Source organism: Erigeron canadensis, chromosome 5 (assembly GCF_010389155.1).
Source record: "Erigeron canadensis isolate Cc75 chromosome 5, C_canadensis_v1, whole genome shotgun sequence".
NCBI classification, from domain to species: Eukaryota; Viridiplantae; Streptophyta; class Magnoliopsida; order Asterales; family Asteraceae; genus Erigeron; species Erigeron canadensis.
In genome coordinates this window covers 43314162-43385691 of record NC_057765.1, presented here as the reverse complement: position 1 = coordinate 43385691, position 71530 = coordinate 43314162, and the positions used below count along the sequence as shown (strand labels likewise).

Here is a 71530-nt window from a genome sequence, read left to right as displayed (position 1 = left end):
GCTTCAGCCAAGCATCCTAAAAAAGATTATTCGATTGTTGCTTCTAGATCTTTCAAGCTTATTCCTAGTGAAGAGGCTCCGTATGCTGGATCTGGCAGTGGGTTTCAAACCGGTAATCATTATACACCATCAAACCCTAATTTTCCTTGGACTTTGGCCGCCTCACAATTCAATAGCCGACCCCTACATAATAAGGAGAGTTTGATTCATGTGAACTTGAATCTTGGTATCGGGACTTCTGATATAGAAAATGGCGGTACTATAGGTAGCAGCACAAATGTTGGGCGAGATTGGTTTGAAAACGACCTTGATTTGGAGCTACGTCTCGGACAATATATCCCTAGCTAGTTGAATCTTATGAACTGCACTACAACTTGAGAAGCATATTTGGGCGTTATATATTTTGGGTGAAGTACTTCTTAATTTCCTTCTATATATATATATATAGATACATTTTTACTTGAAGCATTTATATATAATTGTTTGGTATATAGTACAATCCTTATTATTTGTATGGCGGATTTTATGTACTCTATACAACTAATTAATTATAGTATACTAATTTGAATTCAGAAAACATCGAGCAAAATAAACTTCTATATATTCCTTGTGCCACCAAGAATCATATGATCAACTTTATAAGAACTGTAAGATCTTAGTATATGAATGTGTTCTTACGCCACTTAGTCCGGCCATTTTTCCTGGAGAAAAAAAACTTATATATAGTGAAATATATCATCTTAATAATTAAAACCCTAGCAAGCTAGATTTGAAGGAAATTTTCTCAATTATATTGCATATATATATGCTCCTGAAATGAAACCTTAGTAGAACTGATTGATCAGTTCTACTTAATATATATATCCGCACCTTGATGTACTATATATAATTTTCGCACATGTGGTCTCGATCCCTCTCTTAGATATATGCGGCAACAATATATGCTAGCTTTCTGTTTAACATGGACTATAATTTGTCAGTCAAAATAATATGCTAGCTGTTTCCTTGGAAGGTTTAAGTAGTTACAGTCCCTAACTATTGTTTGGTATTTTGGCTACTGAGCTGGTTTTTGACAATGCTAATTTTATTGTACTAGTTTATTTATAACTATGGAATGTATCAGTCTTAGCTTATGTTTACCAAACAATAATATAATTGGTACTAATTATAAGGTGTACGTAGATTGATAGGTACACATAGTGTTTTCCACCCAATTTTGATTGTCAATTGTCATCTTCATAGAATCATAGTTCACGTTATTTACGTACATACGAATCTTTAATCTGCTAATAACTATACCATCTTAATCCATTACCAAACTTTTACAAGAAATATCAGTTTGGCAAACTTGTACATGAATAATTATGAGTCTGAAATGGTTCATATTGGATAATAATATTCCTATCGACGAAGTAACTTAATTAATTAAGGAAATGAAGAACGTATATATATATATATATATATATAGTTACCTGCTTGCGATGATCACTAGCTAGGTTGTTCTAGATCTGCTTGCTTATCCAATATTTATATATACATGAAATTAAGTAATTAATTCCTTTTCATCAGCGAGCTATTCAGAGGAGATATGATTAATATATAAGACCTGAAAGAGTACTTCCACGCACCAAAAGTTAAACATCATGACTCAAGTACTTCTGTATATACATATGTCAGATATTGTGATATTGATCTTAATTTGTGTAATCATATATGGTATAATTTGCATAAATTATGATTCTTGGTTTTGTAATGTACGTTATTCTTGCTTATCTGACTAAGTAAATCGAGCAGACGTACGTATGTATATTGTATGAACTAACCCTAGCTAGCTAGCTAATCGAGTACCTAGGAATTAATAGTTGGAAGTGAACATTTATATATAGTATGAGTTTTACAAGCTACTAGTATGATCAGTTTAAGATCGATCGTCATATTGTTCACAAGAACATACCAATATTATAAACTTAATTAATTACTGTGTTATGTATATTGTGATCAAACCTGAAATTATACTATTCAAGAAGCACATCGATCTATATCTAAATATATATACCAAGTCCAAAGATATAATAAAGCACATCGATCTAAATATTTTATTAAGGACATAATGGTCTAGGGTCTGCCACAGCACATGCCTTGTTACGAGTACTTTGTTAGTGTGGCAACTAATTCGTTGTTACAAAATAGGCGCACTGCACACCAAAGCGTATGTTTATGAAATTCGATCCATATGTGAAATTAAGCTTCATATCAAAAGAAGAATTACTTACATGTGGTGAAGAATTTTATGTATTCAATTCTATTTAATAGTAGAACTGTAAAAGATTTTTATATATAAAAAAAAAGAGTAGAAATTAATGTTTTTGATCGATTTCATTAAACGATTGACCGATGTGTGTTATACGGAAAAGTAAAACAAGACTGGGTTTTGTTTTTGGGCTGAGTCTTGGCATTGATGGCCCATGTACTTACTATGTATATGGGCTTAGTCACAGATCCATTCAATCAGATTACATAAAGTTTCTAAAAAAGAAATGCATTCATACAATGAAACTAGATTTTAAAATATTCAATTAATTTTTTGCATTATATGATTACATTTGTTTGTATAACAAAGTATCTCACAATGTAGACAAAGGTAAAAGAGAAGACGTTACGATGAAGAAAATACGTATGCGAGACCATTTGCGTAAATCAAGTTCTATATACAGTACCTCAACTAGATCTTTAATTAACAAAGTAACCAAAGGTTGATCAGCTCAAACAGAAGACTATATATTGTTACAATTATAATGCACCATATATTAAAAAAGAAAGCATTATCGCTCTTATGTAAATAAAACAAGATTGTTTCTAGAAACTTTTTACTTATATAGCATATCATCATTTTTTCCTAAACTATTTTTAAAAAAATATGATGTCATATTAGATTTTTTTTTTCTTTCAAAAACTATTTTTTATATTAGGCAAAATGTTTTTTTTACAAGTGAATTTTACCTCAGACGCGTATGATTTGTGTTAATCGTTCAACGAAAGGATCTCGCACTAAGCGAATCTTAAATAGCCTTTCACACCATACCACATCCTTTATTGGAAAATACCATCGATGAGAACTTACCAAGGCGCGCTCGAACTTGAGACCTTGGAGTAAACTCCCCCGATGCCCCGCATAGCAGGTTTAATGAAACACCCCTAGCCACTGGGGTTTAACCCAGTGGTTATATTAGGCAATATGTCATTTCTTTTTTTTTCATATTATTTTTTTAACCTTAATTTTTTTTAATTAATATGTAAAATAATCAAATGTTTCCTAACTCTTTAAATTTAGTTTCATATCTACCATTTATTTAGAATGGTTACTTTTTAATTTTTATCAATCTAATCGATTTTATACATTAATGTTCATCTTTACAAGTATGTTGTTATCTCCGTATCAAATTATAATATATTAACAACAAATTACATACATATTTCTATATATTTTTTGATTTTAAATTTTTAATTAAGTTTCCTGGGTTAAACCAGGGTGATTAGCTAGTATTATTGTAAAACACAATTGACTATAGCTAACTTTATATTTTGTCATCAAGAATCTAATACTTACCCCAGATATCTTGACTTTTTCAAGTATGCATAGTACATATAAACGGTTGGTCTTTATTCATTGGCCTAAAGTAAAACGCATCATTACTAGCTAATTGATGCCTAATTTGGACAACGTGTAATTGAGAAGACAATGAGTCAAATAAACCTTGACTTTATTAGCAATATATGTGATCATAAGTCACAAATGGAAACCTCTTCTTCTTTTCCGCCTAAACTAGCGTATACATAAACCAAACATTGGTATAAATGAACAATTATACGTACCGTACTACTACATATTTATAATTTGTTTAACTATAAGACACCTTGGAATATCATGCTTCTAAAGGTTGTCATACCATCTTCAAGTAATAATTGGAAGGTATGTGATTCGTTTACTACAACAACCTAAAAATACATAGTGGTACAAAAAAAAATGGTTTATGATTGTGCATCGATATCAAACCGCGCCTAGTACTTTATCGAACGCGGGAGACTTCTTTGAAGACAATGGGAAAAGGGGTTAGGGTTTATTGGCAATTCCCCAAAGGTAGGGCAATGCCTCTTTACACTAAGAATATGTGTGTTAAGGTTTCGGCCGATTGAGATCGTGCCTAATGTGGAGACATCCTTCTCCTTTTATAGGAGAAGGTTTCTTGGCGGAAAAGGTTAAAGTTTTTCCTATCCTTCTTAGATTTAGTTGTCATAGTTATTCGATTTCTTTCTTAAGATAATTATCCTAATTAGAGTCGGATATACTTAACTTTAATAAAGATCTTTTTATCTTTGAAAAGGATTTATATTGATCCTTGACCATTTAATTAAATTAAGCACCTCCCGGGATTGATTTAAGCCTCGAATTAGAGCCTCAAAAACGTTACCATGCGAGATACTATTTGCGAGTAGACAATATATACATCATCGGCTACGCAACATGGGAAGATGGTCTGGAATTCGGGAAGGTCAGAGAAATGGCTAATATTAAAGATAAGAATCTGGTAATTGAGGGTGCAGTACCCCTTGCCCCTTGAATTGGTTATTCATATGGTACTGGGAAAGGCGATTGGAAGCACATGTGTAATTTTAATTATAATAAGGTTGTCTCTGCATTCAAAACACCGATCAAACTTGATACGGACAACCTTTTACTAATTGAAAAAAAGACCTTGAAAGAGGCATTGGAAGTCTTTTTTGTAGTCATTATGGAAGCTGCCAGAAATTTATGGTTTGGCGAGCGTTTAACAAAGGTTATGAAAAAAAAGGGAAGCATATGATCGAAGATATGTGGGCGGAGTATGTGGAATACCACTTTCACAAGTGGGAAACCTTCTCTAAGACAAGTAGGGACTTCGATGGTGAAGATAGATTTGACACGTACAAATCAAAAACTCAATGGCAGAACCGGGAGTATGCACTATTAAGGTGTTAGCTTAGTGGTAAGGAAAACACTTGTTTACCTTAAGGTCTCGGGTTCGATCCCCGCTTGGCACAAAAAATAATTTCGTTAAGGTACACGTTACCAATGAAGCCTAGACCCACATGTGAAGTTTAAATACGCGGGTTCGATCCTTCGGGGTACCCACATCATGTGGAGATTAGGATGGAGGTACTGTATCGACATCATATGGCTCATACGGGGTGAGCCAATGGGTATCCAATTGTGGTATCGGGGCTACGGTCCCATCCATTACCCTTTACTGTTAGCCAAACTTACTACCTGATGAGCGTCCATTTTTGTGATAAAAACCTCTAATAAAAGGATTCATTTCTATGCTTAAATGAGTTATTATTCCGGAACTATTGGTACTTAATGAATGATGTGTTTATGCAGGTTCACGAAAGATGCGAGAGAGGGTAAATGACATCAAGTGACTCAAGAAGGAAGCCTATGAAGTTACAAGACACAAGGAAGTGATTCGAGAGCCAAACAAAGACGCAAGAAGAAGAACAGCAGCCACCAGCGCCGCTGGTCCAACCACCAGCGCCGCTGGTCAAGCCACCATTGTTGGAGATGGATTTTTGTATGTTCTTTAGAATTCGATTCTTATGGTGCTTTTGAGCTACTTTTTAATTCTTGGGCTTGGATTGCTTGTCTACCATTGTTGAGGCTGGATCATACTTTTATGAGATGGTGGTTTTGGGTGTTAATTTGTAGGAATTTTATAAGGTTGTTTAGGATGATGAATCTGTTTATAGTTGATTTGTAGTTTTTTTTTTGTTGGAATTTGTTGGTGTTTTTGTTTTCAAGTTGGCAGGTGGTTTGGTTTTGGTATGCAAAGTTCATGGTTAAGAGTTTTTATGATGTTTTAGTTTAGTGTGGCTTGATTTGTTGGGAATTACAGTCTTGGGTAGATGGGTGGCTTTATATTTTGAACTGTAATAAGGTGTATGATGGAGTCTTAGTGTTCTGCTTCTTGTTTTTGACCACGAGGAATTTTATTTTGATTTTAGGAACAATGGATTTGGTATTGTTGAGGTGGAAATGGATTTGTTTGAGTTATTATGATAGTGTTAATTTGGTTGCAGTTTTACTTGAATGCAAAATGGATTGGTGTTGGATTTTATTTTGTTATGAGCTGCTACTCTCAATAGTTATCTTGTTAAAGTATGTCAAATATGTGGTAACTAATGAAAACCTTCTTTTCTATATTATATGTTTACTTATTAAAAGTTATAAAGAGAAAAAATAAGCCATTTCGTTAAACAGAAACTTTTAAGTAGTTTGCTTCTAATATTTAAAAAATATATAAAAATAAAACATTATTCTTGCCTTCACCTCCAAAACCTTATAAATTTCTAAGTTATTTTTGAAAAAGTCTTCCAATTATATTATATTATATTATATATGCTATTAACTTGAATGGAATGATGAATAGTGCCCTTGCCACAAACTTTGTGCCAAGTGGCACTATTAGAAACAGACACGTAACATTTCACTTGCATGGCGTTTGGATATTGTTATGTTGTGTTTTGTGTGGCTTTTATTTCTAATTTTGGTTTGTTGCACACTTTTTTTCTTCTTTTGGGATTTTGGAATTCTGGCATGTTGCAATCTGTTTTGCGTTTCATCTTTTTTTCCAATGTAGTTTGTAATTAAATAATACTTATATATATTTAAAACATGCTTATCTATGCTAGAATATTTTTAGTTCGAATATCAGTGCTCCCTTTTGTTCTTTTTTTTTATCCCTTTTATATTTATGGTTATTTACATTTCACTTCTTCCTTTTTGTTTCTTTTGAATTTTAAAACTTTTATAAGTTATAGAATTGATATATATATATATATATATATATATATACGAGCCTTAAAACTCATACGCATGGTATCAATTTTAGTGGACCCTATATATATATTATAATAGGATTTTTTTACCCGCACGATGTGCGGCTGCTTTAAAAAGGTGCTCAATAAAGTGAGATTTTGAGTTAAACTTGCTTAAAAAAACATTTAATGAAACGCTTAATAATATGTGAACAAATGAGTTAATGAAATGTATCAATAATGATTGTAAAGAAAAACATATGTATGAACAATGTATTTAGTTTCACTTAATTAAATTAGCAATAACGTATTCATTATCCAATCATTAAACTAATTGTTATATACACTTGTTTTGAACTAACTCTTCGTCTACCATCATAATATGTTTCTCATCATCACAATGAAAAATTGTATTGTTAAAAAACAAAAGAAAAAAGAGATTATATTAACCATTATCATAAATTTCAAAAAAAAGAAAAAAGAATTAAACCAAAAATTGTACATAATTTTCATAATGATATGAACGAAAATTATGATATTATACAAAGCTCATAACTCATATAAGATGAATATAATTTAGTGGTGATAAAAAAGCTTATAAGCTTTAAATATTGCCACTAATAATTAATGCGATAAGAGTTCCAACTAACCAACGGCCTGAACAAACTTTCATATAATCATCATAAAAAAAACGAAAGGAACCTCATATAAATGTTGAATAAAAAAGATTAATGAAATATCATTAGGTATAGACGTGATTTTTTAAACTAAAGGGAAGATATCATTTTATCTAATGAGAAGATCTTAGATTCTTACAATATATATATATATATATATATATATATATATATATATTTATTTATTTTAACATATATACGTTCATTTGTTTTCTAAATATATAGTTTATTTAAAGTAAAATATGGAGTTGACACATAGGATAAAATCTTATGTGGCAATTTTTCAAATTAATTTTAGATTGCAAGAAGGCTTTAAAATGCTTGGTTAACTATTGTTTTATAAGAGCTATATATATATATATATATATTTTATAAGAGTTATAGATATATATATATACTCTAGATTATTAACATCTAACATTTTAAATCAATCATGTTTTTGTATATATTTATTTTATTTAACATGTTTTTTTTAATTGTTCATTTAAAATATTTTTATGTATAAATAACTGATTGGATTTTGATTATTGTAATTATTTAAGTCTATTATTGATTATATAAATAAATAGCAAATAAATACATTTTTTTTTCAAATTTGTTTCACATTATAATAGTTTTAAAAATATTATTTTTAAATACATATAAATTTCATATGACAAACTTTTTATTAGACATATCTATAATTAAGTAATTTCGATATTTGTTTACTTTTTGTTTCTTTTTAAAATTGTTATTTTGGGTGAATTTTTTCTAAATTATGAAACTGTATTAATAACAAGAAATCATGGTAGTTAACTTTAACTATTAACTATTGTTCCCAGTGGTAATAAAATAAACTATGTATAACTTATTTGAGAATAAAAGCTTTTCATTTACACGTTGGGATGCTCTAAACTATTAAAAAAATGAAAAGTGATCGATCGACATACCGATCGAGGATGGATGAATGAGACGTTGTGATCAAATGTCCAAATTGTGTTCATGCAGACGCAAGTGGATCCCACCCCACTACCAACAAAACTGATTTTCTTTCCCCTTTGAAAGAAGAACATTGATTTTATTCTTTATTGTTATTTTTATTAATCTTATCCGGAGTAGGAAATTACAGAGTATTTCGTAGTTTAGTACTCCGTTCATTTAACGCAATCCAAGTCTTTAGAATTCGTGTGTACATGTCTTGTTACTCTTCATTACTTACAAACTTACAATATTATAGACGAAACCACACCATTGTAATTAATTAATCATATCTAGATGTAAATTACCTTTTCGTACTCTATATTAATTTGAAAAATCTCATATTACGACGATGTTTCTAACTTCTTATAGGTATAGTACCTTTATGGCCGGTAACATATTCAGCAAGCTCAAATAATAGTGTCGAATGTTTCATCACATGTGTCCCCTTAATTTAACATTGTGACATAAGTTGTGTATTTTACAGGTTGGCGTCTCTTTAACGTAAACGTATAACAAACATAAAGTGTCGCCAACAGGCCGTTGCAACCCAAGTCGCACAAAAATGCATGTTTCTGTTTTTGGCTGATTATCTATTTATCCATGTCCGCTAACACCTATTTAATACTGATCAATTATTAAAAGCTACAAATTAGTATCCATTAAGAAAACTATACAAAAAATAAGAGACATGACACATATTACTAATTAAATTGCAAAGCAACATACCACCTTGGGAATTCGCTTTCAGAGGTTTTGTTCAATGAACATAATTTATGCTGTCACATTATTTTAATTGGTTCATTGAACAATTGATATGATTATCAAAAAAGAAGAAGAAAAAAAAAACAACCCATATATACCAGTAGCAACCATAGCAGAAAACCTACACAAAAGTCACAAACTAAAGGAGAATAGTCGAATACTAATTAAATGATGAAAAAATAAATAAATTATATTGTTGGCCGGTTGGAAAGAAGATTTGGGGACTTACGGGTGAGTTTTTTTTTAAAGAGATGGTAAGTTAGAAGACATAAAATGGATATGAAACTACAATCAAGAAAAAAAAGTTGTTAACAATAATTACCATATAATGAAAATTTTATAACACATAAATATTTTATTTTATCTAAGAATGTATATGATTATATATGCTAAAAGTAGAAATTTTGTCTATCGAGTTGTATAGTTACTCTGTTGAGTCTTTTTTTTTTTTTTTACATAATAAATCTCATAAAAACAATGTATTTCTAAGCTAATGTTTCATACAGATCGATGTGAGTTTCTACAATAAGAAATTACATTTGCGAAAAGCAAATCTGGTAAAGTTATAAAATTAGTGAATTAGAGATATACAAAATGATGACTACGAAAGGAGGGTAAAATCACCCGAAAACATATATTTTTTTAAGAATCACGTTCGGGTCTATTTATGGAAAATCCACCAAACTAATTCGGTTTAACACGTCACCTAATATTTAATACCAAAAATACATTTTAGGCGCCCCAACTTTTATGTTAAGAAATTTTTCTATGCTTGTGGTTATGCCCCAACTTTTATGTTAAGAAATTTTTCTATGATTGTGGTTATTAACTTTGTTTTTGAAATATGGAATGATTGGAATCAATCTCATACTTTTTGTCATATCTATTTAGGCGTATGTTCAAAATCCATCGTGATGGATGGGGTTAACAATCCTATAATCCTATTCTCTTTTTCGTAATTTTCCAATTTTTTTTAAAATAAGTAATACTAATTTTATTCACATATTTTTTTACCATTAAATTTACATGTTAATTTAGGACTATAGTTAACATTTTTTTTTAAGAGTAAATTACACTTTTCGTCTCTAAAGTTGGCAGCTTTTACACTTTTCATTCCTAACATTTAAAAATTACAATTTTAACCTTAAAGTTGACAACATTTTGCAATCAAAGTCCTTCCCCTAGACGGCGTTCCTTTTTTGCCGTTAACGTACGCACGTGCGAAACACATGAGAGTATTAATATAATTCCTTGTTACACCTTAGAGACTAAAAAGTAAAAAATGTGACATGTTTAGAGACGAAAATTGCAAAAACTCTTATCTTTTTCTTCTTTTTCTCCTCTTGTGATACATGTCTTGATTGATCTCAAAAAAGATCTTTTATGTTGCTGCTGGTGCCAAACACCACCCACTCTTTCTTATTAATTTGATCGGAGATATATTGATTTCAAAAAACAGGATCGAGGTTGATTTCAAAAAACTCTTATTTATAATATATATATATATATATATATATATATATATATATATATATATATATATATAAGCATCCTTTCTTCCCTTTCAAACATCCGGCCACCACCATCGTGATCAACCATCGCAACGCCACCATCCATTCAGGTCCGACCATCACTAATTTTCACAAACCATATAAACAATATTATTGTATTTGGAAACGATGATACATACCAAACATTTCATAATCTTCCTTTCTAAATGATCACAGGGCAGACGTATTTAAGAACACGACGGAAGTTCGTCTCTCCTTTCTCCCACCTCAGCCGCGTTATTTTAGGGTTAATGGTGTTGCAATTCAATATACACGTACGATCGAAGCATAGCGTAAAAAAATTATAGGGTTTGTATATATATATATATATATGTATAGTTATTTCGTTAATTCATTCATTTAAAAGATTACAGTTCTTACAGCAGCAAAAGAAGAAAAAGAAGAAGAAAATAAGAGTTATATATATATGTGTGTGTGTGTGTGTGTGTGTGTGTAGTTATTTCATCTCTAAACATGTCACGTTTTTCACTTTTAGTCCATCAGGTGTAATAAGAAAATGACATTAATACTCTCACGTGTTTCGCACGTGCGTATGTTAACCGCAAAAAATGAACGTCGTCTAGGGGAAGGACCTTGATTGAAATGTTGTCAACTTTAAAGTTAAAATTGTAATTTTTAAACGTTAGTAACGACAAGTGCAAAAGCTGTCAACTTTAGGAACGAAAAGTGTAATTTACCCTTTTTTTTAATTTAAAGATATAGGTTTTTCTATGTTCTACTCAATACTCACACAGAAGCGTACTTTTTATTTTTAGAAATATAATTCCAAATTTTTATATAAATTTATTAATCTATATAAATTATAAATTATTATTATATAAATTTTTATACAAATTTTTATATAAACTATATTTATACAATTTTTTATTTTCTTTTTTCAATTGAATCGATTTGTGTCTTGTACTTGTTAGATTTTTAAAACAAAAAATGTTAAGAATTGAAAGTTAGACTTAACTAATGCAATATGCATAGTATGAGGTGAGATGTTCGATCGCTATTTTTGTGTTGTTATTCAGTCAACTTGATTTTAATATAGGACGGTTACGCTCAAAGTATATTGAAAATAAACCTTGGTCGTAAAAATATAGTTTTCAATTTTATCTTTTTTTTCATATAAAACAAAACAAAGGAGCTACAAATCCAACTAATTAAAACTCTCTTTCTCTTATCTGATTTTGCAAGTGTGCTACTAGAGTACTACTAATAGGGGGTAACAAATATAGATATATAAATATTATTAAATAAAAATAAAGACTTTTGGTGGGTGCATGCATCTGTACATACATATATATTTATTTTCTTCCTAGAGTGTTTCCCCACACTTTAAGAAAACTGATTTTCATTCTCTTTATTTCCCCATCACTAAACAAGATTGTACTAATTCTGGGTTTTCAATTTTGTGGGAATTCTGAAATTGAAAAAAAAAAAAAAAAAGTTTCTTGGAGTAATTTGGGTAGCAATCATGGCTGCTTTTGAAGATTTGTTCTTATTCTTCTTGCAAGGTACAAATTTATATACTTTTTTGCTTACTGTTTGCCTACATTATTGTTTTTTTTGTGGGCGCTTTTTTTCTTCCAGAATTTAAGCTATTTCTTGTTTCTTGTGTTTAATTTGCTTGGAATTTGGAATTTCTTGGTTTTGTTAAATTTCTTGTCATAAGTTTTTGTGTAAAATTATGGATGATACTTTAGCAAATTCTTCAAGTTTAATAACTTCAAGCTTAGAAGATGAAATAAAATGGGTGTTTAATTTTGCCAAAACTCTGTTTTCTCATAATCATTTCTCTGCCAAACATTATTTTCTTTTTACAAACAACTCCTTAAAAAACACCCTTTGGTACATGCAGTGTTAGATTTAGTTTCTGAAAAGGTTTTTGGTTTTTAGATGATATTTTGAAGAATTACTTTTTTGATTATAACTAAGTTGTGTATGTTTTGTTTAATTTTCTGTTTTTCTTGAAGTTATTGGATGAACATGATGGAAATGTTGAGAGAATTTGAGGGTTGTGTATAATATGATCAGAAGTTATGGAACAATAGAAAGATTGAGAAACTTGTACATATGTGTTTTTGGTAAACAGTTTGATGAATCCGATGTCGAAAACATTAGGTTATTTCGCGATTATTTTCGTTGTCTTGATCTGTGTTTCGGCTACTGATAATGGGTTCTCGGGTTGTAATTGTGAAGTTGAAGGTTTCTTTGGGTATGGAAACATAATGGAAACACAAAAAGTTAGTGATTTCTTGATAGCCATTGCTTATTTTTCGATCCCCATTGAGCTTCTTTATTTTGTTAGCTGTTCAAATGTGCCTTTTAAATGGGTACTAGTTCAATTCATTCTCTTCATTGTGTTATGTGGGATGACACATTTGCTCAACGGTTGGACTTACGATGCTCACCCCTTTCAGTTAATGCTTGCACTCACCGTTTTCAAGTTCCTTACCGCATTAGTTTCTTTTGCAACTGCTATCACTTTATTCTCTCTAATTCCGTTACTATTGAAAGTTAAAGTGAGAGAATTTATGTTAAGAAAGAAGTTTTGGGATCTAGGTAGAGAAATGGGTATGATCAAGAAACAAAAGGAAGCGGGTTGGCATGTTCGCATGCTCACACAAGAGATAAGAAAGTCCCTTGATCGCCACACGATACTTTACACAACTCTTGATAAGTTATCTGAGACTTTAGATTTACTAAATTGTGCAATTTGGATGCCGGACGAAGCTAAAACAGTAATGAATCTCACCCATCAGTTAAAAGGGAATGCATCTTCTAGTTCTGATCAATTTTCCATCCCGATAAACGACTCTGATGTTCAAGAAACTAAAAGAAGTGAAGTAGTGAGACTGTTGGAAGCTGAATCAAGATTATCCGTGTTTAGTAGTGGAGGGTCTAGTCAACCTGGAGCCGTGGCTGCAATCCGTATGCCAATGCTTCGAGTTGCTGACTTTAAGGGTGGGACACCTGAGATGATTCAAGCTTGTTATGCAATATTAGTTCTGGTTCTTCCCGGTGGAAATTTTCGATCTTGGACTAATTCTGAGCTCGAAATAGTGAAAGTCGTTGCTGACCAAGTAGCCGTTGCTCTCTCCCATGCTGCAGTTTTGGAAGAATCTAGACTTATGAGAGACAAGTTAGTTGCTCAAAATCAAGCTTTGCAGCAAGCTAAACAGGATGCAATGAGGGCCAGCCAAGCTAGGAACTCATTTCAAACGGTTATGAGCAAGGGTTTAAGAAAACCTATGCATTCCATCATGGGTTTGCTTTCAATCTTACAAGATGAGAATTCAAATGGTCAACAACGTCTTCTTGTTGACACAATGGTCAAGACAAGCAATGTTCTTTCGATGCTAATCAATGATGTAATGGATGATTCTTCAAAAGATAATGGGAAGTTCCCATTGGAAATGAGATCTTTCAAGCTTCATGGTATGATTAAAGAAGCAGCTTGTCTTGCAAAGTGTTTGTGTGCTTATAAAGGTTATGACTTTGACATAAATGTCGATAAATATCTACCAGATAATGTAATTGGAGATGAAAGAAGGGTTTTACAGGTGATCTTACATATGGTTGGAAATCTGTTGAGTTGGGGCAATGGAGGTGGTTGTTTGACTTTAAAGATCTTAAGAGAGAGTGGTAGCTATGGAAGGAATGATCAACAATGGCGTTCTTGGAGGTCCAATGATCAACAATGGCGTTTTAATGAAGGATATATAGTAGTGAAGTTTGAAATCGGGATTAATGATGCTTTTTCTATGCTGGGACGGTCTTCCAGTGATCAGAGAAGCCGTAGAGTTGTAGCAGAGGAAAGTTTGAGTTTTGGTATGTGCAGAAAGTTGGTTCAGGTTAGTATTCTCTGTTTAAATTGATTTATTTAAAACTTTATCAAGAAAGTTATGTCATGATATTTAAAGTTCGTTATGTTTATGTGTTCACAGAATCACAGTTATCGTATGGTTTTTCAGTCCATTTACCTATGAATTGTTCGGACAGGCTGTTTTATATTTCTAACGGTTTGCAACCCACGTTTTCAGACCCATCACCCATTCCGATCCGCCCTTTTTTTGGTCAAAGTTCTTGGCATATGTGATTTGAAATTGTGTCTGTTTTTTCGCAGATGATGCAGGGGAACATCTGGGTAGTACCAAATCCAGTAGAGTTTGACCAAAGCATGTCCCTTGTTCTTCAGTTTCAGCATAGGTCTTCAATCATGATAGGGGTATCCGAAGCCAGTGAGTCTTCAAATCATCAACCACAATCAAACTCGATGTTTAAAGGCCTTCAAATTCTTTTAGCTGATGAAGATGATGTAAACCGGGCTGTAACCCGTAAGCTACTTGAGAAACTGGGCTGTGTGGTCACGACTGTGAGCTCTGGTTTTGACTGTCTCACTGCTCTCACCGTACCTGTAGCTGCTTACCAAGTCTTGATTTTGGATCAACATATGCCCGATTTAGATGGGTTTGAAGTTGCTTCAAGGATCAGAAAGTTCAGGAGCCGCAATTGGCCGTTAATTATTGCTACAACTGCTAGCACGGATGAAGAGTTGTGGGAAAGATGCATACAAAGTGGAATGAACGGAATCATTCAGAAACCAGTTCTTTTGCAGGGTATTGCTGATGAACTAAGGCGAGTTCTAATCCAAGCCAACAAGGTCTGATGAAGGTCAAACTCAAAGTCAAAACCGCTTATCTAAGTTGGTATAAGGTGGATGATTAGTTAACTAACATATCTAACTGAGGATAGGGGGATATCTTCGATATTGATTAGAGTTATATTAATATGTATAGTGTTAAGATGGGTTAAATGCAGGTTTAGTCTTCTGTATGAAAATCCCATTGAGGAAATCATTGAAAGGTGAATAAGTTCGAGGGTATTACATGTGTTCATCGATTTTTAAGAACATGAAACCCGAGTCTATTTTGGCACAACTATTCTACCCAGAGTCCATAGAAAACATTGTTTAGCTGTATAACCCGAGTATATTAGAGACTTTTCGGCCAATGAACGCTAGCACAGTTAAATCCTATATCCTTTACAACGAGTTATACAACAATTTAAAAACGTCTACTAGTATATAAATAGCTAAACAGGGCAATAGAGCATGTATGGAAGTTCCATTAAATAAAGTTCTTTCTGTTAAATAACACATGGCAATAGAGCATGTATGGAAGTTCCATTAAATAAAGTTCTTTCTGTTAAATAACACATGGTAGATAGAATGGATACAATGATATAACTACATGCACTATTAAAAGAAAAGATGACATGTTATGAATGAAAATGACATGTGACATGCACATGGTGTCATATTGTGTATGTACGCAAAGGAACCTAATATCAATGGGAGATAACATGTTGTGTTTGACAATATTCAAGTGAAAGGAATGACAAGGGAAGCATGCATGAATTTGGTCAGGTATAGACACTTTCCATATGTTTCATTATCACATGACATTTGGGACCCGAATTTCTCACGGGTGTATTTCTTGATTTAAGGTTTACCTTAATATCGCTATCACTATTTTATGTATATATACATTCATGTATCTCTGGTCGTTTTCAGTGGATGTTGATTGTACAAATGGCTTCACATCAATGCTTTTATTGTTGGGGGAGTTTTAGGTATATATATAACACATGTATTTGATGAACATGTAAAAGAATATTCCTTTCTCTACTTGAAGATTTTGTGTCATGCTTGAAGTATGTTCTATATTATGAAGTTGAATAGAAGTTGTAAGATATAAATGATGATTTGTTAAACTTCGACTTCTTTAATAAGCCACTGCACATACAAAGGACTAATGAAGTTTATAGTCTATCAAAAGGTAATTTAGAAACGGTTAATGATCAATCCTCTTATTAGCCTAAAAATCCTCCTAATTAGTAGGATTGTGACATATGGAAAATCAGGATGTGAGATTGGGAAAAAGAATTAATGGTATCCACATGTCATCAGCTAAAATTATTAGGAGGATAAATCATTTTCCTTTATAAGCATATTTTATTTTTCGGAAACGCAAATACAATCCATATGAAATGATTGTGAAAATTAAAATAAGAAAGAAAATTGTGTCATGTCAATTAAGTTGTCACGATAGGTGACTAAATAGATGAAGTATGGACCGTCAATCATTCACAAGTGGATTATGAACAATCAATCATTTACATTTTGATTTTTTCATTAGATGTAATGTTTGTAACCCAATAATATAATTTAAATGGAATTGAAGGAACATGTGAATCGTTAGGGGCGATAGACATCACAAGACTAAATATAAGTATCTAAATAGTAAATCAAATTACTAAATTAGGATCATGAAAATCTAACCAAGTAGCTCATGAACTAACCCTTTCTTATAGTGGATTAGTATTTGGTTTTCTGTTGTCGTCTAAACAATAAGTGAAACACAAGTTTGACGAACGTGGTGTCATAATTAAGTAACTAACTTATCTGATCATTGTATTTTATTTTCTGTTAAAAGCTATAATCTTGTTGTGGGAATGTCACATAGACACATACTCACATGCAAGAAAAGAGGCATTTGTAGAATTTTGTACATATATGTTAGCGAATATAGCCATTTCAAAAATGTATATATTATTTCCAATATGCCTAGTCTAGCTAGTATTACGAGTAATATTTTTATTTCTATAACTATTAATATCGTTGCTTCACAAAATCAAAAACTATTGCATTAGCTTTGTGTATAAGTGTATATATACATATATGAAATTAATTTAATGATAAATGAGTGATTATCCATACATCATAATTTTTCACCTTCACGAACCAAATATATTTTAAAGTATTGTACAATATAATATTTTAAAACATGTTTGATAATGTACACCAAAATTTCTTAATGTATTGATCGACTAGTCGTTCCCAAAATTCGGTTTGGAACCAAAATCAGTTTGAGTCAACGCGATAAAAACCAGTTTTGACCAAAAACCGGCTTTGCTTAAAGGTTGACATTTTCTAGGTTTTTTCAGGTTTTTTTTCCTCAAAAACCGAAATCAAACCGGTCTCAAACCGGTAAAAAACCGATTCTGGGAACCAAAACCCTAACCTGTTTCAAACCGATGGGTTTCCCAAAAACCAAACCGGATTGGTTAAAACTAATTTGACCGGGTTTGGTTTTCATTTTTCCAGAACCGGTTTGAAAAAACTAACTTTGGGGACATGTCTATAATTGACTACTAAAAGTCAGTTGTGCCCATACTGAGTCCACAATCAGCTTTAAGAACTGTGGTCATATTCGTATCGCTCTTAATTTAAATGCTCAAGTCCAAACACCAATGGACTAGGTTCAGCCTTCAGGTGCCTATAATAATGTCCAGTACCTTAATGTTCATGAAATACAAATTATTGACGAATATGCATGCATACGGGCTAGCTTTAGAAAACATTGGTGAGCTACCAATTAACATTTTGAAAAAACAATCATATATTTATCCTTGTTAGATTTCATACAATTGAGTCAAAAAGGCTAGTTATCGTGAGCTAATCCAAACACCTTGATTAGATTTCATACATTTAAGTCAAAAAGACTCGTAATGTGAGCTAATCTGAACAGGCAATACCTCCTTCTATTTAACCAGTTTGCAAGGAAAATGGTCTATGTAGCATATAAAATTGGTTGTTTTGGTTCAAATGGGGTCACAATGTCCTTTTCTATGGATTTTGGGTCTAATACCGCAACAAAGTATGAAAAGGTTGAGATATAAGGTTGAGATATAAACAGTTTATCCGTAACCTAAAGTAGATAGATTATTTTTAAATCTTATATAAGATTAAAGACGACATCCTCACAAGACATGAGAATAAAATTTTGACATCTGTATGTAAAGAGAAAAGGTGTTAACCATTTCAACCAAATTATGTTAAGATATACTAAAATAGCTTTATCAATCTTAGCATGTTTAAAGCATCTTGTCTTATAGTGTGTTTGTGTTACTCTTAGAACCTTGTCGGAATATATATACATGGAAATAAAGGTGAGCTTGAAGATTCTAAAGCTAATGGGCCAGATTGTACAAGTTTGCTGGACTACTATGTCTCATGGGCTTTACAAACTGATGGCCTAAAATGATTTGACTACTATGGACTATGGATCAAAGCAGTTTGTTTACAAGAATCCCACTCTGACAAAAGATACACCTTTTATTTTTTCAAGTATTCCTTTCTAGCTGTTGTGACTTTTTTTTTCTAGCTTTTTGTATTGCTTTGTTGATAAGACAGATCCGTGATATGGTAACAAAACCACAAATTCGACAAGTTGTTTTCCAGTCTTAAACATGTGCCTATGAGAGTTGAAGACGATCATTTACTACAGGGATCAAAGACAAGACGCGTTGGCAAGGCAAGGTCGAAAGTACGATAAAAGTTATTCAGTATATAAGAATATTAATCGACAAAAAAAAATATAGTCCGTAAATATATGCGGAATTTTCATGTGAAAAATAGTTGTCTAAAAAAAAATGTGTTGTACCTAAATATCATAGTAGTGGAAGTAGTCAACATGAATCAAGTAAAGACCCCTTCGTTAATCGTTAGTTTATTACTCGTAGTATCTAATTCTTTCATACTATATTTTATTCTAGGATTTTGGTAAACTATATTCTATACAAAAGATATCAAGATTAACAAATAAATAAATGAAATGATTGACCGTTAGATCTAAAAACACGTACCGTCACTATCTACCAAATCAAGTACAAGTTACTACAAATTATGAATGAGGATTGGTTGATTGATTGATGAAATGATGAATCAACCTTGTAACAAAAAAAAAAAAAGGTGTAACAATCAATCAATAAATTAATCAATACTAGTAGTAGTAGTACAAATGAAGGAGTGTAATAAAAAGTTAGAATTATTAAAATTATGGGGAGCAGCAGCAGCAGGTGGGTGATAATAAAAAGGAGCAGCTGGATGTTGCCATTTCTTATAATACACTTCTTGTTTTATTGTTGTTGTTTTCTCCGTCGTCTCTGAATCTGATGATGTCACATTTGTATCATTATTATTATTTACATCCAGATCCAGTGGTGGTGGTGAACTAGCTAATGGCGATAAAAGCGGAATCGCAACGTTCCATTGACTCGCCGGAGTTATTTGTATTGACGCCGGGGCTCGCCGTTGTAATCTACTAGGTTTCTGCTTCCTCATCGATTTCTCCGCCATTATCATAGTAATAATAAATCAGATTAAAATAATTCTGTAAGGTATTCGCTTTGTTTGAGATTTGAGGGATTTGGTTTTATAATTTGGATGGATAGATGGATTGAGAATTAATGGTTAGAGAGAAAAATTGGGTCCATATATATATATATATATATATATAGAGAGAGAGAGAGAGAGAGAGGGGTGTGTGAGAGGCGTGTGGTGAGCACGCTGAGCTGGATTTTCTTATGTGGTCGGCTTGGCTTTCGGAAATGACGGTTATTTTAGTCTTTATTTAATAGAGAGTAAAATATTTGGTTGTGGTACACGGAAAGGAAAGAGAGTCGTGGTTTGACTAAATGCCAGCTGGTTTTCTTTAAACAGTTTCTGGTTGTTTGGCTGTAAACAGCTTTACTAATTACTTTCATTCTGATTTCTGAATGCCTCTTTTTGGATTTACCATTTTATTTTAATCTGATTTAATAAAATCATGTAAAATGTAAATGATACTCACCCAATCTTTCCAAAATATATCACTCGCAAGTAAGCCTATTTTCTTGATATTTATAATAATAATAACTTTATAAAAAAAAAAGTGACTAAGGTCAAACGTTTATAATCGATTAAGTCTAGCGGTACGTAAAATGTTTTAAGGAAATGAGAATTACTTGACTTGTAATATTATGAAGCCAAGCCAAGCCGAGCCGAGAAGGTTAAATAATAAATACATCAAAGTTATGTGACATTATTCGAAGATTAAGATAAGACCTGTATGTGCATTTATTTAGTAAAAAAAATATATATTCCTAGACTAGATGGATCTTTGACTCATATAAAAAATCCAAGGAAAACGTAGCTTATATTTCATATACACCACCCACGTCGCGTCGACCGTGCTTCTCATGTTACCGTTTATCTCATAAAAGTAATAAGTATGTCAATATGTCATCGATGAGCAACGTGGCCCTCTCCCAATCCTTACGTTAGTAAAACACTAAACCACAATTTGTGGCCATGTTTTGCTTTCATCTTTCCATTAATATTCACTTTTAATATTTATTTATAGTTTTAAAGCAAAAACTATATAAATTGTAACAAAACTTTAACTGATAGGGTATGCATTTGAAATAAATTTTGCCAAGCTCTGATAAATAAATAAAGTTAGTAAATTTTTAATATAAAAGGTATATCAAAACATAGATAAAAACAAACAAAATATGTTTAAAATCTATAAATTATCATGGTGAATATATAAAAATTAAAATCTATGATTTTAAAGTTAGAATTTAGAATTTTATTTTAACAGATTTCTCTCTCCCTAATAAAATAAGGTTCCTACAACTAATTATACTTGAAAAGCTGCCAGGTGGCAGCATAACATCCCCTTTCTTTCACGTATTCCCGAAAAAAAGAAAACTTATTAATTAAATTTAAATAAATATAAGCAACAGTTATCTTACTTCCTCTTTTTCCCAGTAAACAAGATCTTCATCTGAATAGGATTGATTTCGTGAATCCCAACTTTGAGCAAATAACATCATCTTCATCAGAGTATTAACGAGACTAATGCCATCGTGTTTCAGATTCCTAACTTTAGGCGGTGGTCACATTCCGATCCCGAATTTCATGATTGATGTCCTCGTGTTTCAATATGACGGGTTATCCGGGTGTAATGGATTTCAGGTATCTTCCCAAATTTAATTAAGGTTTTTTTGATATTTTGATTTTAGGGTTCTTATTTATATTCTTAATTTGGTTGAGTTGTTAATTATAAAGGGTATCTACTAGGCATGTTTGTTGTATAGATATTTACACAATTGAATTCAGCAAGTATATTGGTTCTCTAATTTTTATTATTGGTTTGTTATAGATTCAAATTGTATGTATATGTGTTTTGATTCTGAAAAGGACTTTTGTATATTTCAGTGTTGTAACTTTTGAATAAACCCATTTCATTTGAATATCTCTAAATAATGTCATGATTATTGATCGTGATCAAGGATGTTCTTCGTCTATTTATGGTGGCATTAATATAATGCACTTAAAGTGTTTAATGGAATGTCATGGAGGAATTCACCTTCTTAGATTAGTATATCTATTCCAAAACTTTAATTGCAGGTTATGTATGATATCTGACCTGATTTTTGTGTTTTATTGGAAGGGTTATTTCTAACTTGAGCTTCATGAATAGGCTTCTTTTGTCCAGACTAAGAGAAGTATAAAAAGGTATCGGATTTTATTTTTTTTGCGCCAAGATGCAACTACATTGGCTTTGATTCATTTCAAAAACAAATATATTATAGTGATACATATGGAGACCATGTTAAACGATATGATAAAGGAATGCATCAGCCAAAGAAAGCGCTTTGCAAAGTAGATATCTTAATCATTAGTTAGGAGAAGTGAACAATTTACCTACCCTATGTGTATGTGTGGAGTAGTGTATTAAACTTTAGTCTGCTGGGATCTCCTCCTCAAAGTCCTATGCTATTTTTCTTTTTGTATCGTAAACCTTCTTTCTCACTTTAAATGGGCTCGGTCCTATTAATTCATTGTCGTTACCAAAAAAATACAACAGTGGTTCCATCAATAATATATTTTCAAGATATATGATCAAAAATATGACATTTTGGGAAATAGACCACTTACTTTCTTTTCAATATCGATTCAGATTCATGATATTTCTTTTGCAGGATGAAAGAGACTCAATATTGGCCAAAATCGAAGTCTTACAATCATGTTTCGAACTTCTGAAGAGAACTAATTTAGCCAATTATGCAACTCAATTGTGTATGATTAGGGATTTGATATAATAATTACTCTTATTTTACAAATCATCGTAGTAGTTACTATCTCCGTCAAAAGTGATATTGTTTTTGATTTTGTGTTTTTTTTGTTCGATTATTATAGTGTTTTTGATTTGGTTATATACATTAGGATTTACTTTTAGGTTTTTGATTTGTTGAATGGATTTTGATGATGCGAAAGGAATATCGTTGGATAAAGGGTTTTAGTCTGCATTTTTACCATCACGTCTGATTTATAAATGGTGTTACATTTTATAATCTGTATGATTTCGAATTTTTGATTACTTTTTCAACCTTTTTTAAGGTTTCGTATGGCTTTATAAATAATTGATTTTGATTCAAGCTTATTTCAGTAACTGGACAAAGTGAGTGCTATTGTTTAAAACAACTGCTATTATTGTGACTCACCAACTGTTTGGTCTATATTTTTGCATGTGGTAGCTTGCAATTGTATACCATATATGTGTTAACATGTTTAGGCGGGTTTTCAAGAAGTTTGGCTAAGTACTTATTGGTCGTTTCTGTCGTTGGAGTTGTTATCTAGTGCTGCTCAAGCTGATAACTATATATCAGGTACGTGAGAAAATATGATTAAGTTTATCTTCACTACGTGACTACCTATGATATCTATTAAGTACATGATATATGTGTTGGCATATGATCATATTATTATAAGTCGCATGTCCGGGAATAATTTAAGCCTACGGGGTCACACGAAATGACACGGTCACTCGATAATAACAATTGATATATTAAAGTAATATATTAATTAGTTTGATCACGAAATAATTAATTAAACATAGTTAAAGGATTAGTTATATTTAATTAATTAAAAAGGAGGATTAAAATGTGAAAATTGGAAAGTGGGCTTGGACCTAGGTCCATGACATGGGACGGTTTCATCAAGGCTTTCCATAGCCTTGATGTTGCTTAATTTCCAAGTAATGTTAACCTAAAATTACCCTATAAATATAAGGGCTAATTCCTAGGTTTTTCATTCATTCACACAAGAAAAAAACCTCTCTTTTCCTCCTTCTATTCCTTTCGGCCGAAAACACAAACTCGTAAAGAGTTTTGGTTTTGTCCGTTCGAAAACTACATAGAACATATCACTTACAATTAATGCTTTAGCATTAATTAAAGTCTTTGGTTTTGTTAGTTGATAACAAAAGGATTCGGTTCATAAGGGTTTTCGATAGAAGGGGATAAACAAAGATTGTTAGGTTCGTGATCGGGGTACTAGCATACATTATTCGGGGTGTCTAGTGTGTGATCGTGGAGGGGTTTTGCTTTAAACCCTAAGCATTAATAATAATCTTATTATTATTATTTCAATTGGATCTTTGCATATAAGGTACACGTCTCGATTCTCTCTTTGTTAATTAATGTGATTGCATATATGTTTCGATTTCTTCCGTTGCGCTTATTCGTGATCTTGTATGTTTATATGTTCATATATTCTAACAATATGATGTTTAATATAGATGAATATGTTTATAATCATATAATTGGTTTTGTTGCTATAAGCAATTTGGATACACATTCTGTTTTGCATCTACATTCGGTTCTTTTTGTGGCCTTTGATATCATTTGGATCCATAAGATAATGTTTGTATTATACTTGATAGCTTGAAGGATGTTATTGGAATGTTTTAAAAGTATAATGGTTCAAACTTCAAAGCATTTATAATTGATATCAAGCTCTAACCCAAAACAACACAAATTAGATGCAATTTTTAAAATTTTAAAATAATCTGGATTCAATCCGGGTTGATTAGCTAGTTTATAATTAGAGGGTGGATTGTCTAGTGAAAGTTTGGGCAAAGCTCCTGCCTTTAATTTATTTTTAAAGATTGAACATGGATATCAAGATATGTATGATTTGAATGATAAGTTGAGATGTTCAATCAACTCCTAAGCCACTAAAATCTGTTGTTCAAAAAAACTCATAAGCCACTAAAGGGTATCAAATATTATCTTTTCATGAAAATGTTGTATAATACAAGTTCATTCTTTATGTAGTTATATGTAGGGCTAATTGTTTGAAAAGTGTTTCAACTTTGACATTTTTGTTTTTGTGGGACTTTAATAAAAAAAAAGTTATATTTTAAAGATTGAAACCGGTTAAAATGACTTTTGTGGGGTCATGACCTGTTGCTGATGACATGGACTCTAATTAACCGGTTACATCTTTTTTTATTTTTACTCAACTTCTACCACCTTGGAGCCATGTATATATTTTAATTATTATACAATTTATATAATATGAATATATGATGATGAATTATTAGTTAAACCCAACCCCAAATACCACCACCATATCCCAAAATCTCATCTACGCACAAACCAAACATCAATTTTATTTTTAATCAAATCATCTAATTTCTTCCCTTTCCCTGCAAAATATAGTATATATATATATATATTGAAAATTTATTTTAAAAACCCCTTTTTTTTACGAGAACTATTGAGAACTTTTCAAATAAAGCACAACCGATGATTATTCTGTACATGAAAATTGTTTTTTGATTGTTTTCTGAATAACTTATATGTGATTTTGAAGTTTATAATTGTGTGGAGGCATGGATTATTATCCGTTATACAATTATGTGGAGATTTGGATTCTTGATCATATGTGCACGAATATTGCTATGATTACATGTGATCGACTTGCATACATGTGATCATACCCATATTCGTGCACATGTGATCAAAAATCAAAATCTCCACATAATTGTATAACGGATAATAATTCATGTTTCACACAATTATAAACTTTAAAATTACACATAAATTATTCAGAAAACAATCAAAAAACAATTTTCATGTAAAAAACAATAATCAGTTGGGCTTGATTTAAAAAGTTCTCAAAGGTTCTCGTAAAAAAAAATCTCAAAATAACTTTACCATATATACATAATTTATACACGTACAATCGAGGTATAGCAATAAATGTGATCATCAGTTCAGTTTGTAAATTCAATTTGCTTTCAATATAAGTCGAGGTATAATCATATTCGAATCAAATATATAATTAAAAATATGTGTAGCACAATCTTTGTTCAAATAAAACTTTATGCAACAAAAAAAGGGCCAAAAAGGAAATTTAATTGGTTGAAAATTGATAAAAGTAATGTACCACAAAAAGACACTTGACCTACTCTATTCAATCCACATAATATGCAATGAAACTTTACGATTTAATAATAACCATAATCTGAAATGGTTGAGATAATGTGATTAGCCAATATACAAAAAATAGGAGTGGTGATAAACTAGACTACACAATAGATACTACACTCCAAAAAAGGCCTAAACCATGTTACTACCATTTCAATAAAATTAAAAAAAAAAAGGGAAATCTGAGAATACTTTAAGTTCATCTAAAGAGCATCTTAAGTTCTTCAAGTCGAGCTGATCGGACTTCCTCATCAGTAAGAGCTCCGGCAATCATCCGTTGCTTCCTTTCCTGAACTTGTTGCATTCGTTCCTCGACAGTATCCTATACATTTTGCACCAAAGAACAAAGTCAAGTAAATTAGATTTAATAAAAAAAAAAGAGTCAAGCCATTCATAAAACAAGATTAGAAACTTAATGATAAGTTGCAATTATTAAAATCATGAAATAAGTCATTAGGCTTACAAGTCAGAAGATTACTGATAACTAAATAGGCAATTACTAAATAAAAGACTTTAGGAAGACTAAAGCATCCTAGAAAGTCAAATAAAGAAAGTGGTTGGTCAACTTTAGAAATATAGAGCTTTCTTTCACAAATCCAGCAAATATTTCTTTCTAGGTAAGGATTTGAAGCAGGTGTTTGAAATCCTGATTGAAAATGATGGCCAAAGAGACTATTCAAAACTAGCAGCCCAATTTTAAACTAGTTAGGCAGGAAAAGGTTTGACTTTGGCTATTAGCTCCAAAGTCAAAACATAAGGAAAACAAGCCAGAAACCAACAAAAACCAAATGAAGTTCATAAAATGGCATTCTAACCTTCACAATGAATCTTCTAACGCAAACAGTTCGTTTTTGACCAATACGATGAATTCTCATTATTGCCTGCTCCTCTACTGCAGGATTCCACCACGGATCCTGCACGAATTAGCAACATGACATGAGTTTTCCAAACAATCCAAGAAATGTATAAAAATAGAAAATTATTGAAGTCAAGATGTTCAAGAAAGTCAGAATGAGAATAATCAGAAATACCATAAGATATACGTTTGAAGCTGCAGTCAAATTCAACCCAACACCACCGGCTTTTAATGACATTAACAACACCTACATAAAGTCATTAATTAGCTTTATATTCAAAACAAACTCAAAAGTCAATCTTCATATACAAAAACTTCAAATTTCCAAGGGTGAAACAGTCTTTTCTTGCAAGTTGCAACTATGCAAAACAGATTGTTTTGTGTTTGTCATAACAAATAACAGCAAGAATGTTCTAAACCCTGCAAGGGTGACAAAGGGACTGCTTGAAAAGTTGGATAGCTAAACATAAACAATTCTTTAAAAGTTTGCTCACCATTTTATCAGTTGTTTCGTTGAACTCTCTCAAAGTCCTTTCCCTATTCTTCTGTGACAAACTTCCATCAAATCTTAGAAACCCGATCTTTTTCCTCTTCAATGGAATCTCTAAGAGATCCAAAAACGAGGTCCACTGACTAAAAACGATACTTTTCTCTCCACATGCTTTTTTCATTGTGTTTTCCAAGCATTCCAAAAGTTTTGAAACCTTAGAAGATTCTTTCCAATTCTTCTCAACATCAACTCTAAACTTGCTATCAGTTGGACATGAGATAAGATCACTTTTTCTCAAAGTTTGCCTACAAATAGGGCATAAGCCATAAGCCGGGCTTCTCCAGCTAGACAAAAGACACTCTCTACACATCCTATGAGCACATGGTGTAAGCACAGGATCATCTGCAGACTCTAGACATATGGGACATTCAGTGTTTTCACCCCTTCTTAAACCATCAACAACTTCTTCTATATAAGCTTTACTGGGATTTGGGTCTGATGAATCAAGATTATTATCAAGAAACCTTCTTGCAAGTTTGTTTAGGTCCGAAAACTGTTGAGAATCACCTCGGCTGTACATATAACAAAACCATTACATTTTCAGCTAAAACTATCATGAAAACTAAATCGTTAAGTGCAACTTTGAATTCTTACCTCATAACAAGAAATGGGTGATTGCAACATTGTCTTAATCTAAGTAGGAGCTCAAGGACATTGGCATAGTTGTGAAGAACTTTTCCTTGGGCTACAAATTGATCAAATTGGACCTGTTTTGCAAAAAAATAAATGAATGCAATGCATGCTATTTATTAATGAGATTCACATGACAAACAGAACTTACTTTAGATCTCTTGAAAAGGGCATCATAGAAGTCGTGTTCAGCTTCTGATTGTTCACATTCAATGATTTGGATATCAGTTGGTGGGAGAACAAGAATTGGCCTGAATGACAGTATTGAAAATAATAAAGGATGTTATCAGTTCTAGTATAAAACTCTAACTAAAAGATAAATCGCCTCACAGAATAAAACTTTCGGCAAAATGTAAATTCCACCTCTACATTCGTGTTAATAACCATTAACCAAAAGAATGATGCATAAAACACAGTTTTTATGAAATTGGTACAAACCTTCCTTCTTTATCTTTGGTATCTTTTGTTCTCCTCAACATGAGTGGCCTTAAAATAGCTTTTACAAGGTTTAGCCCTCGCTTATCACCATTTTCATAAGGCCTTTGAATTAGCTTGTTCCACCTAACAAGAAGTTTAATATAGGCTTAAAAACCATAAAGATTTAATAGTCATAAACTGCAATCCATAATCATATTCATATCTCATAAAAATTTTGTTTCAGAGTAAGCCCTTATCATAGCAGTTTTTCAATGATAGGTTAGAAAAGTACTTTTCCCTTTTTAAATCTAAGAAAAAAACTTGTGACATGTTGCTCCGCCTCAAACTGCTTACCAGGCCCAGTTACACCATGGCTCAACATGCAAGAAACACAGAAGACTGTATAGATCTTCCAAATTATTCTGCAGAGGAGTACCAGTAAGACACCACCGGCAGTATGCAGACAATGCAAAGGCGGCTTGAGCACATTGGCTCTTGTGTGCCTTGATGGTATGAGCTTCATCTAACACCACTCTGTACCAATCTACTTTTTGAAAAATACTGTTCTCCGAATGCTGAAACAAAATTTCAGATAAATTATATTTACTTGAAAAAAAAAAGACAATATGGCAAAACTTCCAAATTAGACGATAAGAAGGTGGATTACGCTTTTATAAGATGCAGAAAGAACTCCATAAGTTGTCAAGACAACAGTAGGTTCAGCTATCACTCTTGGGTCATTGCTCCTATCACCACCATAGTGAACAAAAACAGATATACTGTTTGCTGCAGAATGGGTTTCAAGCTCATCCTACAAGACAGATGAAATTAATAATATAAAAAAATAGTCACCAGTATAAGTCTCCTTAACTGATAACTTGGTAGTTACTTTATTATTTATTACTATCATTTATTGTTTCTTAATCTTTGAACAGCAAACTATCTTACTCCTACTGTTAAACTAACTTAAATGCCTAGGATGAAACTTAGGATTTCCTTGAAAATACCCAACAAAGACTAGAACTCTAGTGGGAAATCCCAAGACTTAATAACTGGGTCATTATTTGATCATAAACTTATAACATAGGCCCGATTTGAATATATATACTCTCAAGTCTCTAAAATAGAGGTTGACTATAACTCTATAAGTATATTATTTTCAAACTGTAGAAGACATACCTTCCATTGGCTAAGCAAAGCCATTGGACAAACAATGAGTGTTCCACCTCTTGGTCTTCGAGAAGCCTTTGTTTCATAATCTCTTCTCTTTCCAACGCACTCATCTTCATCTTCATTTTCAGTGATTCCTTTGCCAGGTCTTGCAAGGATCAAAGAAATGGTCATCACAGTTTTACCAAGTCCCATTGCATCTGCTAGAATCTGTATAAATAATAGCATAACAAAGAAAATATATCATATCTATACATATTTAGGCAAAAAATCTTGAATCAGTTATAAAAAGAAAGGCCCTTACTCCTCCTCTAGCCATCTGTGTTGCTTTTGGGAATTTGGTAGTTGCTTCACCAGAGAAGATATTTACATATATTGCAGTCGCCCTTCTGTTTTAATTCACAAAGAATAATGTCAATCATATAATACAATTTCATCCTCAAACCATAACATTTGGCCTTAAGAAATAATTAAAAATCATACTCATCGCATATACGATATGCTGCCCAGCACGGATGAAGTGTTTCTTCTGCTTTTTCAACATTTACACCTTTTTCTGATTCTGTCATCCAATAGAGAGCCTGCTTCTGGTATGGCCTCAAGTCACAGATAAGTGTCATTGGAGGCTCCATTTCCTACGAAAAGAACAGATTTTTGGTGATCTTTTGGTTAAAAGAGGAGCAGTAATATATAAGCTGATTTCTCTTAATTAACTTTGAAAGGTTTTACCTCCAAGTTATACATATCTGCAGCACCAACAAGCTTGTTCAAAGACGACTCAGTGATGACTTGAGCATCTTTGTTGGGTTCTAAAAGCAATGGTTCACCACCCTTTTGTTTTTTTGACGGCAAGGATGATGCAGCTTGCAGCAAATCACTCTGATACAACAATTTTTAAAGAAGTGTAAATTTAAATTCATAAATTTTACATCACCAGTTACCTACACTTCACATAAGATGAACCAAGTACTAAAGTGAACCAAGATGAAATACTTTAAAAGTAAAATATTCATTTAATTCAGCCAACATCTAACCAAGGAGATTAATCAAAATCAGACAATCAGCTATGCTATAAAAGAAAGACAATTATTCTGGCAATGCGTGATTAGTTAAGATTGTCCAAGTAATTTTACTCTATCATTTGATCTTCAAATTGTTTTACGGCTATAAACAAAATCAAAAATTGACCTATCATATATTCAGAGGATAATAATACTATTAATCAAAGACTTAAACGGTCCTATGAACTATGAAGTAATTAGTTTCACAATGCTCAGTTGACACCCTTAAAACATTAGAGGTAATGTCTAATATCATTATTTAATCATACAAGTCACAAAATGAGAACGAATGTCAATACAAATTCAAATAAAGATCAAACAAACATACCCCAAGAGTTAACCCACGTTTACGAGAATCAAGTTCCTCCGGTGTGAATTCAGCCTGGTTAATTCACAGTTAATAACTACGTCAATAAAATTAATCTAATCACATCATAACATAACATCCAAAATCAAAACAAGACAAACCTTTTGGAATGGGCTCTTTTTCAACAGCTTAAACAAAGTCAAAAGAGGATAAATAGTAGAGTCAATATTCGACGAACAATCCAACTTCCATGTACACTTTCCCTCGTCCGTAAATATCGAATGATGAATATAAAAGCTGCCCAACAACACAATCACAAAAATTACTCAAAATTTTACACTCAAAACAACATATATATATATACATCCAAAATCACAAAATTCACAGTTAAACTTCACACCTTATATAAAGCAATATCTCTTGCATCATACTAAGATTCTCAGGTGCAGCCACACATCTACCAAGTACTTTTACTTTATTCGAATTCACAAGCGGAATTAAACACTTTGACCATTCCATTGGCAGCCTACCAATCTACAAATATACACATCAAAAACCTCTTATTGGATACAAAATATATATGTATATGTATATCGGAAAGAAAAAAAAAAAGTTAAAAAACAAAATAGAAATAACAACCTCTCCAGATCTTTTAGTCGAGAATCTAACAATTCCAGAAGCAGCTTTTGAAGTAGTCCAATAACTATTATTACTACTTTTTATATCATTATTAGGAAATGCAAAATGAACAATCTCGTTATCGACTAACTCCCGCCCTTTTGTTGTCGATAAACCGGTTATCGCGGTCCGACCGACTATTAACCAATCAGCCTCTTCTGCAAAATCACCGGTTTCAACCACACCTAAACTTACTGCCTTCTTTTCTTCTTCCACGCCCTTTTTCACTTCTTTCTTAACAAACCCGGAACCCGGTTTCAAAGACGAAACTGGGTTGACCATCTTCGGTTTAACCCCACTTTCCTTTTTTTCAGTTTTTGGAAAAACTTTACTTACAGAAATCGGTTCGACGTCGAGAACCGGTTCGTTTTCGTCGGTGTATTCTTGTTTCATATAATCGGCTTCTTTTTCAGATAAAACTTTGGTGTTTGTTGCTTCTAAATATTCCGAAAACGACATTTTACGGTTTGTTATTTTGTCGATCTTACAATCTTGAGTAGAATCGTCACCTTCTTCTTGTTTGATCCATACACGAGTGCCGCCGGTGCTCGTAACCGTCCGTTTTACGGGGATTTCGGGTGAATAGATTTCCATTTTGGGTTCGATTTTTGGGGGTTTTGAGACGGGTGAAAAGGTGAGGTCGATTGAAACAATTGGTGTTTTGGAATCGTCTTCTATAAGAATTGGTGAGGTTTCCATGGATACAGATTGTAGAGAGATTATGTGATTGAGATGAATGAGAAAAAATGAGAATGATTTTTGGGGACTTAATTAGGGGATGAAGATTGGCGGGAGAGTTTTAAGTTTGTTTAAAAATGTATTGTTTTCGCGGTTGTTTTTAATCGAAGAGGGTAAATGTTATGTAATGCTTTGGTAATGTGAATTCTTTGGCGGGTAAAATAAGGGAGGTAGAATTTAGGTTCTGTTTTTGATTAATTCAACACCAATTAGCTATATTTTTGATTAATTAAATTATCATAATTGTAACTTATTTAAGATTTTAAAACACAATTTATTTCTTTAAGGTGTGGATCAAACCATGCATAACTCAAAACTGTTTTACTGGAGGACTTTATTAGTAAAATTCATTAAAATATTTTTTCGTGTCATGAACTTAAGACCTCCAATATATAAAGTTAATTTTCAATTATTGAGCTATAACTGAAAATACAATTGATTTCTACATAGTAGAACTAATATATGTAACACCCCGAAAATTTTAAGGTAAAAGAAATTAACCCTATTTTATAGTTTTGACATTAAATTAATTTCCTAGTATTTTATTTTTGGATATGGGGTTAATTTAGTTGGAACTTTAGCGGATAGCGGGTAAAATACTCACAAGTTTGGAAATGGGTCGTGGCACCCATAGAGAGTTCCTTACTCATATTTCCACTAAACTCTTCTTCATTTCCTCATGCAATTCCATCCCATTCTCTCAAAATCAAAAGCTTAATTCTCTCAAATTCAAAAAGGGAAATCATCATACTAAACATCACCATCATATAATCTTCATTCAATAAATTGAAAAGTTAGGGTTGTGGGTTTTGAGTGGTGGTGGCCGAAAATTTCAAAGAAGAGGGGGGAAAGGAGGATTTTCAATTTAAGTCTTGAATTAGCTCATTTAATCTTGAGGTATTGAATTCCCTTAATTTAGTTTTTATCTTTCTTTTGAAATTAGGGTTCATGGATGAACCAAATTAGGGGTTTTTGCTATAAAATGAATTATGGTTAATTTTTCTCAATTCCTTAGTTAACCTAGTTGTCATTGAGCAATGTGATGTGTTTGATTATGAAATTGATAAGTTCATGTGAAAATCTTAGTTAATGAGAAAAGATGAATTTTTACTAGTTATTGAAATATGGATGAAAATGGTAGGTTGGGCTACCCAATGTTGTTGTTAAAGATGAAAGTAACTCAATGACAATTGGGTTTGGTTTTGGGTTTTAGGAAGGCTAGTGATTGAAGTATGACTAGGTTGAGCTAGTCAAGTTGTGAATGTAAGCTTATGCACTTTTATGATATGATTATAGGTTGAAGCTTGCTTGTGCTTATTTGTTTAGCATTATTGTCCCTTTTGCGGAGGAGGTGAGTATATTTGCATACCCTTATGTTTACGTTGGGTCAATTACCATGAGATGTGAATGTTCCAAGCATGGTAATTGATTTGGCTTGAAGCCCATGTGGGGCATTGTTTATGAGGCCTAAGAACCTTTGGGGCCTAAGAATCCTGAATGTTGATGTGATATGAGGCCTAAGAACCTCCGGGGCCTAAGAATCCAGATAGATGTGATTGTTTAGCTTATATGGATCCATATATGTATTGTTTGTGTGCAAGGTGAATATGTAAATGTGATATGACGATGCCATAGGTTACATGTGAAAGTCCTTGTACTATGCCCTCCTTCGTATTCGTAAATGTATGCAAGTATATTCACTAAGCTTTTGCTTATATTTTAGTTGTTTACATTTTTATAGGTAGTTCCGGGAGAAAGAACTAAGTGTATGTTGATAAGCTTGAAGTTGTAGATATCTTTTGAAGAACTTGAAGGTAATTAGGTCATTCTCGAACGAATGACGATCCTTTTTGGTATAGAAGCTTAGACGTCCCACATCTCATGGCTCATGGTACATTTTGGTTTGAGGTCATGTTTTGGTAATATTTCTGTAAATGTCCAAGTTGTAAAGTCTTTGAAAATGGTTTTGTTGTTTATGGGCGAAAATGTTGCCAAAACGGGTAAACGACCCGTTAAGGTTGTTCTTGGATTTGTGAAACAAGTTATGTCGTAATTATGTTTGTAATGCGTCTACTTTGTTGTTGGAAACCTTTGAAAAGTGTTTGAGAAGTTCGCTTTGAAATTTGAAGTTTATAAGTTGGAACAAGTGTTAAAATGAGTTTTAGGGTTGCTGTCAGGTGGTCCACTGCGGCGCAGTGGGGGTGACTTTGCCTACTGCGGCGCAGTTGAATCCCACGGAAACCATTTTGGTTCTTCCCACTGCGGCGCAGTGGGAGATGTAACGAACCCACTGCGGCGCAGTGGGACATGTTCCAGTTATGGCCGAGGATATCCACTGCGGCGCAGTGAGGAGTCCTTGACCCACTGCGGCGTAGTGGGGTGTAAAAAAAAAAAAATTCTTATATTTTCGGTTATCGAGTCGTGTCCTTTCATATATTATCTTTAAAAAATTAGTATAATAAACCTAATAATTATTAAATCATGACCACAAAATCAATATGACGAAAGTCTTTTACACTTATTATATTTTAAAATTGTTAAAAGGATTATTAGACTTTTTAAAAGAATATACCATTTTCCTTCTACATATAGTTAAATATATATGATATATATAATAATCTTAATTATATTTTTTTTACAAGTACATATCGAATATCATAACGACCGGTTTAAACTATATTATCTTAACCAGATCGATAATAGGTCAATACTTAATAGAAAGAAAAAACCCATATTCATTCGTTCAAATGCACAACAATTAATAGGGATAAGTTTTATCCTTAGAGACTTCCTTGATTAAGCCTTAACTAGGATGATATACAATCAACTAAAAAGTGAATATAGGGTTATATTTATGATTAAAAAATTAAGTTGTGAGTGGTTCTTCATCTAATCTTAAATGGTAAATAATCTCATATTCACTTTCCCCAATTTATAAATGGAGTTTTTAATGCCAACTTAAATTAAATTGAGTTGTGAGTGATTGAATTTAATACGAGTACTTGTTAAAGTAGTTTTCTAAAGCTATAGTTAGTAGGTCACCTGGATTAACCAAATTAAATTAAATTCTATATGTAACTCCTCAAAATCAAAGTCTAACTAGACTCTAGTCCTCCACACAATAACTGATTATTTTCAAAACCTACATTGTATGACATTATCAATTAGTAGTCAAAAGTGCTTTCCCTTTAATATCTACCCCCATAGCATAACATGAACTTAATAATGCAAGATAACCTAAATATTACCAGTAATAGTACAACCTTTCATCTTCATCAATTTCCAAAGACTCACGGGCAATGTAAGCCACTCAAACTCAATCATCAAACATTTAAAAAGAGAACAATGTCTACTTTTAAATTGATACATTATTAATATTCTTCAATTACATTGCATTCCGTAAAGAGTCAAACATTCCCCAACAACAGAAACAATCTTATACAAGTTCCACATCTTCTAAAACCGAGCTTTTATAAGTCCTTTATCCGTCAAGCCAAGTACACTAAGTAACTCCGGGTACAACGACTTCCTAATCTCGGCGTAAACCTCGCCATCCCACTTCCTTTTAGCCAACTCTTCACCCATATGCACAGCAGCCTCCGTTGCCTTCTCTGCGCTATCATGTGCTGAATCAATCAAACCCTTGGCTAATGCTTCATCTGCCTTTATTCTCATACCGCGCAGCAACAAATCCCGTCGTGCTTCCGGTTTAGCCACCTTCGACCTTTTAAACATAGATTTTACACATTAGAGATGGTACGGTGTTAATTCCTCATCCTATATATTGTAACAACAAAACTGCTTATCTTACAATGCTATAAATTAGAACAATGTACAAGAAATGTCTACAAGCGAAATTATCAAGGATGTAATCAAATTTTAAACATTATGTGGTGGTATGCATCGAATTTAAAGATGTACTTTATGAGGTAATTGACTTTCAATTAACTACCAAAGCAATAAACATTTTTTATAGCCATTCTAAAGAAAATAAAAAATTATTGATATCTTTAACTTACTATCTGACTTGACTATAAAATGGTATGGTACCTTCATCTTTACAACTCAAAAATGATACCTTTTGCCTACGGTAAGAAGGTACATCAAGACTTAAAAAATGAAACCTTCATCTTTACAACTTACAATCTGACTCAATTATAAGGTAGCTTTTGCCTACGATAAGAAGGTACATCAAGGCTTAAAAATGGTACCTACATCTTCTCAATCCATAAGTAGACACTCATCAGGGGAGGCCTAGAGAAGGAAACGCAATTCCCAACTTGGGTTCATTTCGAACGGGGCATAAAATTTTGAAATTTTATGTGTGTATTATAAAACTACTAAGAGCTGATCAGCCAAATTACTATAAAGAATGCTAGAAGAGCTTAAGAATCATCGGTTAACTAATAACTGCTATAGTATATACTTCTAATATCATGATTTTGTTTTGTATATATAAATCATAGCTATAAGGCTAGTTATCATCATAAACATTTTTTGTTTGTATATATGAATTTGTTAGGAGTTAGGGGCATTTTTTTCTCAGTTCGGTCTGAATACTTGTATCCTCAGGGTCGGCACTGACACTCATACACAGCACGAAAATACATGTGTTTGGGTTGAGTCTAAACAAGTTTGGGTCATTAACGAGTCAAAATGAGTAAAACGTTAAATAAATGGGCCGACCTTCTTAGACCTTTTACAGCCCGGTTAAAACAAGAAGTATTATTTTTTCATCCAAAATCATACTCCGTGATAGTTAAATGCTTTCTAATGTTAATTGTTTATAGTGTGTTTTGAAAGCACTTTATAGGTCATAAAAAGTCTGACACAAGTAATTCATTTGCAAAACATGTTGGGTTCAACTTTAAACACGATTAACTCATGAGGTTTGGTTTAGGTTGAGATGAATGAAACAGTCAACATGCTAAGCATCTTGTTAAAATTTAAAAGATAGATATACATATATGTATCTATATATCTATCTAGTATCTATACTACCTTATAAACTATTTACTCGCTCCAAATTTTTATCAAAAAAAGAACTTGATACCCAAAGTGTCTCTCTCCTTTATTCATTAAATTTTATATATTTGTCTAATATACTTGTAATACCCTTAATGAAATTATTTACAATATACATCATTCAACCATTAAAATAAATACACTACTCCCTTTACATCAATTACTTTTACAGTAATACAGTAATAATCACACCGCCACCGCTACCCGTCGCCGCCGCCACACCGCCCCATCGTGCGGTCACATGTCTATACTGATATACTTATTTACCTACTTAATTATATGTAGTTTGGTATTGATTGCTTTTCTACTGAATAAATAAGCCGTTTCTGATAAACGGAAAAATAAGCAATTCCCAAACACCCACTACAAGTCTACAATGATATCACCAACACTACATTAGTTATAGTAAACACTACTTAACTAGAAATATAGATACACGACAATATATTAGAGAGATAAATATATATATATATATATATATATATTACTAAATTTATAAAAATGAACAAACCTGATCAACGCCGTGAAGTAATCCGGCAACGTCATTCCAATATCAACCTCACTCATATACAAAACCGCCCGATCACGCCGCATCACAACATAATCATGACTCATCGCAAGCATCAAACCAGCCGCCGCAGCGTGACCAGTAACGGCGGCGACCGTCGGCACAGGAAGTGAGATCAAGTCCGCAACCATATCCTTAAACAGACGCACCATATGGCGGAGAAGATTAACCGCTTCCGACGAAGATCCACCGGAAGATGCTTTCGCCCATGCGAGATCGAATCCGTTTGAGAAAAACTTGCCCTCAGCAACGGTTATTAAGACGGTGCCGGGCGTTGACTGAGATTTGACTTGAGCTAGAGATGAACGGATTGAAGAGATGACAGTTGGATTGAAACGGTGGTCGTCGGTGCCGGTTAACGTTAGGTAAAATATGTTGCCGCGTTTTTCTAAACTGCACATTTTGCCGGTGAATTGATGATGAATGATGATAGGGTTATATTGTTTAATTAAAAAAGAAAAATAAAAAGATACGAGTAGAATGGACAGAAAATATGTTTGAATTGATTTGTATGATTGATAGTTTAAAGAAAAACATGCAATAGAATAAATAAAAATAATACTCCGTACTAAGTTGAAATACGATGGGGTCCAAGGCAATAAATAAATAAAGACAAAAGTAGATATATATGAATTGGGTTTGGTATTTATAAGTCTATATCGTAGGAAAAAACTTTGTAAAATTGTTCAAATAATGTAACATTTTGACATTCATCGATTGAAAAATTACACGTGCTAGCTTATATAATTTGTCACGTATACGTTTTTACATTATTTAAACATTTTTATAAAGTTTCTTCCTACAATGCACCAAATCTAAGTTATATTCATACAATATGAAAAGTATAATAGTATTATACACTTATAGATACTAAAACTTTATGAATTCTAATTTTTGTTTACTAATCTTAAAATAGGTAAAATGTTAAAGTACCGGTAGTTATAAACTTAGGTTGTTCAAAGTGGGGGCCCTTCAGCCCGACGCCGCCCCTTCACCGCCCCAATGTCGCTGTCTACACCGCCCCGGCTGGCGTCAAATGCCAAAAATGCCCCCTTCCGATCAATATTGATCGCCTTGATTGTGTGGGTTTTTCAAAAAAATGTGCCGTTCAACGGCTACTTTTTCATAAAAACTTCGATTTTTATTTTTTTTAATTAAACCTTTTCCATAACATTATAAATACTACTTACTCATTTCTCATTTTTTATACTTCTTTTTTTCATTTTTCTCTCTACAATTATAAAAATCACTCAAATGGCACGAGTTTGGACCCGGTCCGAAGAAATAAATTTGGCACGAGCTTGGGTCGATGTGTCAAACGACCCGTTGTAAGGGAACTATGAAAGGGATCTTACATTTTGGGTGAAAGTAACCCGTCTTTTTCTCGCATATGAATACCAACCATCGACATATCGAGATTCCATATGATGTTCATCCGTGAGAACCAAGGTCACGACGATGGACACGATGCAATGGTTGCAAGGGCTTTGACTGAGTACAATGCGGTATCTCGACACAACGGTTTTCAATACTTGGAGCAGTGGGAATTGGTTTGAGACCATCCAAAATTTAGAGATAATTAGCCGTTTAGTTGTGTTTTGTGTTTTTTTATGTTTTATTGTGTGATATTTGGAATAATTTTTAGTTGTGTTGTTTGTTTTTTATTTGAAATAAAGTGTTGAAAAGTGTTTTTTGTATTTCTGTATATGTTTTTTATATATAAATTTATAAAACTAAAAAAAACAAAAATAAAATTAAGGGGGGCTCCCTTTGAAGGGAGCCTTCGCCACGTGTCACCCCCATGTGGGAAGCCCCCTTTGCCCCCCCCCCCTCCCCCCACACTCCTCGTAGCCTAGATTGAGGGGAATGGGGGGCTGCCCCTCGCCCAAGATGCTTCGAAGACGCCGTGCACATCATGCTTCTCAAACATCTTTGAGTGAGACATTCTTGCATAAAACGAACATAATGGATAAGAATGGATGTGAATTCCATGAAAAAAAATCATTATTCTCTCGTTTTATACAAAATTCAAATACAAAATGCCTTCAAGATGCCATAAGGGGCCACGGAGTCACAACGGGTTGGACCAGCCCGCTATGGAACACCGTCGCCGATAGCGCGGGCTGGCCAATGGGTTGAATTTGGAGGGATTGAAGCCCGTTCGTTGGCCGAAGAATCTTTGGTCAAATTTGAATGTTTGAGGCTTTGACTAGCCGTTTGGGGGAACGAGTACCACAAAAAAGAAAGAAAAAAAGAATCCCTTTTTTTTTAACCATATATACACTTCTATTTTTCAAACCAAAACACAATTAAATCTACAATTTTATCACATAAACCACAATATAACATGGATCCATGGAGAGGAAAACAACAACAACAACAAAACGTAGCTAGTGTCTCACAAGGTCGGGGTCGAGGCATATATCGACAAGACGACAAGAACAATAACAATATCAACAACAAAATCAACAACAATAATCAACCTCACAATATGTATTATTTTGGTACTTTTATGTGATGAATGATTTTATGTTGTATTTATATTGTTTTATTAAGTTGTTATATGTTTTATTAAATTGTTTTATTATAAATGTTTGATTAATTTAAATGAAAAAGGAAATAAAAAAGTCTGGGATGGTTGAAAAAATAATGAATGGCTAAGAAATGAGTTGGGAGGGTTGAAGAAATAAAATGAGTTGGAGGAATGTGATTAGTGAAATTTGAAAGGGTTAAAAAAAATGGCTACAACTTCACTAAAATTACAAATATATCAAATTATCTTGAATAATTTTTATAATAGTTATAAAAAACTAATTAAATAATTACATTTTAAATCGTTATTGATTAAAATATCATCATTATCATCTTCATATCAACTCCATTCACATTAATCCAAATCACATGACGATGTCATCACTATTACCAATAATGTTCACCATCACCATAAATCTCATGTTTATTATCCATGATTGGATGTATTGTTCTATTTCAAATAAAATAAGTATTGAAATGTAAGAATAAGATAAAATTTTGTAATGTACATTTTTATACGGCATGAATATAGTATAGTAAATATAAAAATAATGCTTTTGAAAAGCTTAGTGACAATTTTAATGATACAAATTGCATGAGACGGTAGTCATAGATACCAAATTTGCATACAACTTTCATCGTTCATATGATTCATATTTCGTTGTAAACACCATATATATCGCAATATTTGTTGAAACCGAGTGTTTTTCTAAAATATTCAGTCGGGATATGACATTGAAATCATATAACTGTGAAACCTTTCATGTATCTTTAATAACGAGATATGTATTTCACTTACTCGTATTTAATCTTCCTAAGTTCCTATAGTCTATAACATCCCATCATGTATTTGGATATTTCTATTTGAACTTCCTTTTGGCATGAATAATTGAAATGAATTTTCCTAAGAGAATGGATTGTTGTGTGACTTGAACTATTGACTGGTCTATGTATAATTAGTTGGTTTAGATCAATCGACTGGTCTATGTATAATTAGTTGGTTTAGATCAATCCCAATCGTATGATTGTGAATGACTTTTATTCAATAGACTAGGAACGATAAAGCGATAAAGTATTGTGAGGATCTTTCCTTAATACGAAAGGACGGGGAAGGATGCATTTTTGGTGCATCTGCTCTTGATCTCTCCATTCAATCACAATAGCCATTGAGTACCATGAGACTCATTGAGTAAGTACTTTTTTACCATAAGTCGTTTTGAATGCTTCCGACTGATATCACAATAGTCGAATGATAAGCTTGATTTAAGATCATTGAGTACTTTTTTAACTGAATGATAAGCTTGATCCAAGGGACTTAAAGTTATTATGCATATATGAAGGAGGGTCGGCCAAAGGGAGCCAACCCTATGAGTTTCCACAAATTATGTCAGCCATATGTCTTGATAGCCATACAGCACTCACCATTTCAATGTGGGCGAGCGTGGCATATTTAGCCAACTGACCCTTTTAATCTTCTCCATTTCCACCCCCTCATCTTCTTATACTCGCCCCCATTCCCTCTCCTTGTTACCTCCAACCGATGTGGGACTATCAGGGAAAAAAAAAACATCACTCCGTACTTCATTTTTCTGATACTTAACTCTCAGATTTTTAACCACTGTATATATACAACTCTCGGTAACGAAAGTCCAGATTGGTGAAGACAGACAGTAGAGTAATTTATTTGTTTACTAACTTCAATTCTCTCCCAATGGTAAGTATACAATAATCTTGAACTTATAATAATTTCTTCTATCTTTTTATTATTAAGATATAATCAATTAAATTTTCTGTATTTTTTGATATGTATGTATGTATATATGTAAATGGCCGCAGGATTACTCAAAATCAGTAATTCCGGCACACCTACTCGGTGACCAAAGCGCTAATCTTGTCATCATCAATCCAGGTCATTATTCATTCATTCATTCATTCATTCTAAACCCTAATTCTTACTTCTTTTTTGTTATTAATTTACTATCAGTAACATATATTTATCAATTTCTATAATTAATGTTGAAAAAAGAGTTTTTAAATTTTACTATTAAAGTTTGTTTTATGTGTTACAATTTTGTAGGTTCTGCAAATGTAAGAATTGGACTAGCTCAACAAGATGCCCCCTTTAATATACCTCATTGTATTGCTCGGCGTACTGCCGGAGCTAATCAACCTCCCAGAAAGAATGTCCAAGATCAGGTTGACTGTTTTTGTTTTTTTTTGTGTGTGTCTGTTTTCGTTGTTATAAATGATGCACAAATAGATTTAGTCACCGTATTGAATTTTAAGCACTAGATACTCCGATAGAGACTCGAAACACTTTCATAACCTAAATGCTCATAGTTATGAAACGTACCGGAAACAAATCTAGTTGTCAAGAGGTCTTGTTTCCTCGGAAGAGGTCTCGCCGTCTCGGTTTGAAACCTCATTAGGTACATCATCGAATAGGGAAAACCTCATCTGTTTAACTACCATTATGGACTTAAGGCAACCTTTATGTTTCAAAAGAATAGTGTTCTGTCATGTCAACTTTGAATTTTAGTAAAAGACACCTGTTGCTGTTTGACCAGAAAGTATAACACTCGATATAAATTTCTGCAAATTAGAAAGTGTAGATTTACCGTTCAACTTAATTCATGTCAATCAAACAGATGCTTAATTCTCAAGTTACAACAGCACAACATGTTGAGAGGGAGAAAGCTTATGACGTTGTAAGTAACCTGGAATTTATATTCTCTGATTATGTACTCTTTTTGTGTGCTTGAAGATGTAATTTTCTTCTTTCACATATATGTAGATTGCATCCTTATTGAAGATACCGTTTATTGATGATGAGGTCGCAAATAACTCTCACCAACGAAAGGTAGGAATGTTCATTTTGAAATTATGAATACAAGAACTGCAAATTGTTTCCTTCTGTAGTTTATGCTATCTTTTCATTTTTCTTGATTACTGTATTAGATCAGTTCCTGATTACCTTGAAGTTTATATGATCTTTGTTCTTGTTAGATGGGTCGTGTTGATGTATCATCTCAACAAAACAGTAAGGATGAGAGTGTGTTTCCATGGACTGATGTCTTCCAGAAAAGTTCAAGTCCGTCCTTGGCAGTAGGTAAATAAATAGAATTTTTTTTTAAAATTTAAAGAGGTTAGCTAATTTCAAGCCCATCATGTTAAATTTGCTTTTTCTGAAACTGAGCTAGTGGCTCGGTTAGGGGCTGCTTCTTTAGAAGTCATTCCCACATTCGAGCTATAAAAATATATTGGTTTTAACTACCTCCAAGGTGGCCTAGTGGTTACATCTTGGACCTGTTCACAAGAGTTCTCGGGTTTCAATCCCGCTAAGTACAATGTTGGAGGTGGTTTGTAAAGGTTCTGAAGCGGTCACGGGATGCCCCGATTAGGCCACGTGCATATGAGTTAAAATACAGACTCGGCTTCCCCAGTTAACCTGACTAAGGAAAACTTCATCTGTTTACCCGTTTTCATTGATTCTTAGTATGATATTAGTTATAATATCCTTTGTATACTTTTTTAACTGATCGTGCCTTTGTGATTCATTGTATCAGAAAGTTCATCACATATGCATGAAACAAGCGAGTCCCCTAACCCGCAGGAAGGTAGTAGTGGGGAGAAGCCAGTTAAAATTGTATCCGAGTACAAAGAGTACATATGTGGTGAAGAAGCTATGCGGATTTCTCCCACCGAACCATATTGCTTAAGACGTCCTATACGCAGAGGCCATCTTAATATTTCTCAACATTATTCCATGCAACAGGTATCTTCTTATTATCATAACTTCTTACTGACAAGATTTGAAAATGATCTGTTTTACGAGCAGTTTTAGTCATGAAAAAAGAATCTCTGTTATCATTTCAACAACGTTTTTTTGTTATTTTAAAGGTACTTGAAGATCTACATGCTATTTGGGACTGGATATTGATTGAGAAACTACATATCCCTCGTAGTAAGAGAAACACGTATTCTGCTCTTATCGTTGTGCCTGAAACATTTGATAATCGAGGTAAATGTTTTTATATTATGTCACTTGTGTGTATTTTCTTCTTGGTAGGGTGCCTTATAGCATGGTTTGATAATTTATATTTTTTCTTTCAGAAATAAAGGAATTGTTATCTATCGTATTACGGGACTTGCGGTTCAGCTCAGCTGTAGTCCACCAGGTGAGAATCGTTATGTTCGTTTACATCCAAGTGTAGATGTTTTTTGCATCAGGTGGGGAGTTTAAGTATGTTTGGTTAATATGTGTCGGAAAAGCAGTTAAACTGCCAAGATAGTCTTTTTAGTTCCTACTATGATCACCTTAACAGACAGTGCTTATATGTGGATCATTTCGTGTGCTTAGTTGTATTGTATATTTGTGTGTGTGTGTGTGTGTGTGTGTGAGAGAGAGAGAGAGAGAGAGAGAGAGAGAGAGAGAGTTTTTAATTATGTTTTGGTTACTAAATATGTGTTGAGAAAACCAGTTTAAATGATGGTGTTTGATTGAATGATGCTCTTACGGTGATGACCACCTTAACATGTAGTTGCTTATTTGTGGATTATTTTGTATTTGTTTCGTTGTTTTAAAGAATACTTGTTTTTATGCTTGAATTTCTAAGTAAGTCTACACTAAAGTGATATTTTATTAAAAGCTAGCATAGAATGGGCTTAATTCATTGGAGTTGCTCTTATTGATCAAGCTACATGTACCACTTTTTTTTTCTGAACAGCAAGTTAGTAGTCAGCATTCGAGACACCACAGTGACATCCAACTAGGTAGTATGCGGAGCTTGAACCATGCATGCTTGGTATGAAACCTAGGACTGTAGACCCCCCAAAATAATTTTTTTTTTTCTACTTCTACAAATGTAGGAAGTAGGATTCGAACCCTGGTGGACTTTCTTAAGGTCTATGACTGACAGTCATAAGATGCAACAATTACTTTCTTTTTGAGCTTTTATGTCAATAAGAAGCTTAAGGTAGTTACTTGCTTACCAAAATTTGAAGCTTGAAATAATAGTTATGGTACGTTGATACAGAGTGTTTCCATGTGTTAGGAGATTATAATAGTAAGATTACACTTTACAAGTCTTTTGACAGTCAAGACATGTTTCTTGTGGTTATATCTTGATCAACTTGTTAGATCCTTTTAATTTTCTCAATCTAATAGATCTTTAATTTGTTATTGTAGGAAGGTCTTGCTGCGGTTTTTGGAAATGGATTATCAACTGCATGTATTGTGAATATTGGTGCTCAAGTCACTTCAATTATTTGCGTCGAGGTGGTCTTGATGTGCTTTCTTCCTTATCAATTTTGTCTTTTGTTTTTCGACACTTCGCATTAATGCATTTCACTTACAAGCTATAGAACATAATCTGTATTATCCATAAAGTTCTCATGAATGATCAATTGATCTTGTCAGGATGGAGTTGCTCTTCCTCACACACAGATGAGCTTACGTTTTGGCGGGGAGGTATGAATTTCATAATGAAAATGTAGTCTACTTAATTGATGGAATTACGTGTGTGTTTTTCTGCTTGTCGAGGGTGTTCATTTTAAGTTGAATCTGCCTCATGATCTCACTTTTTTTTGTTTTAGTAATTATTTGTTGAAAGTTAGCTGTTTGACTAGCTAATTAGTTTATGTAATTCTCTCAGGATGTGTCAAGATGCCTTCTTTGGACTCAAAGACATCATCAAACATGGCCACCTATTCGCACAGATGCTCTCGCAAAGCCCATAGATTTGTTGATGCTTAACAGACTCAAAGAATCTTATTGCCAGATTTATGTGAGATCATTTAATGACTGTTAGTGTTATATGATTTGTGATACTACTGCTATAAATATTTAAAAAGAAGGAAATTTCTTCTTCCCGAGCTTGCAACGTTTGTCCTTCATCTTTTTCATTTGCGCAGGAGGGGGAGGTTGAAGCTGTTGGGGTGGTTCATTCATATGAAGATGGCATGCCATCTGGATCTCACAAGACACGGCTAACTGCTCTTAATGTATGTATTATAATTTAAATGAGTTACTATCATGTCATTTGACCCTCATCTATCATCTGTGCTTCTTTTCTCTTAAAAAAGTTCATGTGTCAAGTTTTGCATCAAGTGTATAGTATTAAGAATCATTTAAATATGCCATGATTATGATTGGTGTAGTCATCCAGGCCATATAATGTTGTGAATATGGTTCAGCTGATGTTGTGGGGGAAATTGCAATTAACAAATTTAATTATTTATTTGCTTATGGTTCTGGATGTTATTCTTGTGTGTGTTTTGGCAACATACATTACTATTCATGGTATATTACGAGGTTACTGTTTTAGATCTCAACTAAGTTTCTATTGGAATAGGTGGCGCCAATGGGTCTGTTCTATCCCACGCTTTTGGTTCCAGATGTATATCCTCCTCCACCTCGTACTTGGTAAGCATTTAAGATCGTTCATTTTTATTCTTCATAATAAATTTTCTAGAATTGCAGTTTTGGCCCATGTACTTGTATGTGGGTAGACTTGGTCATGCTTTGTCGTTAACAGGTTTATATGAGGCTTATAATATAAACCTGTGAAATCGATTGAAAGTGATTTAAAGTCTATGTTTTATGCATAGAACCTCCCAAAGCGTTTACATGTTTTAACCCATTACCCAACCAGCTTGACCACCCATTTTGCCACCTCTTAAGATATTCATATGATTCCATCCATCATGCTAGCTCTCATCATACTGACTTTTTGTTTCCTAGGTTTAAAGATTACGAGGATATGCTAGAAGATACTTGGCATGTCGACTTTCCCAGGAGACCTGATGTATCAGAGGGCTTATATCCGGGCATCAGCAATCCTTTACAGATGTGGGATAACTATCCTTATATGTCAATTCAAGTGAAGAAAGAAGATAATATTGGACTTGCAGAAGCCATTTCAAAGAGTATTCTTGCAACAGGTACGATATAAATCACCAACGCTGTAATGAATTATGATTTGCTAGAAATATGTATCTGCTTATTATTAGACTTAATGTTATACTTTTTATCCAATTGATAGGACGTATAGATCTGCAGAGAAAGCTGTTTTGTAGCATGCAACTGGTGAGTTCCATAAGTGTCCTCCGATTACACACTATACATTGATCCAATGAGCTTAAAATATTTTATGCATTTTTATATTGTAGATTGGTGGAGTTGCTTTGACACCCGGTCTTATATCTGCTGTCGAGGAGAGGTTTCAAATCGATATATTCTGTTATCAAGAATTTTATACTTCACCAAATATTAAACCTTTTCATTTTCTGTTTTTAGAAAATGATGACAGAAAAATCTTGTACATGTAAATCAATTTCATCATAGTTGCACCAGTTTTTGACATATGTTTGATTGGCTGTTTTTTTGCAGAGTTTTACATGCAATCCCCTCAAATGAAGCAATCGATACTGTTGAGGTCAGCTTTATTAAGATATGGATTTTGGTTTAATAGCACTTGGATTCTTGATCTTGTCCCTTAAGTTCAGGTGATTAAATATCATTTCTTTATTCTAAGTTTGTGTGTCTTCGATAGGTACTGCAATCAAGAACCAATCCACCATTTGTGGCATGGCGAGGTGGAGCCGTAAGTTAATCCTAAGTATCTTTCTTCATGTTGATACCCACAAATTAGAGGCTGCAATTTTTACTGTTTTACTTATGAATGAATTGATTTGGGTTCTTTTTATACATGTCAAACGGGTCAAGTTGGCCGATTAATTTTTTTTAGGTAATAATGGAACTGGTCAACTTAATTGTATGGTTACACTGGTCAAAAGTCGCCCAAACTATGTTAATGCAATCAACCTTTAGTATTTAATATATTCAAAATTTAGAATAGATTTTTAGCACTATGTTTTTTCAACCATAATGTGTTATACCTGACCAAGATTAGTTATTACGGGTATAACATGAACTCATTTTGACCCCCATACAATCCACCCGCTCCTCACAATTAGTCACCTCTACCACAAACGATTATACCTAGACCCCCAACAATATTTTAACTCACCTCATGTTTTGGATGTCGGTATAAAACGTTTGCTAACCATTTTAACTGATTTCATGCAGTTACTGGGGGTAATTGATTATGGCCAAGAGGCTTGGATACATCGAGAAGACTGGATTCGAAATGGTATTCATATTGCGTCAGGCAGAAAATACAAGGATTCTTATTATCTCCAAGCACAACCAATGTGTTACATAAATTCCTAGAACTTAGATCTTTAATCTTACGTTAATCTCCATTCTATCTTGAAAAATGATAAATGTGATTAAATTAGTAGGCCAACAAATATTTACAAAATCTAATGCTAACACATGGCGGATCGAAAAAAGAATGAGTGGAATCAATGTGTTGGCATCAGATTCTTAACCATGTTTTTGAGAATATAAATTTACTTGCATATATCATTACTCTTTTATATTACTACTAATTTTTAGATGTAGGATATTGGCGTTATATTATAGATTGTTGTATCTAGTTGTTAAGACTTAAGATGCAATTAACCTACAATAATTGTCATTTGGTTCTTTTACTTTTAAATACAACGAGCTATTGCCATCATATTATTGATTGTTCTGTTTGGTGATTAAGATGTTATTAACTTACACAATCACCATTTTGTTCTACTAATTATAGATACAAATGAGTTACTGGAATAAAGGCATTATATATTATCGTTCTATCATATAAAATGGAGGTTGTCCTAGCTCCTAATATTTAAAAGTTTGAAGTATTTTTTTAGGGATTCATATCCCAACCACACATTTTTGGTATATAGACCACAAATACTATTTGCAGCGATAGTCGTTGCAAATAGTGTGAGCCCCCCTTGTCTGTAATGATAAATCTGGCAAAAAATAGTGGGGCGCCTGTCAGTAATCACTGCAAATAGTTGGATAAGGACAAAACACCACTGTTTGCAGCGATAATCGCTGCAAATAGTCTGGTTTAATTACTAAAAAAGTGGTCGGGATACCAGCCGCTATTTTTTTTAGTTATCATATGTAATCGTATTAATTTACATAGATAATATCGTTTTTAAATACTAGCATGGTACCCGCGCAAATACGGCGGCGGTGTCCACAATGCGATGGTGACTGATGTTAGACCTAAAAATGGTGTTAAAAGGTAATATTTTAGAGATGGCAGGGGCATTAGTGAAATCTTAGATTTATGGTATAAATACCCCCTTCCACACTTAATTTGTAAGACTTTTACCATTTCTTAATTAAAAACACACACATTCCACACATTTTCTCTCTAATCTTCATCCCTAACCTCCATACACACACAAACACCTTTTCACACACAAACTCCATAAATTGCACATATCTAGCTTAAATTTGTTTATTTCATTTGGTATCAGAGAAAAATAACTACACGTTAACAATCCAGAGCTCAATTTGTTGCAATTTCTATCAATTTTTCATCAATATTCGAAATTTTATCCAAAACCGTTTTCTTCACTGTTCATCATTTGATCATCTCACAAATCACATGAAATCACAATTATTTGTTCACCAATAGATTCCTGATAGTTAAAAACATAATCCTCTCAAATTTCACGTTCTAATTCAATCCGAATTGCGAGTTTGAATTTTGAGAGATTTTGCTCAAAATTTGGGTTTTGAATCTGTTATGTTTTGAGGTGAATTGTGTTAATCGGATTGTTTCTAAGGTGAAAACAAATAGTTTGCAAGTGGTTTCATGTTATAATTCCCAGAAAATCAAAAGTTATTGAAGTTTTAAGGTTCATCAATGGAGTTTTATGTTGAAACTGAACTGTTGGAGAAGATGAAGTGAAATTAAAACGATCTAATTTAGATCGTTTCAGTTTTACATACTTCATATTTACTTCAGTGATTGTAGCTTGTAAAACGATTCAATTTAGATCGTTTTGACAAGTGTGGTTGTGTTGTGAAGAATTGATTGTGGCTAACTGATCCTTTGGATTGGTTTTGGTCAATTCAATTTCTTGAAAATTCTGATAAACGATCTCTTTTAGATCGTTTCAGTTTTTGTGATTCCAAAACGATCTCTTTTTAGATCGTTTCAGCTCTTTGATTCCAAAACGATCTAAATTAGATCGTTTCACCTACAAGTTTCCAAAACGATCTCTTTTTAGATCGTTCTACCTTTCATTCCTTTCAAGATCGTTTCACTTCCTAATTCCTTTTAGATCGTTTCATTTCCAATCCTAAAACGATCTTCATTTAGATCGTTTCAACCAAGATCATTCCAATTCATAAAATCCAAAAAAAAAACACATGAAATGTCATATCCAACGTATTTTTTGCGGGAAAAATATTTTTTGCTCCTATGATCATAATATCCAAAGTTTACATGAAATCCAAAGTTTCGTGAGAACATTTTTTGGTGCGAAAAATTTGGAGGGAAAACCTGAAATTCAAAAATTCCCAAATTTCATTCTTCATTTCAATTTCAAACATAGATACCTTTCATTTCATTTCACCCTTTGCTAAACAAAATGTCATATCCAAGGTTTTTAAATTCAGTCAAAAATGATTTCGTCTTCAATTTGTGGTTAACTTCCTCACCCGAGACACCTACTTTATCCGAAGTAAAACTTCATAAAGATGGACTGTGTTCATGTTGTTCGTCAAAACCTTATCCAAGTCCCTGTCAAGTGATGAAGACATTGATTCATTCGACTGGAACTAAAAATGTCAAGTTTCAAGAGGAAATAGTCACATTACAAGCTAAGAATGTTAAACTTCAAGAGGAAGTGATTGCTTTTCAAACAAAGAATGCTCAACTTCAAGCTGAGATGACTAAACTGTAAGATGAGAATAGAAGCCTACAAGATACGAATACCGATCTTGAATCTTGCAGCATTGGTCATCTAAATGATTTTGTGAATTTAACAACAAAACATTCAAAGCTTGTTAAGAGTTTATAAGTTGAAGACAAATGAGATGCAATCTCAAATTTCTACATTGACAAATGAGTTGCAAAGTTCACTTCAAAGGCTTGATGAACACATTGTGGAAAGTCAAATGAAAGAAGTTGTCTTGATACAAACCATTTCAAATCTTCAACATGAGTTGCAAGATAAGACAACTATTTTATTAAGCAAGGAGAGAGAAGTCTTCAAAGACTTTAACAAAGTTGAGATGGATAATACTGAAAGTGATAATGAATCAGTGTATCATGATACAAGTCCAGTATTTCCAACTGAACTTGATGATCCAAAGAAAGTTTGCACTGAGTCAATCCCAAAGAGCTCAAAGATCAAAGTTTCATCACCTGCTGAACGTAAAGCTTCTCAATTTACCAGCTATTCCTTATTCAAGGATAGAAAGTATTCTTCGAAGCCTACTATTGATGGAACACATACTCTCATTCCATTCTTGTCATTTAAAGACAATACCAAATTCATCTCCGAAGCAAAAGCTCAGTTGCCAAAGACTTTGCCAAAGTCAATTTATAAGCCCAAGTCAACTGAGTCAAGGACATTCAAATATTCTTTTTGGGAGTTATATGATCTTGCACCAAAACCTTTTGCAGTGCAAAAAGTGAATGTCTTTGCATCTCCACTGCGTCCACGAAAACTCAACTTTTCAACGACTTCGAGTTTTCATCCTCCGTGGACTTCAGACTCAATTCGCCGGATTGATGATACTTACATATGGACTGTCAAGACAAAAACCGGTGGGCCTACACAAAAATGGGTCCCAAAGGTTGTTTGTAAGTGATCCGGTGAAGATGGCTTATACACATGTCAGTGTATAACCCGGGCTAAAGATGTTGTTTATTGGACTACTACTTCATAATGGTTGATTCTCCAGTTTCGACTTCAAAGAGACATGATGAACATGTAGCCACACATTCATCATGAGGGGAAGAAAGAGAACAATGAAGTCGGAACAAGTGTACAAGTGTGTGTGCTTTATTAAAATTTGATGGGGAGAAAGAAGAATTCATCAGTTGAGGGGAAGAAAAATTGATTGTTGATAAGGATGACCCCCCAAATTGATTGTTGATAAGGATGACCCCCCAAATTGATTCTTTGAAGATAGTTATCGCTAACGTGGTGGGTACGCCGTGAGTACACCCTATACATAAGCGTTGGTGGTACGCAAATATGATTGTTTGATCGAGGGGAAGTTTGTGATGAAGAAGAATGTTTGTCTAAATGCTTCAAGAGAGAGATTCATTAATCAAGGGGAAGTGTGACAAAGTTAAGATTGTCAAGAAGATGCTTTCATGTTCAAATCTAAAAGAGCCAAGATCAAGCTTCCGCAAAGTGTTTTAAAAGCTCAAGAGCCAAATCCATTTTCCGCAGTGCATTTACTCTGAAAAGATTAGTTTAATGGAAGATCTTGAAGACAATGAGAAAGCTTCGAAGACCTTCATCAACAAATTCGTATTTAAAGACGTTGAATTACATTTCAACACCAAGGGGAAGAATGTTAGACCTAAAAATGGTGTTAAAATGTAATATTTTAGAGATGGAAGGGGCATTAGTGAAATCTTAGATTTATGGTATAAATACCCCCTTCCACACTTAATTTGTAAGACTTTTACCATTTTTTAATTAAAAACACACACATTCCACACATTTTCTCTCTAATTTTCATCCCTAACCTCCATACACACACAAACACCTTTTTCACACACAAACTCCATAAATTGCACAAATCTAGCTTAAATTTGTTTATTTCAACTGACGGTGGTGACGACGAATAGTGTGGACTATTATGTAAATCTAATTAATATAATGGTTAGTATAGTTATTTTAAAGGTTGAGGGACTAATGGTGTTTTTGTTTCATTTAGAGTGGGGTTGTATTGTATTTAGGAGATATTGTTTTAATGGAGGACAATTCTGACATTTTCATCCCTGTAACTTTTAATAGGGGGTCTATTCTTTTTAATAAGGAGTATAGATGGTTAGTATAATTATTTTAAAGGTTGAGGGACTAATGGTGTTTTAGTTTCATTTAGAGTGGAGTTGTATTGTATTTAGGAGGTATTGTTTTAATGAAGGGCAATTCTGACATTTTCCCCCCTGTAACTTTTAACAGGGGTCTATTCTTTTTAATAAGAAGTATAAATATCTTTGTTAACAAACACATCTTTTATATATCTATGTGTTAGACAATTTAGAACCGTCTATCATCAAAACTGGTTGCCGGTTACCATTATCTTTTGACCAAATAAAGTTAAAATTTGTGTATTCTACGTTTTAAATTTTTTAAGAAAATCATTTATCACTGGACATTACATGGTATTTGTTTTGAAAAAGAAAACGTATTGATATTTAATTAAAATTTGGACAAATGATTTTTTATTTTTTATTTCCAAAACATGTTCTTCTAAAATTAATTTAGTCCAAAGATTTATACTCCATACTAGTTTTAGAAAAAGAATCCCGTTTGATATTTATTAAAACAAATTATTATTATTATTATTATTATTTGAAAGTTGAAACAATGAGTTTATTATTAACTTTAAAAAGATCTTTTTTTTCGAAGTTCTCTAGTTATAGAAAAGGTGATATTTTATTATTTATTAGAAAAAAGGTTATTAATAATATTATTGTTTAGTAAACAAGGAATTATTATTAATGGAAAATGACTAATCTCCCTAACAAAAAAAGCCTAAAAATCCTCCTAAGTCCTAACACTCTAAGATGGTGACATGTGGTATCTACTAATTCTCTTTCCTAATCTTGTCCCCTGATTTTTCCATATGTCATAATCTAATAGTTAAGAGGATTTTTAGACTATTTTGTTAAGAGGATTAATCAATTTCCATTATTAATTTCGAAGATATTTGCTAGGAGCAGATTATGCTAATATTCTCTTAAAAAGAAAGAAATTAGTTAAGTTCTTAAGTGGATTGAAATAGAATTATTTTATAGAGAAAATTACATTTTTCGTCCCTCAACTTGGCAAATTTCACAGTTTTGACCCTAAAGTGAATTAATTACAAAAAAACCCCTAAAGTTTGTCGTTTTTTTCATTTTACACTCCGCGACTTAACGGAGTTAAATTTTGGCCGTTAACCCTTACACGTGTCAAACACGTGAGGGCATTTCCATCATTTTCTCCTTTAAGACCAAAAATGAAAAAATATACAACTTCAGGGACCAAAAGTGAAAACATATACAACTTTAGGGACCAAAAATGTAACAACAGTTTAACTTTAAAAGGTGATAACACATCCCAGTTAAACAACTCGTAAATAAATATAAACCTTCAAATCTATTTTTAGTTGAAAACTGAAACTAGAATCTAACTATCAGAACTCCTAAATTGATAAATATATATAAAATATGAAAATATATATAATTGGAAACTTCAGACTACAATAATGAAACAGAGTGGGAACGTGGCGCATGACTCATGAAGTGGTGATGAGTTAAACTTAATTTCATCAACTTTATTGGGTATGTACCTCATTTTCATTGGATATACATTCTATATGAAATACAAAAGAAAACTCAATTTAAATTTTTTACACTAATTTGGATAGTCAAAGAGTATGTAAATGTATATCATGCCTAAGCTATACGTCCGCCACTGTATATAGTGGTGGTGGTAATAGGTGGATATGGTGGCGATGAAGGATGAGCATAATGATGGCTGTTATACTCACGGTGACCAGAATTTGGTAGAGGTAATGGTGGTCGGAGTTTGGTGGTGGTTGTAGGGTATGTTTGAGTTTTTGTATTTTTTTTTTAATCTATAAATATATAAAACTAATATATACATATTTATATAATTGATGTTTGTTAGCATTTGTAGGATTATAGTTGTTGTAAATGAGTTTTATTAAGATTGGATGTAAATCTTGGGTTTTGGGTTGAATGAGGATAATGAAGGAAGAAGAAGATGGGAGTTGTAAATTTTGGATTTTTGGATGAATGAGGATGATGAAGGAAGAAAAAGATGAGAGTTGGAAAAGACATGTGTAATATAAAAGCTCATTTTTCCAGATCAAGATTTTTTACGTTTTTGGTCTCTAAAGTTGTATATGTTTTCACTTTTGGTCCCTGAAGTTGTATATTTTTTCATTTTTGGTCTTAAAGGAGAAAATGACAGAAATGCCCTCACGTGCTTGGCACGTGTAAGGGTTAACAGCCAAAATTTAACTCCGTTAGGTCGCGGAGTGTAAAATGAAAAAAACGACCAACTTTAGGGGTTTTTTTGTAATTAATTCACTTTAGGGTCAAAACTGTGAAATTTGCCAAGTTGAGGGACGAAAAATGTAATTTTCTCTATTTTATAATTCTTTTTCCCATTATATCATTAACATCAAAAATAGGTTGTCCTGACTCCTAACCATCAATGGATATATTATCTATACTATATTATAAAAAAAATTTTCCTGTTTAAAATTTTAAGTTTCAATATTTACTTCTCTAAAATACCCCTTCTATCAATTATATATTACCAAACACCCTCTCTTTTTTCAAATCTCAATCAATCATCTTTTTTCTCTCTCATCCATAAATAATTTACTCATCCAATTCATTCAAAATCTTTTATCTCACAAACCGTACATCGATAAATTATAAAAATTATATGAGTGTTCTTAAAATTTCATGCTCTTTCATTAGAGATGTCATTCGATATACTTTTAACGAATTTTTAAATCCGAGTGCGGAACCCGTACAGTTAAAGCTTTTGGCTATCACACTTTATGACCTATCATCCCACCATCTCACCACCGCAACGCGCGGGTACTTACTCTCGTTTAAGAAAAAAATTAAACAAAAAATCATGTCAAATCATTTAACAGTTCGTCCTCAAATGTGATATCGCAATGACACAAACCAATGTCAGTTGACAACTTGAGGATAAACAATTTCTGCTACCAATTAGATTACAAGCAACAATAGCTCTACCAGATAGCGTTCACATCAAGTAAAACCATGGCCAATAGCAGCAGAATCACTACATATGACATGTACGAAGTTTAATGAAACAAAAAGTAAAAATGTGAGTGCCTTCTAAAGAACGTCCCCGTGTTAAAAAAAAAGAAGAGAGTATAAAGTTACCCAATTTAAAGTAGGTGACAAATATAAATGAAATACGCCGAACAAATGAGCATTACAATGAAAACCAATGAACCAAAAACGTTCTAGAATCTGAACTTTGAAGCACATTCTAGAGAAGTAAGCACCATCAAGCAATTCAAATCATTTCGTCTGGGGACCTAAGTTGTCTTGGCTTTTAGAGGTTTCTTTTTGATAACTTTTCTAGGAAGCACAGTCTTCATTCCAATGAAAAAGAGAAGTGCACCAAACAGTGCAAGGCTCTGCAACAAAATTAGGTTTCGCTAATATAAGCACATAAATATTACCTGCTTAAATAAAATATATATTATTATAGAAACCTGCACAAAATCTGGAAGAACAGCGTGAAATTTTGGATCATCAGTCTCGTAATTGTAAAAGTCATGTAGCACTGGGGTCATTATTGCCAAGTAATACAGCTGCAAGTGGGGTAAAAGATTAAACAATGATAATTTACCATTAATCTAATTAAACTTCACTCCCATTACATTAACATGACTGCACACTGCAGATTCACGAAAGAAATGATACAGTAATAAAATTCCGTTCTGAGTGATTTATGTGCAACAGATAGTGCATCTGAATATTAGATTTTTTCAAGATTTAACCCTAAATATGTAACATAAAATAAATAGATTTTACACGAGTTACGATAAAGTTGTACCAGTAAGTAGGCACCGGTGGTGCTGCCAAATACGAATAGAATTCCGCCAAGACCTTTAAAAGCCATTGAAGCCAAAACAACATGCTTAACCTGTATTGATGTATCTTGGAATTAGAAAAACTCATACCCAAAATAAAATCATAAAATCATTAACTTAGCAGTTAGCACCATTAGACGTGGTTTTTAATTCAAAAAAAATAAACAAACACTACACTACCCAAAATTGAGCAATCTGGACATAAAATGCCAAGCATGAAGCTCCTTGCATTCACAATAAAATGATTTATGCAAGATCACCCGTTCTTACCAAATGTAGTGTTCTAATTGCATTTACATGAATTTCTTTGCAACAAAAAGTTAAGTGTGTTTGGTATAGTTTACCAATAATAATTACAAACCATGTAACTAAAAGGGGGCAGTATATCCTTATAGTCAAATGGGTCTAACATACAGCTTTGAAAAACAAGTAGAGTAATTTGAAAGTCGCCCAAAATAGTTTCAACTTTCAACCTCTTAAAATCGTATTATTTTGACTACTTTCATAATAGTATCAGCTTGTCAAGAGTCAAGACAGCCCATCCCGCCTTGACATGCATTAGAACTTAGAATTACCCGTTTTGCACTATTACCAAACCAGCCTAACTTTCCATTTTGCTACCTTTATAATAAGCTAAATCAAATGAAACTAACTAGAGACTCACATCAATTTTTGGCACTTCAGCTCCAATCAAGTGTTCTAGATATCTCTGATAAAGAACAAATTTTGGAGCTAGTTCCTTTGCAGCAGGACCACCATCATCACCAAAATCATTGAACCTGATAAAATAACAATATTGATCAAAAAAAATATCGATGGCTTTTAAACATGAAACACCAAAATATATCTAAGATTACATGTGATCCTAAGTGAATATGTTATTACCTATAGGCAATAGTTAATTGTTTGATTGTTACAGGTTAAGCCTTAATAACAAAAAAATAATGAAAAATAATGTATCAAACACAACCTATCAAAGTATCAATACTATCCCAAGCAGGCAAAGATGTACTTTGAATTATAACTATCCTGTTTGGGTACTTTTCATCAGTTTTGGACTACCTAAGGTATGTATGCAAGATATATGCCAGAAAATTCGCAACATTATAACCTAGACATATTATTAAACCTTAAAAATACTTTTTTGGTAATCATGGGTGTCCTACTCATTTTGTGAGCAGACTAATTCCAAAAGTTGACTCGCTTTGCGAGCCCAGTGTCAAAGCAGGTGAGCCTCTAAGGCCATTAGGGTATCTTTTTTCAAGGAACCAGGAATTGAACATGTGACCTCCAAGGAGTTTCACCCTTTAAACCTAACCAATAGCCTACCACCTTAGTGGTTTAAAATTAAATATATCAACAAAATAACAAAACTGATATAAAGAGTTGAGGCTTTACAAAAGTGTTCGAGCACTAATCAAACTCCTTTAATACCCTTTTACAGGAGAAAAAAATGTGAGAATCTTATGCAGTCGTTCAAATCAATATCATCATCTCTTTAATATAATTCAACATCAGGATATATAGAGGGGCTGCATTTAAGCTAAGTCGAGCATGAAATTTGACCAACGGTTTGGCAACGAAAAGCAACTACAAACAAATGAGCATGAAAGTGGTGACAAATGATGGCGCAATATCATGAACGCAAGTACCACATAATTTGGAGTGGCAATGTCAAGAATTTACTTCACACAAACTAATAACTCACATGTCACAATCACAACTATAGGGTTCCTTTTTTAAATATATATATTTTTTTAAAAGGTATAAGCCTACTGTTTGGATTCTGCTTAAGAATAACGTGCACCAACCTAATTATACTAAAGTGCTTATTCCTAGTAGAGTAATTTAGGAAAATGTTAGTTATTGCTTATCGGTTGTAAAAACAAGCAGATAACCAGTCCTAAACACCCTCTTATAAACGAAATCACACCAAAAAATATCTTCTTGACGAACGAATTATCACTTAAACTCAAAATAACAACTCGGTCTTCAGCCAACAACCAATTTAACCCTCGTAAATTCATCTATACATATAAAAAATAGCCACATTGGCACCAAAAATATTCAGACCAGCTAAAAAAATATATACATATATATATGTATGTATATATATATAAGTATATACAAATAAAAGCTAACAGCTGAGTTAGAGTGGAACCCTAGAGCCTAGTAGCAGCTTGTGCACCTGGATCGTCACTTTGTATAAGACCATAAACATACAATTGAACGTTACATAACAATTACTGTAATGAAGAAGGTGAAAACCAAAACCCTAAACAAGACAAACAAAATATATATAATCAGATTTGTAAGTATAATTAGAGAACAGTGACGAAATAATAATAATGATGATGACGTTACAACAAATAATCAGATTTGATATATACATTGTATGATATTGGATCAGATCCATCATATATATATATATATATAGAGAGAGAGAGAGATGTATAATAGACGTACATTTGCCAGGCGGAGAGGATGAAAAGAGAGGCAAAGAGAAGCCTTCCGAGGAAGGAAAAGAAACCCATCGATTTATTATGTGTGTGTCTCGAATGTATAAGAGTGTTTAAGGAAGGATGATGGTGTGTGTGTGTGTGTATAGGTGGGTGGGTGCTGCTGCTGCTCGGAACTCGATGAAATCAATTGATGAGTGAGGACTAATTGCTTGATTGATTGGTTTTGTTTGGTTTGGTTGGGTTTTATCAGACTGGTGAGGATCCCTATTTATTACCACCAACACTCGTTTGGTTTTTCTTTCTTGGATGGTTATTTATTTATTTTAATTTTAAAGAGAGCATATGAGACTATCCTTAACTCAATCTTAAATTAAAAATTGGTTTCTCTTCTATCTATTCAACCCAATCAAACTTAAATTTTCACTCACATTCACAATTTAACTCAAACCATTTTTTCTATTTTTCTTTTTTGAGATAACTCAATTTTCAATAAAACTTATGTAAAAATATTCGTAAAAGAAAAATAAATAATACCATATATTTATAGTTTTACAAAGAGTTCTAAAATGAAAAATATTAAATAAAAACTAATAATGAATATAATTAATTATATGTATTAAAATATTGAAAGGATGTCAACCAATCAAAAGTACCCACATGTCATGCAAATTGAAACAAACTAAATTGTCTACAAGGCCTGGATTGAAAGAGATCGAGGCTTGTTTATACTTTTTATAATATTATATTTAACGACATCACTTGTAGCTCACCGATGGGGTTAGTCTAACAATTCTAATTTTGGTGCGTTTATACTAGGTTTGAATTCTGACAATGCCCAAAGCTCGACCTGATATGGAACCCCGACCTGAAACCAGGGACAGAGCCAAGAATTTTTTTCCGAGGGGGCAAAATTAAAAGTTATTTGTCATATTTATAATAGTCGTATCCGAAATTGAAAAAAAAAAAACAAAACAAAAAAAGAGCCCTAGCTTGAAAATAGAAAATGGACCCTTAAAAGAATTTGTTATCAATACCAGGTCTAACACTCATATTTAAAAATACTAGTTTTTCTTAATAATTAATGACCACACGTATCAAACAAGATCTTATTAAATGAAAACGTATTCAATCATATAATACAAGAAACCAAAAGCATATACTTCTTTAGATATACTGTAATCAGCTTATATATATATATATATATATATATATATATATATATATTCTCTACATTATGATAATTATAATTCATTGTTTGTGATAAATATATATAATAAATTAAAAAAAAATACATTTTCTATAAACAATTCCACTATAATATACTACAAATTTACATACCCAAACAATGAAAGTTTGTCTCTCTAAATTGTACTTCATTCTTTCTATTAAAAATCAAAACAACTCGGGTTTTTTTAATCTCTTAATGAAAAAATCTATATTAAAATTAATGTTTGATGACCAATGAGATCCAAATAATAAGTTTATGACAAGTTGACAACGAAGGTAACATTTATATTTATTTCCTACTTATTTTTTCTTACCTTTACAGGGAAATTACAAATATACCATTTAAATTTTGAAAAATTACATTGTACTAAAATTGGAGTAGGGGCAACTGACCCCGCTGCCCCCAAGCTGGAGCCGTACCTGCCTGAAACCAACCCGGTTAGGATTGTATATTTTCGACCTATCAACCCTTCAACCCACCAACCTAAATTTTCTTGGGCCCACTTTTAGATCGACCTATCAATTTGATACATTTTAATTTAATACTTTTTAAATATATATACATATTATATTATATTCTTAATAATAAGGAAAATGAGTGGTCAGATTTTAAAGGATATTATGTAAGTTTATTATGAGTTACCCTCTTATTGAATCTTGTTTTTAAAAGCTATATTAAAAGTTGTTTGAGCCAAACCTACACATTTGACCCGACAAAGCTATATTAAAAGCTGCTTGAGCCAAAACTACACATTTGACCCGACAAAACATCAACTAATATGCTAATTAGGTTGACTCGAGTAAACCTACGTTTTCGGATAAACCCAATTGACAACCATGCTACACATCTATACTATATTGTAAAACAAATAGTCTTTATTTATCATTTTAAGTTTCAACATTTAATCAAAACCAAACTCGCCACCACCACCAATTTTCGTCGCCACCGCCACCACTGCCGCTCGCCACCACCACCCGTCACCGTCGCCACCCATACCGCCACAATGCACATATACCATTTTAGTATATTTTAAAGTGTCAAATGGAGAATTCGTAGAGTCACCAAGTGAAAAGTCAACCAATCGGCCAACTAAATGAGATCAAGTTGTATGGGACAAAAAAAAAAAAGTTGTATGGGACACTTTGGTAGTGGTTTATATTTTCAAGTCGTAAATTATTCGTGAAATTTGAAACACATAAAACAGTTCATGGCCTAAGCAAAAATTTGGGCTACCACAATTTAAGCCCAACTCAGCTATCGCCCATCAGGGTATCGCCCTCTTCATTCTCCCCTGACAATTTTTCCTGTTGTTTGAAAACATCACATTAGTCGTCTTCTACCTCTTTTTTTTTTTTTTACAATCTTCAGTACTTCTAACAACAGTAACTATAACGATGGAAGAGGAAGAAGCAAAACAAACTCACCAGACTAATAAAAATAATAGTAGCAAAGTAGCAGTATTACCATGGATGAGAAATCCAGTTGATATCAGTTCCTTCAGTATTCATCCTCTTAGTCAACTTCCTTTTCTTCACCCCAGGTACCTCTGTTACAATTCTCTGTAAATTTTTACATAAGTTTTACCGCCCTGCAGTAACAAAATGTTGGACATAAAAGTAAATAATTACTCCAATATGATGTACATAATTTTTAGTTCTTAACCGCCCTAACTAAATTTATATGTCATTTTTGTTTGTTACTGAATAAAATGGATGAATTTAGGTTGGAAGCTGCTTTGTGTAGTAATGGAATTAATTCATTATTTCCTGTACAAGTAGCTGTTTGGCAAGAGACTATAGGACCTGGTTCTTTTGAAAGAGATATTTGTGTTAATTCCCCTACCGGTAGCGGTAAAACCCTAGCTTACGCCTTACCTATCGTTCAAACACTTTCATCCCGAGCCGTTAAATGTCTTCGCGCTTTGATAGTGTTGCCTACGCGTGACTTAGCTTTGCAGGTTAGACACATTTTTACTCTGTGATAAAGTTAGTTAATAGTTATATTATGATTTGTGTTTAAATCTCTATTGTTTTTAGGTTAGGGATGTGTTTGCAACTATCGCACCTGCAGTCGGGTTAACTGTTGGTTTAGCGGTTGGTCAGTCATCGATAGCGGAGGAGATTTCTATGCTTATAGAGAGGCCGAAAGTGGAAGCAGGTGTAATTTTTGATCCTGAACGTTGTGGTCGTGTAGAGTTGAAAAGTGCTGTAGATATATTAGTAGCAACACCTGGAAGGCTCATGGATCATATTAACAGCACCAAAGGTTTTACACTTGAGCATCTTCGGTTTCTTGTAAGTTTTTTTTTTTTTTTTATCTAGATTTTTTGTTTTTTTGAGATTGTACTATGTGTTTGAGTATGGGGATGTGCATATTGAAAGTGATTATTTGATATTGAATGATTTGAATCAGATAGTTAACAAACACAGAACTGATTATAGTCGACACTATTTGTTCTGTTGTTTAAACTTGTAATTATCAGACGTTTAGTTAATGTTTGGCGAGATCCTTTCCAGAGCTTATAACTGTTGGTTTTTGTGACGTGGTTCATATTGTTAAAACATTGTGTTTGGATAAAAAAAAGGCACATGATATGAACCTGCTGAGTCAACAACGAAATTATGGTCCACACAGTTAATGGTCAAATATAATTTGATGAGCATTTTCAGCAGGGAAACAAGGGGCAGTTTCTACAGGCACTTACTACTCTCAACGCTAGGATTTAGAACTTATAAATACCAACCCCCCCCCCCCCCTTCCTTTTTTTTTCCACAATGAATGCCATAATTACCGTCTTATCGATGCTTGTATAAGATTTCTTTTCTAGTGTTTATCAGAATGCTTTCTATTTTCTACTGCTATAATACGCCTCTCCACCCCTCCGGTTTTTTCTTTCGATGATTCTGAAATCAAATGAGATGACTCCTATGGCAGTCATGGCATAGAAAGCCTTATAAGGGGCCAAGTAAACCCGGAAGGTAGCAACAACGCCCAACAAGGAGATACACAAGCCCTTGTCTTATTTCATACCCTCTTATTCTGGATATCTGAAACTTTGAAAGAAAATGTTAAACTCCGGTTTTGTGTCACAAATACCGTGGAGGATGATAACCATGCAAAGCATGGAATCCAAGAACCAAGGGAAGTGTGGCCCATACTAAGCCTCTCTAACCAAGCAACAAGTGAAGGAAGAAACATCAGTAGACAAAGAAGATGCATAATTATCAAGCCTTGTTGGCGATGGACTATGATATGATCCCACATCGGCCAAGTATGGGATTGATGGGCGGTTTTTAAGCCTAGGTGTCCCCTCCTCCTTTGAGCTAGCTTTTGGGAGTAAGTTCTACACCTAGCTTAGGGCATGATGCGAGCCTATTATGGGATGGGTTCGTATCAATTGGTATCAGAGCCAGCCCTACCTTTCGAGGTTCCAACGCTCGGAGTGGTGGCCTATGGAGTGGTGGCTTGGACCCAAGGAGAAGGGTGCCAACCGTGACCAACATAGCCGTGACCAACGAGGACGTCGGCTCCTCAAAGGGTGGGGTATTGATATGATCCCACATCGGCCAAGTATGGGATTGGTGGGTGGTTTATAAGCCTAGGTGTCCCCTCCTCCTTTGAGCTAGCTTTTGGGAGTAAGTTCTACACCTAGCTTAGGGCATGATGCGAGCCTATTATGGGATGGGTTTGTATCAGACTATCTCTAATGTGTATCACCATAGCTTCTTGCAGAATCTGGGGTGCCAGAGCTGTTCTCGTACATATCTAAACCTCTTCCAATTCAATATTGGACGACTTCTCCCCGTTTACGAGCCTTGCTGGATGCTGTAAAAAAGCCGCACAATGCATGTGACCGCATAGCACATGAGAGAATATTAGAATGAGGAGACCTAGAGCTGGATGCACAAAGTAGATCAAGGCAATAGCAAGCAGTGACAAAGCCATTGATGGATTGGCATTTATGACCCTCTTGGCCTTTGATGAGAAAAATCTTGTGGAAAGATCAAGTATCAACCATCTCAACTTTGTCTTAAAGAAAACATGTACTTTCACAATCATGTGAGAGAGTATTTGAGTGATCAATATCAAAATGATTATGGTCTCATTCGCTATCAGATAGCAGATAGCAAATCACTGAGACTGCAAAGAAACTACCAAACGAAGGAAATGGTTTTAGACTTAGAGATGAACTAAACAAAGCAATCAGGATGGGTGCAATAGCAAGGAGAAGGAATGGAAGTGGTATTCTCAGATTTAATTCTATTGCAAACAGCAATGAAGGAATAGGCAGATCAAGCTCCCATGCATTTGCTTGCCTCATCAGACCAAAAAAGACTACAGCAAAGGAGAAACCTATCGACAGGCAGTCGCAATTAAAGAAACAGAAGCACTAGTTTTATAGGAAATGTGGGTCTATCAGTTATAGGATGTTGGTCTGCTTGGGTACCTGAGTTGAGCTCCATAGTGCAGGTGATGAGTCCACTGTGATTGTACAGGTATACAAGGAAATATGTGAATACCAGATGTAGCTTCCCATGCAAGGGTTACCGGCGAAAAGCAACGAAGATTGCAAAGTCTGCCACTATCAATATCTCCAGTCTCTTCAACAGAAAGTCCAGACTTTTTGATCCCACAGCCTATAGTTTCTACAGGCACTGTAGCAGGCAGAAGCCCTAAACTGATACTGTATGTAATATTTAATGCAATAGGATGATCCTCCTTGATGAATATGTCCTTTTGAGAATACACAGAGAGAAGCCACGATTGAGGAGAAAACTCTTTACTCCCTTCCGCGGGGTTGAAGGACTGCCCAACTGCCATTGAAGCTGCAGGTGGAGGTCTTCCTGAAACAGTTGGGCTTAACGCAAGCAATTAAGATAGTCAAAAATCAGAAACCATCCATATCCTTCAGGTCCAACCATAATACAGCTACAGCTGATGGCCGTGGTAGTGGCGGATCTTGAAAGTTTTAACGGTGGGGGCCAATTTTATTTACTTCTGTGATCGTTATGTTCCGGGTTATGGTCATGCAGTAAACTAAAGCGGGTCGGGTCAAACAAAAATAACACTAATAATCTAAGTTTTCCATTCAAATTACCAATACATAGTTTCTAACCAACAAAAAAACTACAAAGACTTATGAAAATATCAAGAGAAAAGGAGTGAATTGTGGATTGTGGGAGGAAGACCTTGTTACATGGATTGTGGGCTAAAACATAAAATTATGAACGAACTAAGTGAATTGTGGGTTATAAAAACTACAAAGGTAATTTGTTTTTTGCTGGAGCCTAAAACTCAAAAAATGGAGGAAAACCTTGTTACGTGAATTGTGAATTGTGGGCTAAAACAAAAAATTATGAGTGGATTAAGTGAATTGTGGGTTACAAAAACTAAAAAGGTAGATTTTATTAGACTATTAAATTTATTAAACATATCAAAAGTTTTTTGAAAAATAATTCCTGAGGGCTGACTTAATAGATATAATAAAATTTGGACAAAATATGGATATATTAATATTGCTAAGCGAAAAAGCGGTGGTGGCCCAGGCCCCCACGGGCCCCAAAAGAGATCCGCCCCTGGGCCGTGGTTGTTCTGTCTGACTTCCTGGTTCAATCTGCCTTGGAGCTGGTACTGAAGGAATCTGGGCAATCTTTGATGTCACTTCTACAACCCTTTTGCTATGAGGCACAACTGGCGCAGAAGTTTCTTTTCCAGGCCAAAGATGAAGTTAATGCCCCTAATTTAAGCTATTGAAATTAATGCTTAAAAAAAGCCCCAAATTTAAGCTCCAACTTCAACTAATTGTGCGAAACATACCCTTATTGATTGCGGAGTATTTGACTTATAAGGTTTCTCAAGTTAGGTGTAAAGAAAGGGTAGTTACGTAATTAGATAATCAGTGTTTTTTGCAGCTTATATGAAGCTAATTGCCAGTAATGAGTACTTGATATTTAGATAATCATATGCGAGATATCTTTTATGCAAACATTAGAAACGGGTGATTAGATCTTAAAGCGCAGTAGTCAGAAAATTAGATCTTAAATGGAAATCCAGACACCTGATATGTAATGGTCAGAGGACATTTTTTGACATATACTTTAACATCTGCTAAAAGTTTTTGTTTGGAAAATTAAGCTAACAGTTTGGTAATATAGGTAGTTGATGAAACTGATCGGTTGCTCAGGGAATCATATCAATCATGGCTTCCTATGGTTCTTCAGTGTACCAGCTCTACCGTTGATGGCCCGTTTGCTTATGCCGCCACTCCATATCCTTTTACATTTGGTCCTTTGAGGACTATAAGGAGAGTGTAAGTGTCCATTTTTCAGCATTGTGTAAAAACTTCTTTGGTATAGTTGTGGAGATGGAAAATGATGATATGCATAAACACTTTGAATATAACTAAATTTCTTATAACATTACTTAATTATGCTTAGATTTAAGTAAATTGTTGCAGTGCTGTAGAGAGGGGATTTAAAAGTAAACCATACCCGAGGCTCGTGAAGATGGTTTTATCTGCCACACTAACCCAAGATCCAAGCAAGCTTGCTCAACTTGATCTGCACCATCCATTGTTTTTGACAATTGGGAAGATACGATATCAACTACCAGAACATCTGGCTTCCTTTAAATTGGTAACTCTCTTTGGCTAACTATTATATAAAATCTGTTAGCAAGTCATTAACATATCCAGTGCATCACCATGTACATATTATATAGCTGGGGTGTTTTGATTTGCATTTTGAAACTGATTAGTTTTATTGATTGACCACAATCATATACCGGTAGTAATAAAATTTATTGGGGGATATAGTGTTTGGAGGTGCTTCTGTTTATTTTTTAATCTGTAGTATTATGATAATAGTTGTTTCACTTGTTTGAGTGGTTTGCAGGTTTTGATTATATGATTCACTAATGAATAAATTGACCAAAACATACAATTTCATATGTGGTAAAAACTTAGTATTGGATTTTGAAATATTTTGTTTCAAATAAGCTCTAATACTAATTATTTTGATTATATGAATAAAAGTACAAAGAACGTTATCGCATATACTGTAAAGAACCGACTTTATCCATACACTAGAAACTGATTATAATGGTATCAATTTCCGATAGTCAAATAATCAGTTTATAATCTCAACACCCCCTATATTGTCAAGTATAAACACTCTTTTTCCCATCAACTTAAAATACATAGAAGTAACTGTAGTTTCAGACTTTCAGTCTTCTCATGGTGATGGAATGTTGTAACTTGGCCTCAACATAGTTTTTAGTGACCATAACATTTCTTTATCAGCTCACTTAGCACTTACTGGCATCATCTTTTCAGCAATACCTCGTATAATCGTTATAATATTTACATATTTTGGAAATCCAACTTTCATTCTTCTATGTAGATATGTGAAGCGAAGATGAAGCCTCTGTACCTTGTGGCATTATTACAAAGTTTACAAGGGGAGAAATGCATTGTTTTCACATCATCCGTTGAGTCAACTCACAGACTATGCACTTTACTCAAATTTTTTGGAGATTTGGGGATCAAGATCAAGGAGTATTCTGGTCATCAACATCAAACTCTTAGAAGGTGAGCTCAATTCGATGCCCTTTACTGAATTTTGCACATGAAAAGAAAAGTAGGTATTCTGGGCAAAGGGCCCGTGATATCCTTTAATAACTATTTGATGCTCTTTCTTCTTTGATTTTTTGAATATGGTTTGTAGGAGGATTAGCCTGATTAGTTAATGTCGGATAAGATGTTCGTGTCATGAATCATGATCAAAATAAAGAACCATGCTTGAGATTTGTGAATAGTTGACATGCCAGTGTAGCCTTTCACCATAGTTACTTTTAAAGCTTAATGGTAATACAATATGATTTTAAAGGTTTTAATCTCATCAAGTCAACATATGATAAAACAGATGGTAAAAGTTAGGCTATGGATACTAGTCTGATTGGAGTTGTTATAATCAGATAGCTCATATACAAATACCATTGAGATTTACATAGACAAATTGACCAAAAAGGACATTATTGTGCTTCAAGTAGAGAGGGTTTGCGAAATAGAAATACAAGTTTGTGAAGATGGGTTAAAAGAAGGGGTATCTAAGAATATAGTTTTGCTATTCAATAGTTAAGATTGTCATTGATACGTTGACCGTGGTAGGACATCTTTATGTGCAAAAGCAGAGAAGGGTGTGAGAAATGGAAATACATGGATCTGAAATAAAAGAAGGGGTATACAAATTATCTAAGTTTACACACTTGCATTATCACTTCTGTTGAGCTGACATGAAGCTGATTATGCCTCTAAATAATAAGTTAATCAGAAGCAGAAACAGAAGTAGATATATTTGAACAGATAATAATGACTATTGCGACTTGAAGCTGCAATAATCGTATGATCAGTTTTAAATGCAAATCCAGACACCTTCTAAAAGTTCACAGATATTTGGGTTCAAATACATGTAATTGAATTAACATCTGTGATGATGAACTCCGATTTTACAGCAAGACGTTGAAGGCATTCCGGGAAGGTGGAGTACAAGTTCTTGTTTCTTCTGATGCAATGACACGTGGAATGGACGTTGAAGGGGTTAGAAATGTTATCAACTATGATAAGCCTCCATACATCAAGACATATATTCATCGTGCTGGTCGCACTGCAAGAGCTGGGAATTCTGGGCGTTGCTTCACTTTGTTACATGAAGATGAGGTATTTCTGTTATTCCTGAAAGAGCTTCACTTTTTTATTTATTGGGTTCTTGTTAATTGTTATAATGTTTTTATTGTATTGGTTTGTTGTATAAAAGATTGACATCTGGATCAATAATTTCATAGTTTTCATAGCGATTTGTTTTCTTATTATGTTGCATTTTTGGTTGTGTGATGCCTATTCTTCCACTTTTGTATGTCTTTCAGGTCAAGGGATTCAAAAAGCTCTTGAAGAAAGCTGACATTAACTCGTGTCCTGTTCATACAGTTCCATCAGAACCAATAGAGTCCCTCCGATCGACCTATGATGCTGGTAAGTTTCCTATCAATACATACACTACATGAGTGAGCTGAATGCTTGTGAATTCCAGTTTATGATGTTACGTCTAATTAACACCACACAAATTCAATGAACATATATGTACGTCATTTTTTAAGAAAAACTATCAGCCCATTTTACATGCTCTCTCATGTAGTCGGTAAAGAATATTAAGAAACTGTTTTTTAAAAAAATTAAAATCACTTTTCCTATTTTGTAGGTATGTATAAAACTATTTTCTGAATCCGGTTATTTTAGGATGGAGTTTGTAATTGTTGATCCATGCTTATAATAAGTAGATCCCTAAGTTCAGTGGCAGATCTAGGAATAAATATCATGTGCGTCCAATTATAAATTCCACTTGAAATGCTTCAAAATGCTTTACTTTATAATTTGCTTAGGTCCAAATCTTTAAATAACACGTGTCCAAACATAATTTTTCATATATTTGTTAAAAAAAAATTCCAGTCTAACCTAGGTCCATGGACCTAGGTGATTTTTTATATAGAACTTCCCTTGCCTAAGTTTGTAATTGAACATTGAACTGTTTATATGCTTCATTTGTAATATGGGATTTTAATCTTATGTCGAACAGTGGGCCCCTTAGAACAAGCAAAAGGAACTCCAAATTAAAATCTATTTTTGTAATAAAAGTTGCAATCTGAAAACTTTTATCATGAAGTGCTATGAATTTTCATAGAACCGTAGTAATGGGACGCAATGTCAACTCTATTACATAAGCAGACGCTCTGAATTCTTCAAATTGAGAAAGTTATTAAGATATCGTCAAAGTAGATACATGAAGTTCAACAGCATAAGTTAAAAGTAGCTGTTGTTTCAACTTCTTTATTCTATAAATCTACTTTACCTTCGAGTCTTGAATGTCAACTTCATAGTATGTCTTAAAGTCTTTGTCTTGACCCTTAAGTTAATTGGCTTATGCTATCTCAGCTTTGGAGAAACTAAAAGAGAGTGTTGAAATGGGAACATCAAAGAAGCGCAACATAGGATTCAAGAAACGAAAAGTGAGTACTGAAACTAAATGAGGGTGTTGGACTGAGACGGAGAAACCAACTTGAGGGTTGAAATGAAAACATACAAGAATTAAGGATATAAGTGTTGTATTATTTTATAGTTGCTCTAAATTCAAAATCTACAATATTGATGTAGATTCAGTTTTGCAGTTTATAGAGTGGCAGATGATCAATTTGGGTTGGTGTATACTTTATTATCATTGCAGGATGTACTAACATTTTTCTCATTAGGTTTTGCTGGGTTTACTTTTTTTGGAACGTTTTTACTGGGTTTACTGATTGTCCTTTTTTTTTATATATATAATTATTACCGTGTTAGAAAAAGGGTGGTTTATGAGAAATTATTGTGTCGACAGTGTCGAGTGTCCTTATCTTGTCATCATTCTTAGTGAGACTCTCACTTTTAATACGTTGAGAGAGTGGTTGGAAACAAACCAGACTATTCCAATGCCAAATTACTAAATACAATGAATACAGTTGCTTTGTGATGA

At 33.2% G+C, this 71530-nt stretch overlaps 7 protein-coding genes, 1 long non-coding RNA gene and 1 other non-coding gene across 10 annotated transcripts in view; 5 read left to right on the top strand and 4 right to left on the bottom strand.

Annotated features, from left to right (window-relative positions):
* The window catches only part of LOC122601877 (transcriptional regulator TAC1-like), a 582-nt gene extending 234 nt beyond the window's left edge, over positions 1 to 348 (top strand). Inside the window, exon 1 of the mRNA XM_043774612.1 lies at positions 1 to 348. This exon is cut by the window's left edge and continues 234 nt beyond it. Within this exon, the coding sequence (XP_043630547.1) occupies positions 1 to 348 (348 nt within the window).
* Positions 349 to 12177: 11829 nt separating this feature from the next.
* On the top strand, positions 12178 to 15695 carry LOC122600027 (ethylene receptor 2-like). The gene is made up of 3 exons (XM_043772662.1): positions 12178 to 12324; positions 12784 to 14664; positions 14937 to 15695. Exons 2-3 carry the CDS (start codon positions 12907 to 12909, stop codon positions 15477 to 15479), a joined length of 2301 nt encoding a protein of 766 aa, XP_043628597.1. The 5' UTR covers positions 12178 to 12324; positions 12784 to 12906; the 3' UTR covers positions 15480 to 15695.
* Positions 15696 to 21477: 5782 nt separating this feature from the next.
* Positions 21478 to 22773, top strand: LOC122598984. Its single transcript, XR_006323816.1, has 3 exons — positions 21478 to 21674; positions 22153 to 22217; positions 22685 to 22773. It is a non-coding gene; the product is annotated as an uncharacterized LOC122598984 (long non-coding RNA).
* Positions 22774 to 26046: 3273 nt separating this feature from the next.
* On the bottom strand, positions 26047 to 32010 carry LOC122602223 (DNA repair protein RAD5B). The gene is made up of 17 exons (XM_043774936.1): positions 31609 to 32010; positions 31370 to 31503; positions 31131 to 31266; positions 30991 to 31044; positions 30331 to 30480; positions 30085 to 30236; positions 29906 to 29990; positions 29611 to 29811; positions 29099 to 29242; positions 28786 to 29006; positions 28453 to 28575; positions 28166 to 28265; positions 27979 to 28091; positions 27329 to 27896; positions 27010 to 27081; positions 26794 to 26892; positions 26047 to 26300 (listed from the first exon to the last, which is right to left on the bottom strand). The coding sequence occupies exons 1-17, from the start codon at positions 31927 to 31929 to the stop codon at positions 26178 to 26180; spliced, it is 2796 nt and encodes a 931-aa protein (XP_043630871.1). The 5' UTR covers positions 31930 to 32010; the 3' UTR covers positions 26047 to 26177.
* A 3705-nt stretch (positions 32011 to 35715) lies between these two features.
* LOC122600997 (enoyl-CoA delta isomerase 2, peroxisomal-like) lies at positions 35716 to 38501 on the bottom strand. Its single transcript, XM_043773774.1, has 2 exons — positions 37922 to 38501; positions 35716 to 36109 (listed from the first exon to the last, which is right to left on the bottom strand). Exons 1-2 carry the CDS (start codon positions 38377 to 38379, stop codon positions 35842 to 35844), a joined length of 726 nt encoding a protein of 241 aa, XP_043629709.1. The 5' UTR covers positions 38380 to 38501; the 3' UTR covers positions 35716 to 35841.
* Positions 38502 to 41848: 3347 nt separating this feature from the next.
* On the bottom strand, positions 41849 to 41980 carry LOC122602453. The gene has a single exon (XR_006324271.1). It is a non-coding gene; the product is annotated as a U11 spliceosomal RNA (small nuclear RNA).
* On the top strand, positions 41909 to 48957 carry LOC122600318 (actin-related protein 9). Of its 2 annotated transcripts, XM_043773025.1 has the most exons (20): positions 41918 to 42224; positions 42347 to 42419; positions 42588 to 42706; positions 43159 to 43218; positions 43305 to 43370; positions 43517 to 43619; positions 44077 to 44285; positions 44411 to 44531; positions 44624 to 44688; positions 45699 to 45788; positions 45930 to 45980; positions 46165 to 46296; positions 46424 to 46513; positions 46864 to 46934; positions 47253 to 47452; positions 47554 to 47597; positions 47681 to 47730; positions 47901 to 47946; positions 48064 to 48114; positions 48600 to 48957. In XM_043773025.1, the coding sequence occupies exons 1-20, from the start codon at positions 42222 to 42224 to the stop codon at positions 48741 to 48743; spliced, it is 1788 nt and encodes a 595-aa protein (XP_043628960.1). In that variant the 5' UTR covers positions 41918 to 42221; the 3' UTR covers positions 48744 to 48957. The 2 variants fall into 2 exon arrangements, with proteins under 2 accessions (XP_043628961.1, XP_043628960.1); XM_043773026.1 differs by lacking the exon at positions 48064 to 48114 and having other exon boundaries at positions 41909 to 42224; positions 47901 to 48016; positions 48600 to 48685.
* Positions 48958 to 56508: 7551 nt separating this feature from the next.
* On the bottom strand, positions 56509 to 60013 carry LOC122600431. Its single transcript, XM_043773143.1, has 5 exons — positions 59748 to 60013; positions 57946 to 58060; positions 57245 to 57334; positions 56901 to 56999; positions 56509 to 56822 (listed from the first exon to the last, which is right to left on the bottom strand). The coding sequence occupies exons 1-5, from the start codon at positions 59813 to 59815 to the stop codon at positions 56721 to 56723; spliced, it is 474 nt and encodes a 157-aa protein (XP_043629078.1). The 5' UTR covers positions 59816 to 60013; the 3' UTR covers positions 56509 to 56720.
* A 2207-nt stretch (positions 60014 to 62220) lies between these two features.
* Positions 62221 to 71297, top strand: LOC122600100 (DEAD-box ATP-dependent RNA helicase 1). The gene is made up of 10 exons (XM_043772759.1): positions 62221 to 62240; positions 62355 to 62511; positions 62694 to 62928; positions 63008 to 63265; positions 67127 to 67281; positions 67429 to 67606; positions 68372 to 68559; positions 69483 to 69687; positions 69894 to 69999; positions 70957 to 71297. The coding sequence occupies exons 2-10, from the start codon at positions 62366 to 62368 to the stop codon at positions 71049 to 71051; spliced, it is 1566 nt and encodes a 521-aa protein (XP_043628694.1). The 5' UTR covers positions 62221 to 62240; positions 62355 to 62365; the 3' UTR covers positions 71052 to 71297.
* Positions 71298 to 71530: the final 233 nt, after the last annotated feature.

Bases quoted from the DNA above. Each gene is read 5' to 3' on its own strand.
- LOC122600027 (XM_043772662.1), top strand. From the start codon at position 12,907: ATGAATCCGATGTCGAAAACATTAGGTTATTTCGCGATTATTTTCGTT. The intron at 14,665-14,936 runs GTTAGTATTCTC...GTTTTTTCGCAG, and splicing joins TGTGCAGAAAGTTGGTTCAG to ATGATGCAGGGGAACATCTG.
- LOC122602223 (XM_043774936.1), bottom strand. From the start codon at position 31,929: ATGGTCAACCCAGTTTCGTCTTTGAAACCGGGTTCCGGGTTTGTTAAG. The intron at 27,897-27,978 runs GTAAGAATTCAA...TTATATGTACAG, and splicing joins CACCCATTTCTTGTTATGAG to CCGAGGTGATTCTCAACAGT. The intron at 26,301-26,793 runs GTTAGAATGCCA...CAAAATGTATAG, and splicing joins TTAGAAGATTCATTGTGAAG to GATACTGTCGAGGAACGAAT.
- LOC122600997 (XM_043773774.1), bottom strand. From the start codon at position 38,379: ATGTGCAGTTTAGAAAAACGCGGCAACATATTTTACCTAACGTTAACC. The intron at 36,110-37,921 runs GTTTGTTCATTT...TATGTTTAAAAG, and splicing joins TACTTCACGGCGTTGATCAG to GTCGAAGGTGGCTAAACCGG.
- LOC122600318 (XM_043773025.1), top strand. The intron at 47,598-47,680 runs GTGAGTTCCATA...TTTATATTGTAG, and splicing joins TGTTTTGTAGCATGCAACTG to ATTGGTGGAGTTGCTTTGAC. The intron at 48,115-48,599 runs GTAAGTTAATCC...GATTTCATGCAG, and splicing joins TGGCATGGCGAGGTGGAGCC to TTACTGGGGGTAATTGATTA.
- LOC122600431 (XM_043773143.1), bottom strand. From the start codon at position 59,815: ATGGGTTTCTTTTCCTTCCTCGGAAGGCTTCTCTTTGCCTCTCTTTTC. The intron at 58,061-59,747 runs GTACGTCTATTA...TTATTTTATCAG, and splicing joins ATCCTCTCCGCCTGGCAAAT to GTTCAATGATTTTGGTGATG. The intron at 57,335-57,945 runs GTGAGTCTCTAG...ACATCAATACAG, and splicing joins CTGAAGTGCCAAAAATTGAT to GTTAAGCATGTTGTTTTGGC.
- LOC122600100 (XM_043772759.1), top strand. From the start codon at position 62,366: ATGGAAGAGGAAGAAGCAAAACAAACTCACCAGACTAATAAAAATAAT. The intron at 67,607-68,371 runs GTAACTCTCTTT...TCTTCTATGTAG, and splicing joins ATCTGGCTTCCTTTAAATTG to ATATGTGAAGCGAAGATGAA. The intron at 69,688-69,893 runs GTATTTCTGTTA...TATGTCTTTCAG, and splicing joins CTTTGTTACATGAAGATGAG to GTCAAGGGATTCAAAAAGCT.